Source organism: Nuphar pumila, chromosome 11 (genome assembly GCF_984573655.1).
Source record: "Nuphar pumila chromosome 11, dmNupPumi1.hap1.1, whole genome shotgun sequence".
NCBI lineage: Eukaryota > Viridiplantae > Streptophyta > Magnoliopsida > Nymphaeales > Nymphaeaceae > Nuphar > Nuphar pumila.
Window position 1 is genome coordinate 81,959,343 of NC_143259.1, and position 72,089 is coordinate 82,031,431.

A 72,089-nucleotide genomic window follows, 5' to 3' on the forward strand; every position below is an offset into this window, starting at 1 on the left:
ACTTAGGATTTTTATCTTTTATGGAATAACATTGGATCCACACTGAATCCTCTTCAAAAATCATCATATTTTCAAATATTTTCTTCTTTTTTTAGTGTTTAATTTAAAATTGGCTCAAAATATATATCAATGGCCATAGTCAGGATATATTGAGAGTTAATTTATGTTAAAATCTATAAAAGCACTAAAACATATTTCATTCTTCACCTGAATTCAAATAGGTTTATTATATAATATATTCAATGAGCATAGTCAGGGATATATTATATCTTCATATCCTATTTACATTCATTTAAAGAATGAAGTACGATTTTAAAATCAAATTTCAAAATTCTTTTCATTCATCATTTAGGATAGAACTACATCATATTTTCAAAATTCCTTTTTCAAAAATCCAAGTGATCTTGAATATATCTTCAATTTTCATTTCCACTCATCAACTCTATCTCATTTTTTTAAGATTCAAAATTCGATTTCAAAGTCCAATTTGACTTTGAAATTTCAAAATTCCTTTTGTATTTGAACTTCAATTTCCAATTCAAAACAAATCCACTTTGAAAATTCCAAATTCATTTTCAAGATTCAAAATCAAATCAATATCTCAAAGCCAATTTCAAAGTTCAATTTAACTTTGAAATCTCTGATTCATCTTCTAATTTCAAATTCAAAATCAAGTTTATTTTCTTATCTTCAAAATTCAAAATCAAAGTTTGAGATTGATTCTTAATCTCAAAATTTTACTCTTCCTAAATTTTAAATTCAATCTGGGTTTTCAAAACCCAGACCCATCTCCAAAAGTCTCATTTGGATTTTCAAAATCCAAATCCAAAGTTAGAACCCAATTCCAGCTTGGATCCAGATTTCCCAAAAGCAATCTTCACTCTTGGAACTAGGACTTCAGATCCAAAATCCATTTTAGGATCCAGAATCCAATTCCATCTTGGATCTCAGACTTCAGATCCAATTCCACCTTGGATCTCAGACTTCAGATCCAAAATCCATTTTAGGATCCAGAATCCAATTCCATCTTGAATCTCAGACTTCGAATCCAATTCCACCTTGGATCTCAGAATTCAGATCCAAATTCCATCAATGGATCTCAGATTTCAGATCCAATTCCCATTTAGGATTCTAAATCCAGAATTCAATTTCATCTTGGATCTCAATTCTATTTAGGATCCGGACTTTGGATTCAAATTCCATCTTGAATTTCAGATTTCAAATCAAATTCTATTCCCAATTCCAACTTTCAAATCCAATTCCATTTTAGATTTCAAAATCCAGATTCATCTTCTCAAACTCTGATTATTTCAAAGACTTAGAAAGAATATCTTTCCTAATCCATTTCAAGTTCTAAGTTAGATTCAAACTACTCAGAAATCATCTCTTCCTTTCATCATCACATTTTTCACTTGGAAAGTCTCAGATTTCCAAAATCATTCTTTTCAAAAGAGCATACATCCTTGCATTGCACAAGCATGATTCTTTGTGCATTTAGATTTAGGATAAAATCTTAGATAATCTTTTAGCAAAGTAAAGAGGCATGAATTCGACCCTTGGTTCGATTACCCTTGATAAAGGCGCCAGGAATGGTCGAACCTCGTACCGACGAACGAATTCCGTCTCCCAATTTTCCCGTAAATATTTCAAAAACGGAGGCGAGTTATTTTCTTAAATATTTTCAAAAAATTAAGGTCAAGTGAGACCCCGCAAAAGAGTTCCTCTCTCTCTCTTCTTTTTCTTTCTTTTCTCTTCTCTCTTCTTTTCTGTCTTTTATTTCTCCCTTTAAAAAGGAAGAAATGGGAATTAGAAAGGAAAAGAGAAGGAAGAGAGAGAAATACAAGAGATCATAAATTTTGCGATGATCACATCATTTTAGTGATTTTTCTGTTCATCGTCTTATGAGTAAAATACGCCATATTTCTTTTTTATTGTCTCTGTTTGATGAAATCATTTTCTGTTTGATTATTGGAAATCTGGTGAATGTTGATTTGATTAAGCTACATTTTATGTCTGAATGAATCTGAATATTAAATGAATTTCATTATGATTTACTGAATTTCAATATTTGAATGAAATTGAATTTCATTGCAATGCTTTTACTGTTTGTTACTGATTTTATTTATGTTTTTTATTATTTTTTGCCGAATAGTAACTGAAGTTTCATTACAATTTTTTTACTGTGTTAACTAAGTTTCATTGCATATTTTTATAATTTGTTTTACTGATTTTTACTTGTGTTTTACTAAGTGTTTTACTGATTTTTTATGTTTGGATTGAATACTAGTGTTAGTGTTAGTTTATCATTTCATTAGTTGTTTAGTTAAATAGATTAGTTAGTTTTGTAATATAGCAATTAGTTAATTGTTAAGTGAAATAATTAGCATTGTTGTAGAAAAAAAAACATGATTTGTATATATATTCGCCTCCTTGTTAATTTTTTCGCCACATCCTCCCTATATTATTTTGTATATATATTCTTTGCAGGTACGTTGCTAAGTAAATTGCACGATTCTTATTGCTAAGCATCGCATGCTGTAAAATCTTCAATCCAAAAAGAAATAAGAAAAAAATTGAAAGGCAAAAGCAATTCAAATCCGGTAAATACCCGTGGTGAGTATGTGATGCAAGCGCATCACATGTTATTTAATTTTTTGGATGCAACACTTTTCTGTTCACACACTCACTTAGTTGTTGATATCTAGGATTGTTTTGATGGAGTTTGGAGATCATGCTGAGCATGATTTTAATGTATGTGAATAGAAGTGTTCTTATTTTTGGAGTACGGATTCCATGCTAGGCATGGTAGTAGTTAGCGAGATATTGGAGTGTGTTTGTTGCAGGTACATGTTTGACTTTTTTTTATATGAATGATTTAGATGTATTGCAATGTTTGATGTGATTGTATCCATGCTTACATGCAATTACTTTAAATTTGATTATGACCTCTATATGAAATTGTATAATGAAAGCATGCTTAATTGGTTAGCATTCTGATGATTCTCTTATAATTGGTTAAGATACTATTCGTAATATCATATGACAAAATGACTGCAAACCATGAATGGATGTACCGTAGGATAGTTGACAATGAGGTATCACATGAATATATGGATGGTGTTGAAATTTTTATTGAATTTGCAACGGCAAGTGTCAGTACTGTGGATCCTATAGGTCAGATTAGGTGTCCCTGCAAGATTTGTAAGAACAATGGATTTGTAGAACCTCGTAGCGTTAGACATCACCTATACAAGAAGGGTTTTATGAGTGATTATCGAAAGTGGACCTTTCATGGTGAAGAATTTAGGAACAATTTTGACGCACGGGTGGATATGGTACACGATAATCCATATATGGATTTGGTATTTGATGTCGCAGAAATAAAACCGGGTTTTGCTATGGGTTCTAGTGATGTAACAATTGGGGTAGAGGAAGAAGCACCAAACGATGCAGCTAGTAGATTTTATGATTTACTTAGAGATGCTGATGAGCCACTTTGAAATGGTTGCAAGAGTCACACTATCTTGTCTGCAGTTTTTCAACTACTGAATTTGAAGTCTGAGTATAATTTGAGTCAATCATGTTTTGACCGTTTGTGCATGATAGTGAAGAGTATGTTGCCCAAAGCTGAGAAATTGCCACAAAATTTCTATCGTGCAAAGGTTATGGTCAACGCTCTAGGTATGGGGTATCAAAAGATAGATGCTTGTTCAAATCACTGCATGTTGTATTTCAAGGATCTGGAAAACATCATATCATGCCCGTCATGTGGGCATCCTCGGTTCAATCCAAAGACAAGAGACAATGGTAGCACGAGATCAAAAGAAGTTTCATACAAGTCGCTCTGCTACTTTCCTATCACCCCTAGATTGCAATGATTGTATATGTCTTCAAGGACAGCTAAGCACATGAGATGGCATGCAAATAAAGTTCGACATGATGAAGACAAGATCACACATCATGTTAACGCGGAAGCTTGAAAGCACTTTGATTGTACTCATCAGAACTTTGCAATGGAAGTGAGAAATGTTAGACTCGGTCTATGTACAGATGGATTTAATCCATTTGGGGGTAGATCAACTCTATACTCATGTTGGCCAGTATTTGTAACTCCATATAACCTTCCACCAAGCTTGTGTATGAAGCGTCAGAATCTTTTTTTGTCTTTATTGATCCCTGATCCGACCTCACCTCGCCAAAATCTTGATGTATATTTAAGGCCATTGATTGATGAACTAAAAGTAATGTGGGATGACGGTGTTATCACATACGATGCCAACAAAAAACAAAATTTTAATATGAAGGCCATTATTCTATGGACAATCAGTTACTTCCCTGCATATGATATGTTATCTGGTTAGAGCACACATGAAAGGTTGGCATGTTTGTACTGCATGGAAGGAAGTCGTGCTGGTTTGAGTGTCATCGTCGATTTCTATCCAGTGACCATCCATTTCGAAGATAAAAGAATATGTTTTGAGCAGGCACAACTGAAATGAAAGGTCCACTGACAAGATTGTCTGGCATAGAGATTTTAAGAATATTGCAATACTTTTTAGATGTATTAACAGATGCCCGTAGTCCGATGCCCTTTCTTGGATTTGGGAAGGATCACAATTGGACAAAGAAATCTATATTTTGGGAACTACCATATTGGTCGACCTTATTGATATAACATAATTTGGATGTGATGCATATGGAGAAAAATGTGTTTGATAATGTGTTCAATACAATAATGAATGTTAAAGGAAAAATGAAGGATAATCCGAAGGCCCGTATGGATTTAAAAGTAATATGTAAAAGACCAGAATTGAAACTCAAAGAGTATAATGGCAAAGTACTAAAACCAAAGGCAAGATATGTGCTTCGACTTGATCAAATAAAGCAGGTATGTCAATGGTAGAGACAGTTGAGATTTTCAGATGGATATGTCTCTAACATTGCTCAGGCTGTGAAGATCGACGATGGACAGTTATATGGGTTGAAGAGCCATGATTGTCATATCTTTATGCAATGATTGATACCCCTAGCATTCCATGATATGTTAGACAAACCTATATGGGGGGTATTATCTGAGTTGAGTAGATTCTTTAGAACATTTTGCGCATCGAAAGTCATAGTATCTAAGGTAAAGAATCTCGATGATTCTGTCGTCACTACTATTTGTCAGCTAGAGAAGATATTTCCGCCGACATTTTTCAATGTTATAGAACATTTGATCATACATTTGCCATATGAACTAAGGGTTGGTGGTCATGTGCAATATCGATGGATGTACCTATTTGAAAGGTATATTTTTTCTTATATTTTTCTCTTCAATGACAGATATTTTAAATTTGAGATGTATATTTTTTACAGATGCATGTTTGACCTCAAAAAAAAGGTTCAGAATAAAGCAAGAGTAGAAGGCTCTATTTGTGAGGCGTACACTTTAGAAGAGATTTCAAATTTCTCATCTATGTACTTTGAATCTCACATTCCAACACGTTACACATGCCCACCTCGTAACGATGATAGAGAATAATTTACTGTAGCTGACAAACTGTTGATATTTCAACCACTTGGGTATGCATTTGGTAGTTGCCGATCAAGACTCTTGGCAGATCGAGAGCAAGACGCAACACAAATCTATATTCTTTTTAATTGCTCAACGATCGACCCATACATTGAGTAAGTACATGTAGACGCAACACAAATCTAAATCTTTTTATGTTCTAGACGTGCATACATGGTTCGGTAATATAAGTATTTGTTAAGTGCAGACGATTTGATCTAGAGTTGCGAAGAGAAGTTTCGCATCTCACTGATGTAGAAGTGAAAAAAGAACGTGAAACTAAGTTTGTGGAGTGGTAGAAAGAGTTGGTAAGGACGATGACATAAATTGTCTACGTGTAAACAACACTAAGTTACTTAATTGGTCGTAATCACAATCATTGTTTATGTATGTAGGTTCACCGTGGTGATGTTAAAGATCAAGGAATATGTGATTTACAAAACGGCCCGACCAAAGTTGTGCAATGTTACAACGGGTACATCATAAATGGTTACTGATTCCATACAAAAGACTACGGTATAAAAAAATCAATGATAAATAATGGCGTGTGTGTCAAGGGTAGCAGCTACGGTGAAAATGAACATGATTATTACGGTATTATAGAGGAAATAATGGAGTTGACTTACTTAGGCATAAATAATAGGGTAACTTTATTCAAGTGTCATTGGTTTGATCCAACTGAAAAAAGAGTTGACAAAGCCTCAGGCATTGTGGAGGTGAATCATAAATCAAGGTTTGAAACATATGAACTATTCATATTAGCCTCGCAAGCTCAACAAGTTTGCCATACTTCATATCCGAGTACAAAGAAGTCAGATAAAAATGAATGGTGGGCAGTTTGCAAGGTGAAGTCCAAACTATACCCTGAGTATGATCAGTTACAGGAAGACAAGTTAACTGAAGAGAGTGATTATTATCAATCAGATGATATCTATGACTTCTCTTATGGTCACGATGTCGTGCATGATATACATGTCATATCTCCATTGGTCGATACTTCATTCATGGAAGAATGTGATCCAAATGATATACCAAGTGGTTGGGCAAACAATGAAGAAGAAGAAGAAGATGACGAAGAGGAGGAAGAAGAAGAATATGAAAGTCAAACAAGTGATGAGGAAGAATTCTCGAGCTAGTGAGCAAAATCTTGTAATACAAACCTCTATTGAATGTATTCTAATGTTTGAATGTTATATAAAATCATTTTTTATTCTTTGATTATGTATCCTTGATACGTATCGAGTTATGATTTGAATGTATTGTAATGTGTTTGAATGATTTGAATATATTGCAATACTTGATGTGAATGATTTAAAATTATTTGAATATATTGAAATGTATTGCAATGATGTGAATGATTAGAAGGTGTTCTAATATTTGAATGTATTGCATTACATTTTTTATTCTTTGATTATGTATCTTCGATACATATCGAGTTATGATTTGAATGTATTGTAACGTATTTGAATGATTTGAATATATTGCAATACTTGATGTGAATGATTTCAAATTATTTGAATGTATTGCATGACATTTTTTATTTGTTAGAATATGGTTCGTGGAGGTTACAGTGGTCGTTCATCCAGTGGTAGCCAGTCTCAGCCTTCATCTTCATGGGCTGCTTTGATAGGTATATCTTTTAACTAATTATATACTTGATTAGTTTAAATGCGTATTCTGAGAATTTCTAACACATTTTTCTACAGATAATGTTTCGCCTATACATGACCCACCTACATCAGTTGTTAATACAAGTCACGAGCCAACACAGGATGCAGGGTCTTCTCAGTCTGACACAAGAAGACTCATACAAGTAGTGTATATCGATAATCGACCGTAAGTATTTCATTTTCACTTATTACTTATCTTATAAATATTGTATATTGATAGTTAATGTGTACCAATTCATGTACAGCGCGCGCTTCGAGCCACAACAAGTAATACGAGATATTAGAAATTCACTACTTCAACATCTACCAGGAGCAGTCGCTCAATGAAAAGAGTACCCGAAGAAAGTGTTGGACAGATTGTGGTCCTCATTCATGGTATACAATCGTTTCTTGTAGTTAATGTTTTTCATATTTAATTTTTTGTCATAGTCATGTCTACTAACTTTCTGAAAATATTTGTAGGCTTCGAATCGCTTCACGACTACAATGGAGGAACATGATGCAAAAAAGGTGTGGCAGAAGGTGGCTGCAAATCGATTTCCAGACATGCTCTACAGCAAGAAAAACATCTGGCGAGATAAATGATTCACTGTAATGGAAGGGCCATGGACCTCCTACTATCAGGTCAGATGTTTGGGATGCAATGTGCGACAAGTGGGCAGGGCATGAATTTTGAAACCTCTCAGCGAAGGCTGCACAAAACCAAGAGAAAATGCCTGATGCCCATCTACACACAAGTGAATCTAAGACTTTTGGGAGCCACCTGAAGAAAATGGTAACTCATCAATATATATATATATATATATATATATATATATATATATATATATATATATATATATATTGTCAATTTTAGAAGTATTGTTGCAAACCTGTTAAATAATTCTTGAAATTCCACTAGAGGGGGGGTGAATAGTGAAATACGATAAAGATCGATAAAATAAAATAATCAGGCAATAAGGCACAACACATAAAACACAGAATTTATACTGGTTCGGTCAGTACCCAGACCTACATCCAGTCCCCAAGCAAACCACTTGAGCTTTCCACTATAACATCCAAGTCACCGGATAAATAGTACAACACCCTCTTCCTCAGAGGTCTTCTTCTCTCAACAGAGAAGGACAACACCCTCTTTCACAGAGGTCTTCTTCTCTCAACAGAGAAGGGCAACACCCTCTTTCACAGAGGTCTACTTCTTTCAACAAAGAAGGAAAACAGTGAATAACAGAGTTACAATACTTTCTATAGAACCTTCAGAATGATATGAATGCACGAATGAAGGATTCTAAGAATGTTCTGTTTGTCACTCAGAGGATACTCTTTGTCAAAGAGCTGGACTTGACTTTTTCTCTTTTCTTTCTTTTTCTTTTTCTCTTTCTTTTTCAAGGCTCTCTTTTTAAATCACGAATAGCTGTAGTCTTCTTCTCCCAATCAGTTGTGAGAGATCTCAAGATTTTCTTCACCTTTTCTGTCTGGGAATATGTTACACCCAGAGATTTCAGATCGTTGGTGATGTTGGTGAATCTGGTAAATATCTCTGTGATGGGTTCATCTTTGTTCATTTTGAACAACTCATATTTTCTAACAAGAGATGAGATTTTGGCTTCTTTTACTTTGTTGGTTCCTTCATGAATAACCTCCAAAGAATGCCAAATGTCATATGCAGATTCACATATAGATATTCTGTTGAATTCATTCGGATCAATAGCACAATATAAGGCATTCATAGCCTTTGCATTTAGGTTTGCCATTTTCTTTTCTTCATCAGACCATAAGTTATAGTCTACGGATGGAGATGTGTATGGATGCTCAACAATTTTCCATACAGCAAAGTCTATGGATTTGAGAAAGATAACCATTCTGCACTTTCAGTATCCATAGTTGGAGCCATTGAAGAAAGGAGGACGAGATGCGTGTTGACCTTCAATATCACGAGCATAAGAGGTAGATACCATTTATGCTGGAAGACTTGTTATGTCGAAACCAGCAAACCCGCTCTGATACCAAATGAAATTCCACTAGAGGGGGGTGAATAGTGAAATACGATAAAGATCGATAAAATAAAATAATCAGGCAATAAGGCACAACACATAAAACACAGAATTTATACTGGTTCGGTCAGTACCCAGACCTACATCCAGTCCCCAAGCAAACCACTTGAGCTTTCCACTATAACATCCGAGTCACCAGATAAATAGTACAACACCCTCTTCCTCAGAGGTCTTCTTCTCTCAACAGAGAAGGACAACACCCTCTTTCACAGAGGTCTTCTTCTCTCAACAGAGAAGGGCAACACCCTCTTTCACAGAGGTCTTCTTCTCTCAACAGAGAAGGGCAACACCCTCTTTCACAGAGGTCTACTTCTTTCAACAAAGAAGGAAAACTGTGAATAACAGAGTTACAATACTTCCTATAGAACCTTCAGAATGATATGAATGCACGAATGAAGGATTCTCAGAATGTTCTGTTTGTCACTCAGAGGATGCTCTTTGTCAAAGAGCTGGACTTGACTTTTTCTCTTTTCTTTCTTTTCTTTTTCTCTTTCTTTTTCAAGGCTCTCTTTTTCAAATATCGAATAGGGATTTTTCTCGTTGTAAGCTCACACGTCTATTCCATTCCATGTTGAATAGTTTATTTGAGTGTGTTTATATAGCTTTTGAAAAAGTAGTCGTTGCTTTTTGAAATCGTAGCCTTTTTGAGATGTGAAATGTCATGTCATTTTCAAAAACATCTTTAGAGAAATTCGAGAATGCCTTTTTCCATAAATAGTGAAGTATGGGGTACACTAGTCGTTGTAATATTTTAGGTAATACATATTTTATGTAAAAAGTCTATTTCTTACAATAGTACATTGAACGTTGGATTGTAGTTTTGTTTTTATTCTAATTAATGATTTGAGGTACATAAGTACTTCTTTACTTTAAATGCGTGTAAGTACACTGAGTGCTTTGATATATATTTGTACATAGTCATGTCAAGTGTTTTCTTTATGTTGTGTTTTTCAAAGTCTTCAGAGAGAATGAGGACTAAAAGAAAGTCGACATTCCTTGAGAAGGATATTAACAAGGATTTGTTACAAGAGGTATTTAATGCCTTGTTCAAAGAGAATGATGACTTCAAGTAAGTTGACATTCTATGGTTTTGTAAAAAGGTAACTAGTCTTTTCAAAAAATATATTATATTTGTATTTCTTTGTGTAGCCGATTTTATGTTTTTGTCTTCTTCTTATATTAAAAACATTTCTTTAAAGAAGGTAACTAGAGTCTTTTCAAAACTATATTATATTTGTTTTTCTCTATGTAGCCGATTTTATGTTTTTGTCTTTTTCTTATATTAAAAACATTTCTTTAAAGAAGGTAACTAGAGTCTTTTCAAAACTATATTATATTTGTTTTTCTCTATGTAGCCGATTTTATGTTTTTGTCTTTTTCCTACATTTCTTTTTCATGTTGTCTTGTATATAGTGTAAGGTACAATTATTACATGACAAAATATCTTTTTCATAAAGGGTTGTAAGAAGATACAATTATTACATGACAAAATATCTTTTTCATAAAGGGTTGTAAGAAGGTACAATTATTAGTTTTCAAAAAGGAGCTTTTTGAAACTATCGTATACTTTTATGATATAGTTTTTATGAATGGTTATGTACTATGCAATATGCATGCTTCTGAAGGTTCTGTTACATATGACTCTAAAGAAGAACAATACAATCTTCAATCTTGAGGTAGCCGAACTTTTTGGATGCTCTTTAGTAATGCATGGCTCATCAAGCTTTTCTTCAAGGAGTATGATTGCACCATAGTTGTACTTGAACAAGAGGACTCCATCCTTTTTGGGTGAGATATCCTTGCATCAAATACTCGTTAGATTTATGGCAAAACATATCCAGTCATAATATAACATTTTTTCAAGAAGGCATATTATCATATTATATAGAATCAAATGAGACAGTGTATCATATTATGTGACATCAAAACAGAGTTTCTCAATAATTCTTTTATCATTTAACTGCACACGAAGCAGAAAAAGGAGACATTGTGCCATACAAGGATGAGTTTGTTGAAACACATAAACGTAAGACCACGAGAGAGTTTGTATCAAAGAAGGTGAGAACGACAATGATATGTATTTATTGTATTAATAATCATTGTAATATACAAGTTATCATAAACATTATAATTCTTAATTATTATGTCATACTGTAATCATTACTTTGTAGGAGTCATATGAGCAACAGATGGTAGAGCGATATGACAATGACTCCACTCAGCATCCACCTTTTGATCCTGCAACATAGGTGACTGCAACAGGTGAACCCAAAAAGGGTCATGTGTTCGGGTTTGGGAGTAATATGAACACCTCACCAGTCGTTCCTTCCTCCAGTCATCGCTCAAAGAGTTCTCCCATTAGCATCAGTTTCAAGCATCTGACTGACCCGCCTAATTCTTGGGATGGTGTACGTCAGCTCGTTAAGGACACAATGCGTGACTACTTACATGAAGCAATTTCTGACATTGTCCGTAATGAGTTGAGCAGCTTTTTTCAGAATAGGGTAACTTCATCTACAGGTGAATCTCAGGTATGAAAGTTTCATGTTATGTATTGTATGTCATTAGATTTCATGTCACTTTGATTGCCTTAACTTAGGTGCATTGCATATAATTTATTTCAGTATATTTTGTTTAGCAATACTAACCTTTCCTTTCTTTTGTAGGTTGTTGGCACTAATCAGCGTAGTGGAGCTGAAGGCGCAGATCGAGACAATGAAGAAGAGGATGCACAGAATCTTGGCGATGATTAGATTCATGTGTTGCATTTAGTGTACATTCTTTTTGTTTAAAATTTTTAAATGTTCAATTGTAAATAATTATAACTTGCGAATTTTATAGTGGATCGATTAATTGTTTTAGTTTCCTTTTATATGTGTTTTGACATGAAATATAAATTGTACATGAAATACAAATTGTATTACGAGAAATTTTTTCTCGATATTTATGTTTTAAACATTTTTTTTATTTTTTGTGATGGATTAAGGACGAAAATATCTGTCGCTATTTGATACCAGCATGCAATTTAGCGACGAATTAGGGATGGATTTTAATTCGTCACTATTTACTAGTTGGTCATTGTTTTTGCGATGGATCTTAATTCGTCGCTGAGTTCATCGCTATATTAGCGACGACATTAGCGACGAATATTAATCCATCGCAAAACCAAAATCTTCATATAGTAACGACGACTTTGCGACAGAACTTGTCATTCGCTAATTCATCGCAAAATAGCGATGAAACTGGTGACAGATAGCTTCTGTCGTTAATTGCATCCCGACGAATATTAACTTAGCTTTGTTTTGGAAATCCGGGGCGTTACACCAAGGCATCGAAGAAGGCTCATAAGAGCCTGAAGCGTGTATGAGGGAAAACTATCACGACTTTTGTGTTTGTGATTTCATGGACGAAATCCTTTTTAAGGAGGGTAGGATGTAAGACTCATGATATTTTTGAGAAAATTTGATATGAAATATGTTTTCAGTGTTGGTCATTTCTTGTTTTCTCACGAGAATTTCTCATAATTATGCATATATAGCTATACAAGGTCTTAAATCGCATCCATCGTTACTCCGACGATAATCCATTTCTAAACATGTTAGCGATGGATTAGCGACGGAGTAGGGTCGTCGCTAATTCACTAATTTCACTACAACAAACCAGTAGATTAGCGACGACCTAAATTCGTTGCTAATCCACCGCTAATCCGTCGCTAACCAGATTAGCGATGGATTAACATCGGATTAGCGATGGATATCTTCCATCGCGAGTTTTTTTATGCTAATAAGCAACAACATATATTCGTCTCTCATTCCGTCTCTAAGTAGGTACATATTGTATCTGTCGCCAGTTTCGTCGCTAAGTTGCGACAGAATAACGAATGACAACTTCCATCGCAAGGTCGTCGTTACTAAACGACGACTTCGGTTTGGCGATGGATTTATAGTTGTCGCTAATCCGTCGCTACCTTCAACGGTAATAATAAATAGCGACGGATATATCCGTCGCAAACAAGGAAAAAAAATTAAAAATAAATATTTGAAAATTAAATATCGAGAAAAAATTTCTCGTGCTACAATTTATATTTCCTGTACAATTTATATTTCCTATGAATAAAAAACAAAGTACACATAAAAATACATATAAAAGGAAACTAAAACAATTAATCGTTCCACTTTAAAATTCGCAAGTTTTAATTATTTACAATTCAACATTTATATTTTCGAAATAAAAAGAAAGCAGAACAAATTCAACACATTAATCTAATCATCGCCAAGATTTTGTGTGTCTTCTTGTTTATTGCCTTGATCTGTCCCTTGAGCTCCACTACGCTGATTATCACCAGCAACCTACACAAGAAAAGAAAGGTCAATATTGATAAACAAAATATATTGAAATAAACTATACACTATATGTGATTCTATCATGAATGATATATGTTCTAAGGCAGTAAAAAAACTCTATATGTGATTATATCATGCTCAAATCTGTTCTAAGGCAGTCAGAAAAACTCTATATGTGATTCTACCACGCTCATATGTGCTCTAAGGTAGTAAAAAAACTGAATATGTGATTATATCATGCTCATATGTGTTCTAAGACAGTCAAAAAAACTTTATATGTGATTCTATCATGCTCATATGTGCTCTAAGGCAGGAAAAAAACTTTATACGTGATTCTATCATGCTCATATGTGTTCTAAGGCAGGCAAAAAACTGTATATGTGATTATATCATGCTCATATGTGTTCTAAAGCAGTCAAAAAAACTGTATATGTGATTCTACCATGCTCATATATGCTCTAAGGCAGTCAAGAATTGTATATGTGATTCTGTCATGCTCATATGTGTTCTATGGCAGGCAAAAAACTGAACATGTGATTATATCATGCTTATATGTGTTTTAAGGCAGTCAAAAAAACTTTATATGTGATTCTATCATGCTCTTATGTGCTCTAAGGCAGTAAAAAAACTTTATATGTGATTCTATCATGCTCACATGTGTTCTAAAGCAGGAAAAAACTTTATATGTGATTATAACATGCTCATATGTGTTCTAAAGCAGTCAAAAAAACTATATATGTGATTCTACCATGCTCATATATGTTCTAAGGCAGTCAAAAATTATATATGTGATTCTGTCATGCTCATATGTGTTCTATGGTAGGCAAAAAACTGAATATGTGATTATATCATGCTCATATGTGTTCTAAGGCAGTCAAAAAAACTTTATATGTGATTCTATCATGCTCTTATGTGCTCTAAGGCAGTCAAAAAACTGTATACATGATTCTATCATGCTCACATGTGTTCTAAAGCAGGCAAAAAACTGTATATGTGATTATATCATGCTCATATGTATTTTAAGGCAGTCAAAAAATCTGTATATGTGATGCTACCATGCTCATATATGCTCTAAGGCAGTCAAAAAACTGTATATGTGATTCTATCATGCTCACCTGTGTTCTAAAGCAGGCAAAAAACTGTATACTTGATTATATCATGCTCATATGTGTTCTAAGGCAGTCAAAAAATTGTATATGTGATTCTACCATGCTCATATATGCTCTAAGGTAGTAAAAAAAACTGTATATATGATTCTTTCATGCTCATATGTGCTTTAAGGCAGTAAAAAAAGTTTTATATGTGATTTAATCATGCTCATATGTATTCTAAAGGCAGTAAAAAAACTTATATGTGATTCTATCATGCTCATATATGATCTAAGGCAGGCAGAAAAATGTATATGTGATTCTATCATGTTCATATGTGTTCTAAGGCAGGCAAAAAAATGTATATGTGATTCTACCATGCTCATATGTGTTCTAAGGCAGTAAAAAAATTGTATATGTGATTCAATCATGCTCATATGTATTCTAAAGGCAGTAAAAAACTTATATGTGATTCTATCATGTTCATATGCGTTCAAAGGCAGTAAAAAACTGTATATGTGATTCTATCATGCTCATATGTGTTCTAAGGCAGTAAAAACACTGTATATGTGATTTTGTCATGCTCAAATGTGTTCAAAGACAGTAAAAATATTATACTAAAATATTATATAAAAGATCAATATTGATAAACAAAGTATACTGAAATAAATTATATCCAATGCACCTAAGTTAAGGCAATCAAAGTTATATGAAATCTAGCGACATGCAATATATCACATGAAACTTTCATACCTGAGAGGCACCTGCAATCGAAGTTCCCCTATTCAGCAAAAAACTGTTGAACTCAGCTCAGAGAACATCGGCAATGGTTTTATGGAAGTAGTCATGCATTGTGTCCTTAACGATCTGGCGTACATCATCACCAGAAAAAATAAGATGCTTGGAGCTTATGTCGACGGAAGAAGTCTGTGAGCCGTGACTGGAGGAAGCAACGACAGGTGCGGTGTTCATATTACTCTCAAACCCGAACACATGACCCTTTTTGGGTTCACCTGCTGCAGTCACCCATGCTGCAAGATCAAATGATGGATGCTGAGTAGAGTCATCGCCATATCGCTCTACCATCTGTTGCTTATATGCCTCCTACAAAATAATGTTTACAATATGCATTAATAATTAAGAATTATAATGTTTATGATAACTTGTATATTACAATGATTATTAATAGAATAAATACATACCGTTGTTGTTTTCGCCTTCTCTGATACGAAGTCTCCCGTGGTCTTCCGTTTATGTGTTTCAACAAACGCATCCTTATATGGTACAATGTCTCCTTTTTCTGCTTCTTGCGAAGTTAAATGATAAAAGATTTAGTTAACAGGTTTGCAACAATACTTATAAAATTGACAATATATATATTGATGAGTTACCATTTTCTTCATGTGGCTCCCAAAAGTCTTAGATCCACTTGTGTGTAGATGGGCTTCAGGCATTTTTTCTTGATTTTGTGCAGCCTTCGCAGAGCGATTTCGAAATGCATCCCCTGCCCACTTGTCGCACATTCCCTCCCAATAATCTCTCCTGATAGTAATAGGACCATGACTCTTCCACTGTAGTGGATCATCTATTCCGCCAGAGGCTTTTTTTGTTGCAGTCTTCATATTGTGCAGCATGTCTGCAAATCGATTGGCAGCCACCCTCTACCACACCTTCCTTGCATCATGTTCCTCCATCGTAGTTGTGAAGCGATTTAAAGCCTATATATATTTTCAAAAAGTTAGTAGACATGACTATAACAAAAAATTAAATATGAAACACATTAACTATAACAAACAATTGTATACCGTGAATAAGGATCACAATCTGTCTATCACCTCTTTTGGATACTCTTTCCATTGAGCGACTGGTCCTGGTAGATGTTGAAGAAGTGAATTCTTAATCTCGCATACTACTTCTTGTGGCTCAAACCTCGTGTTGCACATGAATTGGTACATAGTAAATATCAATATAAAATATTTATAAGATATGCAATAAGTGAAAACAAAATACTTATGGTTGATTAACGATATACACTATTCGAATGAGTCTTCTTGTGCCAGACTTAGAAGACTCTACATCATGTGTTGGCTCCTGACTTGTATGATCAACTGGTGTAGGTGGGTCATGTATAGGCGAAACATCATCTGTAAAAAAATACATTAGAAATTCTCAGAATGCGCATTTCAACTAATCAAGCATCCAATTAGTTAAATGATATACCTATCACAGAAGCCCATGAAGATGAAGGTTGGGCCTGACTACTACTGGATAAACGACCACTGTAAGCTCCATGAACCATATTCTAACAAATAAAAAATGTCATACAATACATTCAAATTGTTTCAAATCATTCACATCAATGCAATACATTTCAATATATTCAAATAATTCAAATCAAGTATTGCAATACATTGAAATCATTGAAATACCTGAAAATCATTCACATCATTGCAATACATTTAAATCATTCACATCAAGTATTGTAATATATTCAAATCATTCGCATCAAGTATTACAATACATTCAAATAATTCAAATCATTAGAATACCTGCAAATCATTCACATCATTGCAATACATTCAAATCATTCACATCAAGTATTGCAATATATTCAAATCATTCACATCAAGTATTACAATATATTCAAATAATTCAAATCATTCACATCAAGTATTGCAATACATTCAAATAGAGGCTTGTATTACAAGATTTTGCTCACTAGCTTGAGAATTCTTCCTCATCACTTGTTTGACTTTCATATTCTTCTTCTTCATCATCATCTTCTTCTTTTTCATCTTCTTCTTTATTGTTTTCCCATCCACTTGGTATATCTTTTGGATCACATTCTTCTATAAATGTTTCATCGACCAATAGAGATATGACATGCATATCATGCGCAACATCGTGACCATAAGAGAAGTCATAGATATCATCTGATTGATAGTAATCACTGTCTTCAGCTAACTTGTCTTCCTGTAACTGATCATACTCAGGGTATAGTTTGGACTTCACCTTGCAAACTGCCCACCATTCATTTATATCTGACTTTTTTGTACTCGAATATGAAGTATAATATGCTTGTTGAGCTTGCGAGGCTAATATGAATGGTTCATATGTTCCAAACCTTGATTTATGATTCACCTCCACAATGCCTGAGGCTTTGTCGAGTCTTGTTGCAGTTAGATCAAACCAATGACATTTGAATAAAGTTACCCTATTATTTATGCCTAAGTAAGTCAATTCCATTATTTCCTCTATAACACCGTAGTAATCATGTTCATTTTCACCGTAGCTACTACCCTTGACACACACGCCACTATTCATCATTGATTTCTTTATACCATAATCTTTTGTATGGAATCGATAACCATTTACGATGTACCTGTTGTAACATTGCATAACTTTGGTCAGACCATTTTCTAATTCACATATTCATTGATCTTTAACATCACCATGGCAGACCTACACACAAACATAAACAATGATTATGATCACGACCAATTAAGTAACTTAGTGTTGTTTACAAGTACACAATTTATGTGATCGTCCTTACCAACTGTTTCAACCACTCCACAAACTTAGTTTCACATTCTTTTTGTACTTCTGCATTAGTGAGATATGAAACTTTTCTTCGCAACTCCAGATCAAATCGTCTGCAAACCACAAATACTTATATTACTAAACCATGTATGCACGTATAGAACATAAAACGATTTATAATTGTGTTGTGTCTACATATACTTACTCGATGTATGGGTCGATCACTGAGAAATTAAAAAGAATATAGATATATGTTGTGTCTTGCTCTTGATCTATCAAGAGTCTTGATCGACAACTACCAAATGTATGCCCAAGTGGTTGAAATATCAACAACTTGTCAACTACAGTAAATTGTTCTTCATCATCGTTACGAGGCGGGCATGTGTAACGTGTTGGAATGTGAGGTTCAAAGTACATAGATAAGAAATTTAAAATCTCTTCTAAAGTGTACGCCTCACAAATAGAGCCTTCTACTCTTGCTTTATTACAAACCTTTTTTTTTTAGGTCAAACATGCATCTGTCAAAAATATACATTTCAAATTTGAAATATTTGTCATTGAAGAGACAAATATAAGAAAACATATACCTTTCAAATGGGTACATCCATCGATATTGCATAGGGCCACCAACCCTTAGTTCATATGGCAAATGTATGATCAAATGTTTCATAACATCGAAAAATGCTGGCGGAAAAATCTTTTCTAGCGGACAAACAGTGGTGATGACAGAGTCTTTGAGATTCTTTACATTAGATACTACGACTTTCGATGCGCACAATGTTCTAAAAAATCCACTCAACTCAGACAATACCCCCACATAGGTTTGTCTAACATATCATGGAATGCTAGGGGTATCAATCGTTGCATAAAAATATGACAATCATGACTCTTCAACCCATATAACTGTCCATCGTCAATCTTCACAGCCCGAGCAATGTTAGAGACATATCCATCTGGAAATCTCAACTGTCTCAACCATTGACATACATGCTTTATTTGATCAGGTCCAAGCACGTACTTTGCCTTTGGTTTCGGTACTTTGCCATTATACTCTTTGAGTTCCAATTCTGGTCTTTTACATATTACTTTTAAATCCATACGGGCCTTCAGATTATCCTTCATTTTTCCTTTAACATTCATTATTGTATTAAACACATTATCAAACACATTTTTCTCCACATGCATCACATCCAAATTATGTCGTATCAATAGGGTCGGCCAATATGGTAGTTCCCAAAAAATAGATTTCTTTGTCTAATTGTGATCCTTCCCAAATCCAAGGAAGGATGTCGGACTGCAGGCATCTGTTAATACATCTGGAAAGTACCACAATCTTTTTAAAATCTCTATGCCAGACAATCTTGTGGATGGACCTTCCATTTCAGTTGTGCCTGCTCTAAACACATTCCTTTGTCGTCGAAATGGATGGTCGTTGGGTAGAAATCGACGATGGCACTGAAACCAGCAAGACTTCCTTCAATGCGTCAATCTAAAAGCTTTGGTATCCTCCATGCAGTACGGATATGCCAACCTCCCATGTGTGCTCCAACCAGATAACATACCATATGCAGGGAAGTCACTGATTGTCCATAGAACAACAACCTTCATATTGAAATTTTGTTTTTTGTGGGCATCATACGTGGTAACACCGTCATACCACAGTATTTTAAGTTCATCAATCAATGGCCTTAAATATACATCAAGATTTTGGCCATGTGAGGTCGGACCAAGGATCAATAGAGACAAGAAAAGATTTGGATGCTTTATACAAAGCTTGGTGGAAGGTTGTATGGAGTTACAAATACTGGACAACATGAGTATGGAGTTGATCTACCCCCAAATGGATTAAATCCATCTGTACATAGACCGAGTCTAACATTTCTCACTTCTATTGCAAAGTTTTGATGCGTACAATCAAAGTGCTTCCAAGCTTCCGCGTCAACAGGATGCGTGATCTTGTCTTTATCATGTCAAACTTTATTTGCATGCCATCTTATGTGTTTAGCTGTCCTTGAAGACATATACAATCGTTGCAATCTAGGAGTGATAGGAAAGTAGCGGAGCGACTTGTACAAAACTTCTTTTGATCTCGTGCTACCATTGCCTCTTGTTTTTGGCTTGAACCGAGGATGCCCACATGACGAGCATGATATGTTGTTTTCCTGATCCTTGAAATACAACATGAAGTGATTTGGACAAGCATCTATCCTTTTATACCCCATACCTAGAGCGTTGACCATAACCTTTGCACGATAGAAATTTTGTGGCAATTTCTCATCTTTGGGTATCATACTCTTTACAATCATGCACAAATGGTCAAAACATGATTGACTCAAATTATCCTCAGACTTTAAATTCATTAGTTGAAGAACTGCAGACAAGATAGTGTGACTCTCGCAACCGTTCCAAAGTGGCTTATCAGCATCTCTAAGTAAATCATAAAATCTACTAGTTGTATCGTTTGGTGATTCTTCATCTAGTGCAGTTGTTACATCCCTAGGACCCATGGCATAACCCAGTTTTGTTCCTGTGACATCAAATATCAAATTCATATATGAATTATCGTGCACAACATTCACCCGTGCATCAAAATTGTTTTTAATTTTTTACGATGAAACACTCAATTCTCATAATCGCTCATAAAACCCTTCATGTATAGGTGATGTCTAACGCCATGAGGTTCTACAAATCGATTGTTCTTACAAATCTTGCAGGGACACCTAATCCGACCTGTAGGATCCATTGTACTGACATTTGTCGTTGCAAATTCAATAAAACTTTCAACATCATCCATATGTTCATGCGATAACTCATTGTCAACTATCCTATGATACATCCAGTCACGATTTACAGTCATTTTGTCGTATGATGTTACGAATAGTATCCTAACCAGTTAAAAAAGAATCATCAGAATGTTATGATGAAGAAAATATCAAATTTATCATACAATATATGATGTCATACAATTATAAGAATTATGATGCGTGCATTGATAACTTAATATTTTCATGTGCAAACTATTCATTAAACGATACATTCACTTGAAACATGCTTTCATTATACAATTTCACATGTAAGTAAAAAATAAATTGAAAGTAACTACATGCAAGAATGGATATAATCACATTCAACATTGCAATACATCGAAAACATTCATATCAAAAAAATGTCAAACATGTACCTGCAGCAAACACACTCCAATATCCTGCTAACTACTACCATGCCTAGCTTGAAATCCGTACTCAAAAAATAAGAACACTTCTATTCTCATACATTTAAATCATGCTCAACATGATCTCCAAATTCCAACAAAACAGTCTTAGATATCAACAACTAAGTGTATGAACAGTAAAGTGTTGCATCCAATAAATTAAATAACATGTGATGCGCTTGCATCACATAATCACCACGGGTATTCACCCAATTTGCATTGATTTTGTAAGTTACTTACCACGAGTGGTGGGGCACAAGCGGGATCCATTGAGAAATCTGCAAGAGACAATGTGTTAAAATGAAGTCACCCTCTGCTGAAATGAAAAAATCTTGCATTAGTCTTTTATCTAGAAAATGCAACCCTTCTAGAAGTCGAGCTTTGGTACACGTATTAGCTCTAGCTTTAGTAGAGTTATCCGAGTAGCAGGAACCATCAAACAAACTATAACTGATCTAATGAGTCATTCGCTGTTTCACAGAACGATGCAGTGTGGCCTGCCAAACCGCATGTCAAGCTCTGGCAAGATGCACAAGGAACCTTGCAGCTGAGCTGTCGGCATCGAGTAGGGGACACAATTCCGCTACGACAAAGCACCTAGTGGCAAATTAGGGGGGGCGACCCCCCTGCCGAAAGCGTAGGGGCGTTGAGAAGCTGAGCACCAAAGCACCTAGTGGCAAATTAGGGGGGCGACCCCCTACCATAAAACCAGGGGGGGCGACCCCCTGCCGGAAATGCAGGGGGGCGACCCCCTTGCCGAAAAAACCAAAGAGGCAGGGGGCGTCCCCCATTCAGAAAAGCATTGGGGCGCCCCCATGCTGGAAAACCAAAGGACGACCCCCTGACGGAAAAGAAGGGGGGCGACCCCCCTGCCGAAAGCGTAGGGGGGCGACCCCCTGTCGGAAAACCAGGGGGGCGACCCCCCTGCCAAAAAACCAGGGGGGCGACCCCCTGCCAGAAAAAGCGAATTTAATATCGATTACGTGAGCGTCACCGGGTGGCGGGTGTCTGACGGGGAGCATCAACCGACGGGCGGTGGGGGGCAGGGATAGGGCGGTGGGAGGGAGAGGGCGGTGGGTGGGAGCAGCGAAACAGGAAAGAGAAAGAGGGCTCTGATTAGGGATTTACATGACATTTAGCGACAAATTTAGCGATGGACTAATTATGTCGCTATGCCATCGTAAATCTACATAACTAGTTAGCGACAGAAATCTTTTGTCTCTAACTGCATCGCTAGATAGCGACGACAGACTGTCCGTCGCCAAATACGTCGCTAAATATCGCAGTTATTACGACAAAACCTTCTGTCGCTAATTTGAGACAAATTGTGCGACGGAAGCTATTTCCTCGCTATTTTCGTAAATATTACTTATTTTAGCGATGGATTTGTTTCTCTCGTTAATCTGTCACTAGTTAGCGACAAAACAATTCTGTCGCAAACGTCTGTCACTAATTCGCTATTTTCTTATAGTGTTTCTTGTTCCAGGACCCAATGTATCTTTTGAATATCAAGAGTGGTGGCAAACTATTTGCCCACCCTCTCTTTGTCTTTGATCTATCATCAATAAAATTTACTTTTCTGTTCTCCCAAAAGTTTCGAGCCAAATTTTATTTTTTTCAGTTGTTTTACTCCTGAATAAACAATGCTATAGTCACAATTCTTGTGACGACCTTATCCCTGATAATGGGATATTTTCTTCAAATATCAAATATTTTTTATTTTTCCTCAAAATCATGGTTGATGACCTCGCTTATGTAAAAAGATACATTTTCAGTTATTATGAAAATAATAATGCAATTGCCATAATTCTTGTGACAACCCAATCCCTGGTAATGGGATAATCTCTCTGAATGGTCTACTAAATCTCCAATTCTTCCTTCACTTAAAAAATTCATCCTAACTCTTCCTCAGTGGTCTAACCATTCCTTTATTCTGCAGAAAACATTGGCATTTCATCATGGTTCAGACAAGGACGGGAAAGAAAATAGTTCAGCAGCACAGTGACAGTGAGGCAGAAGAAATGAAATCTCCCAGATCGTCCAAGAGACATGGCCCAGAAAGGGAAGATGATGTTGATACCGTCATATACAGTCTATTCCAGAAAATGATGGCAAAAATGGTGTCAGATCAAGCCGAAGCCAGTTCAAAGAAGACATCTTCCAAAAACAAAATCAGGAAAAAGTCTGTGAGAAGACATGTCAAGATCGGTAGAAAGAAATTCCAGCCTGACAACGCTTCTGAAGACACAATTTCAGTAGAAGAAGATTCAAAAGAAGAGCAAACTGTGTTCATTCAAAACCCTCTACGTCAGTCTTAGAAAAGGGCAGAAGAGTCTGAGTCAGTGAACAAACCCAAGTTTGGGACAACAGTGGAGCATCCAATCCAACTGCAATTAAAGGAAGTGACCCGCATGGTCAAAGATTTACAGACGAGGGACAAGGGTAAAAGAACCTACACGAACGAAGATTTCTATGACGGTCTCGAAGGAGATGACAATCTAGAAAACCTTCCTCGCAAGTTCATCGAGTTTGATGGGACTGGCAACCACAAAGCCCACTTGGCTATGTTCTTCGTAGAATGCAGTCATTTCAAGAGGGACAATAAGGCTCTATTCATCTGTTTTCCATGCAGCGTAGAGGGTACTATGGAAAAGGGGTATGCTGAGCACATCAACCCCATCGAATTATGAGAATTTGATAAAGTAGTCAATTTGTTTATCGAGTGCTTCTTGATCAATACTAAGGCACTGCCAACTCTCAATCATCTCTGCGATCTGAAGCAGAAAGAAAATGAAAAGGCTTGAGAATTCATTCGCAGGTTAAGAAGCACCTGTAACAAGATGAGGACTCCTATTTCAGAGGAACATGCACTCCAGATCATTCTCAATAACTTCTCTCAGCCTTTGAGGAGCCTTATCTCCACTTTTCCTTCAAAATCCTTCATCGAATTAACTAAGCAAGCCGAATGGCTTGAAATGGGAATGGAGAATGGCATCTACGAGGGTATCACCCTTGTTAAAAACAACCTTGATTCAAAGAAAAAAGCTCATTTCACCTTCTCCGTTGAAGTTCCCGGCAGCAGCAGTGGCAACAATAACAAGGGTGGAAAGAAAAATCACAACAAGAACTCAGAGAGGTCCAAGTCTGAAAGAAATCACCATGCAGTTCAAAAAGCGAAAATCTTCAAGCAGCAGCCTTCCCAGCCAGAAGCAAAACCATAAGGAAAACCGAAGCATGATGGCTGGAGTTATGAAAGGGAATTCACTCTTTTGGATCAGTCTTGTGAAAACATTCTAGATTACATGCTTGCAAAGGGAATGATCAGACTCTCGAAGGTTGCCGATATCCCTGTCATTATGGGGAAAATGAAAGAGCGATTTTGCAAGTTTCATTGAGCGGTGAGGCACAATACAAAAAACTGCTTTGTCCTCAAAAATATTATTCAGGACTGTATCGATAAAAACTTGCTTATGGAAGATGAGGAAGAAGGTCAGCCGGATATCTTATCTAAGCCCTTTCCCAACCACTCAATAGCAGTCATTTCAGAGCAACTATTCTCCCGCCAGGATCACATTCGACTATGTTCTTGTGAGGACATCTATATTCAACACCAAGTCCTAGTGTTACATCAGGTTCAGCCCATCACCAAGAAAATAAATATCATGTCAGCCCTTAGCAAGTTAAATTCATCCAGTGAACCTGTGAAAGCATCTGCCAAAGTTGCCAGAAAAATTCTTGGGTTTCCTAAGCAGTTCATCAAGACTAGTTAGGGAAAGAACAAAATGTCTGATAAAAACACCAATCTGGTTCAGAGGCCGATCACCGCCCTCTCGAACATTTCCATCCTGGAATTGGCGCATATATATGTCCCCCAGGCACTAGCAAGTTTTGGATGATTTGCTCAAGAAAATCAAGGTCAAACCATGCACAACTCCTCAAGACATGGCCCAATTTGTCAATCAGGCCATGACCAATGCGCCAATCACTTATTCTGACAAGGATTTGCCAAAACCTCACTGCTTTCATAATAATGCAGTACATTATAGTGAGGACCAGGGGAATGACCATCTCCCATGTGATGGTTGATGGAGGCAGCAACCTCAATATTTGCCCCGAAATAACCGCCAAGGCTCTGGGTCTGAAAGAAGAAGAATATCTACCAGATCCGATCACAATTTATGGTTTTGACAACCATGGACAAACGGCAAAGGGGAAGATTTTCCTCAAAAATTTCATTAATTATTCAGTGCACAATGTGTTATTTCATGTCGTCAATGTGCCACCAACATACAATCTTCTGCTGGGACGTACATGGATCCATAATGAAAATGATGTTCCTTTGACCCTCCACCAATGCATCAAATGGTCAAAAGGTGGCATGATCACCACAGTTTGGGGGGAAGATTCAGAAGAGAGGTTGCCACAACTAATGATTCCCATCCAACCTTTACAGCTGACATTCTCAACATCAGGGAAAATGATGAAATCAATCTCAGTGATAGTTTGGGAATGTTGAAATTAAAAGAAGTTCAGACAGAAGAGAATGTTGCAGTAGTGGTTTAATGGCAAGGACCGCATTTCTTCAAATTGGGAGGGCATCTCAATTATAGTTCCTTCAAAGATCATCCCTTATTCTCTCAGTTTTCCAAAGCGAAGAAAGGATTTGATCTTCTGATAAAACATGACTATCAACCGTTCAGAGGCCTAGAAAAGAATGAAGATGGCAGGTTGGAACCCATCATTCCTATTCACCACTCAGAAAAAGCAGAATTGGGATTCACAGGCAAAGAATCGCAGAAAGGAACAATTTTTGTCAAGAAAGCAGATTAGGAGCAAAAATGTCAATATTTTCTTGCTTTCTTTCTTTTGTCTTCTGTCTTTATAAAGGACGTTGCAGTCCTAGTTTCTTCTTCTTCTTAGAGCGGTCATCATCTTGTAAATATTCAAATCATCAATAGAACATCAAATTTTCTCTTCATCTTTGTGCCATCCTCATTACAATTTATGATTACTTCTTTGAAAATGTCTTTTATGATGGGCAATTTTCCTAAAAACTTTTTCTTTCAAGTCTTTCAGAATGCCTCCCAAAATTTTAAAGAAGCTCATTGTCAATCCAAATCTTCCCTCAAATGTTGCAAAATTGGCAAGGATCCACCAGATAAAAGCCAAAGCAGACATCAGCAGGTCAGCAGATCCCGCAGAGTTTGACTCAACTATTCAAGAATTGCCAGAATTTGCCGGTATTTAGAAGCAAGACAAACCATCACCTTTGGTTAAGGATCCAACGGAGGATATTGATGATGCATGAAATGCACATCATGTTAACAAGTTTTTCATGCATTTTGTAATGAGTTTAAGGTTTTAAACCCATGTTTAGATGCATTTTGTTAGTAAGGGGTTATGGTTCGAATTTTAGAGAAATCAGAGTTAAAATGAGAGAGTTATGGCGATTTCAGTGTTTGGGCATGAATTTCGAGGTGGATCGGATCCATTTTCGACCCAATTAGGCTGTTTGGACCTTGGATCATTCTTTAGAAAGCCCAAAATCCAACTCACACGCCTATCCATATCCATTTCAAAAAGTTTTGCAGAAAACCCCCCAGAAAGTGGCGCCTAGTAAAATAATTTTTTATAACATTGTTTCTGAAATTCCAAAAAGTATAAATATACTTTTTAATTGAACCCTAGGCGTCTTTGGCTTGGATTTGACGCCCCCTACAGTGCCTTTAGCTCCAGCACCTTCTCCCCTTCCATTCCATCACGTTTTGGCCATTGAAGACCGGTTTATGCTTGGAAATCAAGCATATTTTGATCTCCCTTGTTATTTCTTTACATTTCTTCTTCTTCCTTGCTGCGTTTTTCACCATTTTCTGTGTTTTTGCAGGTGTAGCAGAGGTGAAGACTACTAACCTTGATTGATAGTGCGAAACACATCATCAAGGTGAGCCGGCCCTACCTCCATTCGGTTTTTTGAGCCCTCCGATCTCGAATCGGTACACATCCCATCCTCGGTGGATCTCCAACGTGTTGCAGCTGCAAAAGTGTTGTTCTTGGTGAAGTTCCAGCATCCTCGAACCATTCGGGACACCAAGACCAAGCCACTGTCCGCTCTTCTTCTTCCCCACGATCGTCGGATCATCCGAGAGGTAGGTCTTCTTCTCCCTTCTCTTTTAGCTAAAACCGAATTATGTGTGTTGATTTTCTTTTCTTATTTTCTGTGTGTTTCTTATTTTTTCTTTTTGTTTCAACCTTAGAGTAGATCTCGTGCATAGACCAGCACGTTAGATTAGATTTATTTTATTGTTTGATTCGTTTGAATCTTGCTTTTTAAGATTTTTCACCCACATCGTGAAAATCGGCTAGATCTTCATCTAGCCAATTCTTCAAATCTGTCCAGCGTGCTCTCCGTTATCTTTCTTACAGAAAATTTGTTTTAAAAAGATCAGTTTGATTTATTTGGGGCGTTGGGTCTAGATCCAAAGGCGTTTTTTCATTGAAAACCCATAAATTAGCTAGATCCATTCTAGCCAATTTTGGTTCAATTTTTTTATGTTAGCCTTTGTTTGGTTTTTGTAGCAAAACTGGGTTAGTAGACCTTATTCAGATCATATTCACATTGAGTTTGCTGAAATTTCATGTCGGTTTGAATCTATTTTGTTATGTAATTTATTTTCAAAACTTCTTTGAATTAGAAGCTCCTTTTTGTTAATTGCGTGTGTTAGATCGAGTAATCCGTGTAGTTGCTGTTTGTGTGATAGATAACAGTATTGTAGGATTGTTTAATTCAAAGCTCATAGTAGTAGTCTCTTTCTAAATATCGTTTTTGAGGTTTTAGTGTTTTGAGTGTTTCGTGTTTCTATTGAAAAATACAAAAAGAATAGAGTTTTCTTGTGTTCGTAATTGTAGTGATTATTCAACCGGTGTGAACACCCCAAATTTTTCAAAATCTTTTTTCCCTTTTGCCCCTAAATTCATTTTTTGAGCAAATGGGTCATTTTAAATCTAAATTCCAGTTCATTTCTCAAGTCTTATTGAAATCAAATTCATTTCATATGTTTAAATTGATTTCGGATCTGGTTCCATTGTCCAGATCCAAATCTAAGTCTCCTTGTTCAAATTTTAAATTAAAATTAAAGAAAATACCAAAAATAGTCTTTAAATAGCTCGGACAGTCCCTCCGACATCCGTTTGGATCAATCATGTTGTATTTCTCGATTCGAGTTTTAAAACTCGAACACTTTCTCAAAACATGGGTCCAAACCCATTTTCTAAAGAATTTTTCTCAAAATAACCTGGATTTTTTAGAAAAACCCTTTTTTTTATAAATATTTTGAAATTTTGTAAAATTAGTTTAAAATTCTTAGTTTTAGAGTTTTGTTTTCAAAAATATCATAAAATGTATATAAAGTGAAGAAAAGAACAAAAAAATAAATAAATAAAAAATATAGAAAATAAACAAAATTCAGATTTTTGAAAAACTCTTTTGAAAAATAATCTTTTAAACTAAAAACAGTTTTTTTTGCAAAAGCTTTTGAAAAAGAGTCGGCCATTTGAAAATCTTTAAAACAGAAGGGTTTTTATGAAAAAAAAAAGAAAAATTGCGTTTCTTTAAGGTTACAAAGCTTTTTTTTCTCTCTCTCACAAAAACCCTCTCTCCTTCTCTCGCAGGCTACCTTCCAGAAGGGTCCTCCCCATCGGACGGCTTCACTCCTTCCCCCTTTCTCAAACATGGATCTGCAACGAACCTCCATCTCCTCCTCCGCAAGCCACCCATCGCCAATAGCTCGATCTCCAACCATTGATTCCCCAACTGAATCCTTCTCTTCTCCCTTTAAGAGAAACCCCCAAGGCACTTCTTCACCACTTTCATTTCTTGTTTTAGTATACACAACATTGCCCACCACTTTCATTTCTTTTTTGTGCACAAATATGTAGCAACCCCAGCACCAACTGGCTATGCACAGTCTGATTCTAATGGTCATCGAGTTGCACCCACAAGCTTTGGGGTTATCACAGGGCACGCATGGGTAACAGCTGTATAGGGCATCTGTGCCCTCACAAATAGGCTATGGGCAACTACCATTTGGTGACTCGTACAATGCTTACTCCCAGCTACCTGTTTATGCTGTAGAAGAACAATGCAAGTGGAAATGCACATAGTGGTTGTGATGAGTCTTCAAACAAAAAATGATTTTGTGATTCTTGATGTACAGCCAAAGGCAGAGTTTAAAGAGGCCCACCCTCCAGGGGACCATCAATGCCCAAATTTACAGGCTTATAAAAGAGTGGATTGCATAGGGATATTGTCAGATGTGTCGTGTTTGCTTTTTTTTGGGATATTTGCTGGCATTAAAAAAAAAATCCAAGATTATGAGGTACGTTGGTTTCTTACTAAATATTTGAATGGTCAATGGTTAAAATGTTTCTTTTATCAAATCTGATTTCGGAATACCTGCAAATTTATTTTCTTAATTTCTCAATACTTGGGAATTTTAGTGAGCAGAGTTTAATTCTGATTCATTTGATCATTGAAATCGTTGAATGTTACTGCAAATTTCAGCAACTACTGCGTGTTGTTGATATCAAAATCATCTGGATCGACAAGTTAATTGTCCAGCATTATTTCCAAGCTTCGATGTGCAAATCATATTCTAGCATTTGTCAGAGGACAGAGCCATTTCAGTTGCAGGAATTTGTAGAAATTATTTTGCTTAGTGGGAATCCAATTATCATCGAATACCATCAACGTTCATAGCCCTCCAGAAATAAATCTGATAATTAATTCTCCAACAGGGCACGTTTTGCATTCATAGCCAGCTATCATCAGGTATCATTATATTTAAGCTTTTACTGCATTATCTCTGGGTTTAGAATTGGAATTTGATTGCCATAACTGAATGTTAAGAGGATTAGTGCTGGGTATTAAATGTTAGCGCAGAATGTATTAGTCTTTGACAAGTAGCGTATGCATTAGCAGTTAGTGTGTGTTAGTACTAATGAAATCTGCACTAGCAGAATGTGTTAGTGTTGTGCAAGGTAGTCAATCTGTGTAATATAGGTATGGTTAGTGTTAGGTGTCAGTCTTTATAAATGTGTATATTGATGATAATCGCGTCTTCAGTATGATAGGCTGTAGTGTGTATAGTGCAAGTAAAATCCGAATTCTGAGTATTGATAGTTAATGGCAATGTGTGTGATTGGCAGGCCTGAGTTAACAGTGTATGATTTAATTATGTAGTATGTCAAATAATAAAATAGTATGTGTTAGGTTGTATTATTATGTCAGTAGTATGAGTTAGTATTGAATGATTTAGTAATATGCATCTGTGGTCAGCTGGGTCAAGTATGTTAGATAATGTATGTTAGCAGCAAAGGTCAGGTAAGTAGTACAGTGGGGGATAATGGTAACACTAGATGTACATTAGCATTACTCATTTGATTCATACAGTCAACATTGTGTTAGTATAGTGTGTCATGTAGTGTGTTTCACCTTTTGAATTTTATATCCGAGTTTTGCAACTGAGTTGCCAGCTTGGTACATTTGAATATTGTTGTAGAATAGTGATTTTCAATATTTTTTGGATTGCTGGCTCTCACAGTAAATGTCTTACTAATCTTTAATGTTTTTCATATCAAGCATATATTAGCATCAGTTTTAGCATATATTTAGTCCTTTACATGTTTTAGCATTGTCATATATATCATAATATACACCGGTCCAATATACCACATACCTATCTTAAAATTCATTTCCTTGCTGACATTCTGATATCATCATGTATATTCCAATTTCAATGTAACTTCTGAATTTTTCTTTATGCCTTGCATTTCGCTAACTCTATTCTTACAGAAAATATGTGAGAAAGGTTGATCTCCTTTCTAGCTTAGGTCTTCATAATTTCAATTTCAATTTCAATTTCAATTTCAATTTCAATGTAGCAATATCTAGATATCAATGAGAATTTTTCCTTTCCGGTTTTAGATTAGAAATGAATGAGCATATAAATATCATTTGTTGCGTCATTTCAAAAATTCACGAATGGGAATACGAATGGCACGTGCACCATTTAGTAAGAGGTAAATTAATCCTAAGTTGATGATCCATATCAATGGCCATAGTCAGGGTGTGGACAAAACTTAGTATTTTATCTTTTACGAAATAACACTGGATCCACATTGAATCCGTTTTCAAAATTCATCATATTTTCCTTAAAAAAATTTCTTCTTTTATCAGAATTTAACTTAAAATTAACTCAAAATATATACCAATGGCCATAGTTAGGGTATATTGAGAGTTAATTTCATTTTTAAATTCTATAAAAGCACCAAATGTGTTTCATTCTTCACCTGAATTTAAATATAGATTATTATATAATACATTCAATGACCATAGTCAAGGATGTATTATATCTTCAATCTTATTTTAATTCATTTAAAGAATTGAATAGCTTTTCAAAATCCAATTTCAAATTATTTAAATTCATTCATCATTTAGGATGGAACTGCATCATGTCTTCAAAAATTTCTTTTCCAAAATCCAAGTGATGTAAATATCTTCCTCAATCTATCTTCAATCCTTATCAAATCTGATTCATCCTTTCATTTTTTTTTTTTAAATTCTATTTTATTTTTCAATCTTAAAGTTCAATTTAACTTTGAGATTTCAAAGTCATTTTTTATATTCAAATTCAAATCAGATTTCAAAGTTCAATTTAACTTTGAAATTCCAATTCATTTTATATTCAAAACTCCAATCAAACTCAAAGTTCAAATTTAACTTTGAGATTCTTGATTCATCTTCTAAATTCCAAATTCAAAAATTCAAGGTCTAGTTTGACTTTGAAATTCGTTTGTATATTCAAATTCTAAATTTCATTTTCCAAGTTCAATTTAAAACTTGGAAATTCTTGATTCATCTTCTAAAATTCCAAATTCAAAAATTCAAGGTCTAGTTTGACTTTGAAATTCGTTTGTATATTCAAAATTCTAAATTTCATTTTCCGAGTTTAATTTAAAACTTGGAAATTCTTGATTTATCTTCTGAATTTAACTCCAAATCCATTTTAGGATCCAGGATTCAACACTCATATTGTATCTCGGACTTAAGATCCAATTCTCCTTTAGGATCCAGAGTCCAACTCTACATTGGATCTCAGACTTCAGATCCAAATCCATCTTAGGATCCAGAGTCCAACTCTATATTGGATCTCAGATTTTAGATCCAAATCCATTCTAGGATCCAGAACCTAGTTCTACTTTGGATCTCAGACTTCAGATCCAATTCCATTCTAGAATCCAGAACCCAATTCTACATTTGGATCTCAGACTTCAGATCCACTCTATTTTAGGATCCAGAACCCAAGTCCATCTTAGATTCCAAATCTCGGATCCCCATTCTGTTTAGGAGTCGGAATCCAAATTCCATTTCACTTTCAGATTTCAAATCCAAAAACAAACTTTCAGACCTCATCTGAACTTCCTAAATCCATTTCTATTTGGATTTCTCGAATCCATCCTAATTTCAAATCTTAAATTCAATTATCAAATTTTATCTCTTCTCCTAAATCTAAGTTCAAAGTCCATTTCTGACTTTAAAACTTCATCTCCTTTCATTTTTAAAGCTTCAAGTCATTCTTTCTCATTTATTTTTCCAACTCTGATTTACTTCAAAGACTTAGAACTTCTCTGATCTATCTCAAGTTCTAAAGTTAGATTCAATCATTTCTTCACTCCCTTATCAAGTTCATCTCAGAATACTTGGAAATTTCTAAAACATTCTTTTCAAAAAAGCATACATCCTTACATTGCACAAGTATGATTCTTTGTGCATTTAGAGTTAGAATAAATTCTTAGATTATATTTAGGCAAAGCAAAAGGCATAGATTCGATCCTTGGTTCGATTACCCCTGGTAAAGGTGCCAGGAATGGTCGAACCTCGTACCGACGAGCGAATCTCGTCTCTCCATTTTTTCCCGCAATATTTCAAAACGGAGACGAGTTATTTGCTAAATATTTTCAAATCAAGGTCAAGTAAGACCGCGCAAAATAGTTCCTCTTCTCTCTTTCTTTCTTTCTTTTCTCTTCTCTCTTTCTCTTCTTTCTTTTGTTCTTCTCCCTTCAAAAAGGAGGAGAATGGAGGTTAGAAAAGGAAAAGAGAAGGAAGAGAGAGAAACCACAAGAGAGAAAAAATTTTGCGATGATCACAGTTTTGGTGACCGTGATGGGACCCGTCTCCGTCTGGTCGAATTATGCCTTTGCTTTGCTTTAATATCATCTAAGTCTTTATTCTTTCTATGTCAGCTATATTTTCCATGCAAACCTTAGGAGCCTAGACTCTGTCCTAAGCTGACATCATTACATATAGGATATAAGTATGGTTTGGTAGGACCATATTGAGGAGATTATTCCATGTTCACATTAGATTTAGGTCTTAAATATAACTCTCCTCAATTTTAGGGATTGAATGCAGACAATGTATGCAAGTGTATGCTTCTTTTTATTTAAATCTATCTCTTTAGGACTTGCATTAGAGCCTTCTGATTTCTTGCATGTTGAGCATATTTTGAAAAACATCCCTACCTATATTGTCCCGGTCTTCACGTTGCTGGGCTTGAAATTCCACTAGAGGGGGGGTGAATAGTGAAATATGATTATGATCGATAAAATAAAATAATTAAGCAATAAGGCACAACACATAAAACACAGAAGTTATACTGGTTCGGTCAACATCCAGACCTACATCCAGTCCCCAAGCAAACCACTTGAGATTTCCACTATAACATCCGAGTCACCGGATAAATAGTACAACACCCTCTTCCCAAGAGGTCTTCTTCTCTCAACAGAGAAGGGGCACACCCTCTTCCCAAGAGGTCTTCTTCTCTCAACAGAGAAGGGCAACACCCTCTTTCACAAAGGTCTACTTCTTTAAACAAAGAAGGAATACAGTGAATAACAGAGTTACAATACTTCCTATAGAACCTTCAGAATGATATGAATGCACGAATGAAGGATTCTAAGAATGTTCTGTTTGTCACTCAGAGGATACTCTTTGTCAAAGAGCTGGACTTGACTTTTTCTCTTTTCTTTCTTTTTCTTTTTCTCTTTCTTTTTCAAGGCTCTCTTTTCAAATCACGAATAGAAATTTTTCTCTTTGTAAGCTCACACGTCCATTTCATTCTCTTTGTCTGAATAGTTTCTTTGTGTGTGTTTATATAGCTTATAAAAAGTAGTCGTTACATTTTGAAATTGTAACTTTTTGAAATGTGAAATGTTAGGTCATTTCAAAAACATTTTTTAGAGAAGCTCGAGAATGCCTTTTTCCATAAAGGTGAAATAGAGGGTACACTAGTCGTTGTATTATTTTTAGGTAATACATATTTTATGTAAAAAGTCTATTTCTTACAATAGTACATTGAACGTTGGGTTGTAGTTTTGTCTTTATTCTAATTAATGATTTGAGGTACATTAGTACTTCTTTACTTTAAATGAGTGTAAGTACTATGAGTGCTTTGAGATATTTATTTGTACATAGTCATGTCAAGGGTTTTCTTTATGTTGTGTATTTCAAAGTCTCCAGAGAGAATGAGGACCAAAAAAGAAGGTCGACATTCTTTGGGAAGGATATTTAGAAAGGATTTGTTACAGAAGGCATTTAATGCTTTGTAGAGAGAATGATGACTTCAAGTAAGTCGACATTCTATGGTTATGAAAAAAGGTAACTAGAGTCCTTAAAAACATATATTATTTGTTTTTCTTATGTGTAGCCGATTTATGTTTTTGTCTTCTTCTTATAAAAAAAATATTTCTTTAAAGAGGGAAACTAGAGTCTTTTCAAAAACATATTTTATTTGTTTTCTCCATATAGTAGATGTTATGTTTTTTGTCTTTTTCCTACATTCCTTTTTTTTTCATGTTGTCTTGTATATAGTGTAAGGTACAATGACAAAATGTCTTTTTCATAAAAGGTTGTAAGAAGGTACAATTATTATATGACAAAATATCTTTTTCATAAAAGGTTGTAAGAAGGTACACTTATTGGTTTTCAAAAAAGAAGCTTTTTGAAACTATCGTATACTTTTATGATATAGTTTTTATGAATGTAATATGCAATATGCAAGTTCCTGAAGGTTCTGTTACATATGACTCTAAAGAAGAAAAAAAATCTTCATCTTGAGGTAGCCGATTTCTTCATTTGAACTTTAGGAAAGCATGGCTCATCAAGCTTTTTCTTCAAGGAGTATGATTGCACCATAGTTGTACTTGAACAGGAAGTCTCCATCCTTATTGGGTGAGATATCCTTGCATCAAATACTCGTTAGATTTAAGGCAAAACATATTCAGTCATAATATAACATTATTTCAAGAGAACATATTATCATATCATATAAAATCAAATGAGACAGTGTATCATATTATGTGACATCAAAACCGAGTTTCTCAACATTCTCCCCCTTTTTGATGATGACAAAATATGCTCTCCCTGTCAAAAAGACATTATGCATAGAAATAATAATATGATAAAAAAGTGAAATAATCTTTAAAGAGAGAATATTTCTCCAATAATGGAGACAGGTTTTCTCCCCCTTTGTCATGGACAAAAAGGAGGGATTAGAGTAAAAAAAATTATTACAGACCAAAAGTATTTAAAAGTTATTACAGACCAAATATATATATATATAATAAAAAATGAGTCTATCTCGAAGGTGGAGAAGGTGAAGGTGTCTGGTTGGCACGATTCCGCTTGCGAGTCTGCTGCAACAGGGCTTGATTACGAAGGATTCGATCCTGAGTTTGCTCGATATCCATCATAGCAGAAAAGTAATTGAAGGAGGACATTGGATCTGCTTCATCAGAGCCGGTCATGTGCAGGGACCTTAGATTGATCTGTAAACACCCCAAATTTTCACTCACCTCCCCGACATTTTCACCAAACACCATCATCCAGCCTTTGAAATCGTCGGAGGGCAAAATGGTCATTTTCTGAGCCCGGACCTTGCAAAAGTCCAAATTTCATCTGGAACTCTCAAAATCTCTCTATTTTTATCTCAGATGTTCAAAATTTTATTCCTGACAGGAGACAGACATCTCCAAGTCTTGGTTCAAGATTCTATTGCATAAGACATGACATTGCATATCATTGCATGAGCATTTCAAATCACTGCACTGCATAGCATGTCATTTCGAGGTCCAGAACTCTTGATTTCAAAATTTTCAATCCAGATTAGAATTTCAACTATTTTTAAAATCGATTTCAAAACCCTGGGTCTTCAAAATTATCAATTCTTCCCATTTTACCCCCAGGGCTCTGAATTTCAAAATATTTCCTCAGGAATACAATCTGGATAATTTTCAATAAATTTCTACTCAGATTTTGCCTTTTGTCAGCTATTTCAAATATCTCCCTTTTACAAAATCGCCCTACAGGGGCCAACTCTCTCAAAAAAATTCTGTTTTACCAATTAGGCCAAATTTTATGAAAATTCCAAAAAGAGGTTGTTGTTTTGTCCTTATTTCAATAAAGAAGCAATGTGGGACCCACATTGAGGTGGTGTCACACAAGCTTTTCTTTTGAAAATTTGAATTTTGAAAAACCCAAAAATATAGGAGCCTTGTCCCCTGGATTGGTGCCACTTGTCCTTTCTCTGTCCTCCCATTTACCTGCCATGTGTCAGCATAGGGTTCACCTAGAATTGACGCCACATGTGTCATTTCAAAGAACAACAGGAGATGCCAAGTGTCATAGGTTGTCCTGTCTAGAAAAGTGGAGTTTGTCTCCTCTGAGGTGGCGCCACTTGAAGTGTGTTTCCTACAGGTGACACGTGTCAACCCCTCCTTCCTTCTAGAAAAGTAGCCTGACACATGTCCTCTCCCTATTTTTTCAGAAAAGTAGGAGACATGTGTCACTCCTAAATCCCTACAAAAAAAGGTAGGCTTGTCTCCTCTGAGGTGGCGCCATCTGGAGTGTCTCCTGCAGAGGACACATGGCAAGCTCTCATTTCCTCAGAAAAAGCAAATGCCATGTGTCATTTTCTGCTTTCTTCAGAAAAGCTAGAATTCAAATATTCAAAAATCCCCATAGGTGGCGAAAATCAAGAACTCCTACCTTTTTCATCCTGTCTGAGATGGCGCCACATGGCTTGGCCCACCTTCTCTCCCCTCTGCCACATGTCTCCTTCTCACTCCTTCAGAAAAAGTAGAGGACACATGTCCTCTCCCTACTTTTTTCAGAAAAGTAGGAGACACATGTCATTGCTCTCTTTTTCCTCCCTCTTGCCACATGGCATTGTAGGAGCCACCCTGAGGTGGCGCCACATGTCCATCCTCCATTCCTCCAGGACCAACCTCCATTTGAATTTCAAACTTCCCCCTGAGGTGGCGCCATTTGAGAAAGCCTCTCCAGACAGCTGACACTTGTCCGCCACATGTCCAGATCTCCTTTCTCCAGAAAAGGTAGAATTCAAATTCCTCTGAGGTGGCGCCTTCTGAGCCCACTGCTCTGACCTTCTGACATGTGTCAAACACCTTTTGAGGTGGCACCATTCCAGGACTCCACTTGGCTCCATTTTATTTTTTATTTTATTTTTAATAAAGGTAGCCCACCATGAGGTGGCGCCACCTGAGGGCTCTCTGCAAAAGCCAAATTCGAATTTCAAACCCTCAGATGACACCCCCTGAGATGGCGCCACATGGAGGGCTCAGATCCAACCTGTTTGAATTTCAAAAATTTTCAGAAAAGTTATAAAAACAAGGGTTCACGCCCAGCCTAAGGGGATCATTTTTTTTAGCTCTTGTGAACTTGGAAAATCCGACCTAGCTTTCCTAAAATCCGATTTTGAACTTTGGAAATCATGCCCCCTTTGGCTCATTGAAGAAGGTGGAGTAGAGCTCGTGCTGTGGCGAATTCGATTCCAACAGAGGTCAATTTTTGTGAACCATCTGAAGCTTGAAGCGAAGGACGAAGGAAGCTCATGATAGCTGCCCCTTTCAAGAGCTCCTACACTGCGTAACGAAGCAAGGTGCACTTCTTTTCCTCTTGATGTGATTCTATAATCCGAATCGGGAGTCGTTTGAAGAAAGAGCTCATCCGAGGGATGGATTGAGCTATTCTCATAAAACGACATACATAAAAATGTTTCATTATGCTTTCTTGATGATTTTTAACATGCATGTAGTTAGCTAGATTTAATTTGCATTTTATTTCATTCATTTAGCGTATTTCATGAATTAATTAGGATTAATTTAGCCTTTATTTCAATTCTGCTTATTTTCAGTAGGTCTCTGTTTTTGTCAGTCAGTTCACACGTCATTTCATGCATTTGTTTTTTATTAAAAATCCCAAAAAAATCACGGAATGCGCCCTTAGGTGTCCCTAAAATTTTGCCAAAAATTTGAAGCCATTTGAATTTGTTTACTGCGGTAAACATTCAAAATGGCAAGTCTGGTTTTGTTACCCGGGATACGTTTTGAAAATCATTTGCCGACTTGTAAAATCGAGATATCCCTCATGGGAGATCCGATTTTAGATCCGAAAGCTGTTCTGAACTTGAGAGAATGTCTAGTTTTTAATATGATTTTCTCAGATTTTTCTGATTTTTTTTTTATGTCTGAAAAAAAATCCGAGATGTCGGTACACGTGTTAGAGCCTAATTTGGGCCTCTGAGATCTTGGATCGATTTAGGGCTATGATTTCTCTTTGTGTGTTGCTCCAAATCCGAAACTGTAAAAAGTGAAAGTGGTGTCCGAGATGTCCTCTATTTGAATCTAAAAGCCTGTAATTTTTAGAACAATGTTGACCCCTGCTTCGGATTTTTCTTGTTAGACCCCTGTTTTGCTACATTTGTCTGTCCTGTTAGTTTAGGAAGAAATAGTTATATTTTTATCTGTGTTTCCGTTGATCAAATGCCGAAGTCATAAACATGAAAGTTGTTAATGTAGGTGTCTTGCATAACTCTGATTAAGTTCATAAATTTCCATGGCCGTTTTGTATTTTTTTAGCATTTTACATCAGATTAGTGTGATTTTTACCTCTGTCAGAGTTAAATCCCTGTTATTGAACTCACCATGGCTCAAATCCCGAGGCTATAAAAACAAAAAATGTTCCATTTTGGGTCTTTTAGCAGTCTGAAAAATATCAGAAATTTCCATGGTGTAAATCTTGCATTATCATATTAGGCATTGCATTTGGTTCGGATCCATAGGCAAAATCCATCATTTTTAGGACTTTCCTTGAATTTTAGCATTTAAAGCATATCATTTCGTGATTTTTAGCATTCTAGGTTGTTTATAAAAGTGTTTAGATGCTTCATACCGAATTTGGTGCAATTTAGAATCCATTTGAGGTTCGGATCATCCATAATACCAAAACAGGGTCCCGCAGGACCCGGATCCAAGCGAAAAACAAGCGAAAATCGTTATTTTTGATAAATTGCAAAATACCAAATTCTAATTTTACAGTCTTAATGTGTCTAGCAGCATGTCATCATATCTCTTACTGCATTTTATCATCATTTGATTCAATTTGAACTTCAAAATCTCAATTTTACTAAGTTTTCCTTCAAAAAACCCTGATTTTAAAGGTATAACTTTATAATTAGGGGTATTTTGGTCATTTTGACCACCAATTCCGAATTTCAAACTGTTTTTCACTGAATTCCCTGCATTTACATCATTTCAAAACATCAAGGAAGCATGAGAATAGGGTTTATATCCAATTAAATCCAATAATTTCATAATATTATTGGAAAATCTTGGAAAAACCCACATATTTGAGCTAACTTTATTTCAAGCTTGGCAGGGACATTCCAAAGAAGGAGCTGAAGTCTGCAAATTTCTTTTATTTCCTTTATTTAGTGATGTAATAATGTAAATTTTGGAATAAGAGATTTAATTTCCTGCTTAGACTAGGATGCATATCATATAGTTTGAATTTATGCAATATCCTGTTTCTATGATTCATGCATTTTATTTCAAAAGCACTATGGATGTTCACGAATGGCACGTGCACCAACTCTTAGGGAGTTGATAGACTCGGTGGGATCCATATTTACGGCCCTAGTCGGAATATGGACGAGACCCAGATCCATCATCTTTCTACTAGTCACATTGAGCCTACACTCTTAGGCTATCTTAAAATGCACATCATATTTACAAAGTTTTCAAAATCATGTGCATCAAATCAACTAAATTCTGAACATATTCATGGCCACAGTCAGGATATGTGAAGGATTTATCTTGACTTAATGCATATTTTTCCAATAAATCTCTTAGAAAATCTTTTCAAAGTGCATTCATTCACTCATGTCATTTGCATCATGAAATCATTGATTTTCTCAAGATTTTCTCAAGAAAACTTCATTCTCAAGAAATCGATTTCTCAAGAAATTCTAAGGATTTTTCAAAATCGGTTTTCCAAAGACAAGTTTCTCCACAGTTTTCCCTGGAAAAAGTCATTTTTCCAAGATTTTCAAGAGAATTGTCTTACCTTTTTCAAAGTCAAAATCGATTTTCCAAATATTCCAAGATTAAGATTCTCAGGATTTCAATTTCCCAAGCTTCAATTTTCCTTTTCCACAAGGGATTTCCAATGAATTTCCATCATTTTCCTAAGAAAATTCTCAAAGTCCAAGTTTTCCTAAGAAGTGTTTCCCTTTTCAAATGTTCACCCTTTTCTCAAGAATCACTTCTATTTTCCCAGGACTTCCAATCATTCATGATTTTCCCTTTATAAACTTTCTCGAGATTTCAAGTCTTTCCATCAGAGTTTCCTGAGAAATTGATTTTCAGCTTTTTCCTGAGAGAATCTTTTCAACTCCAAATATTTTCCAAGCATACATCATGTTTTCCCAAGCTGCATTTTCCAAAATCTCATAGCACATGCCTGAATTCTCTGTGCATCTAGGATAGAACATAACTTTGATAATTTAACTAAGTCAAGCATAGTTTTGGTCCTTGGTTCGATTACCCCTGTTAAAGGCGGCAGGAACGGTCGAACCTCGTACCGACAGGTCGAGCCCCATCCCATGGATTTTCCCGCAATTTTCAAAACGGAGGCGAGTATTTCAAAACATTTTCCAAAATCCGGTCAAGTTTGAAGCGCGAAAGCGTTTCTTCCTTTTTCTCTTCTGCAAGGAAGGGAAGACGGGGGAAAAATTTCGCGACGACGCCAGGTTTGGCGACCGTGATGGGACTAGTCCTTGTCTGACCTAAATTATGCTTGACTTAGTTTAATTATCAAAATTATGTTCACAAAATGTCAGCTCTTTTACTTTCAATATCATGTGAGCCTAGGAGCCTAGATTCTGACCCAGCTGACATTGACTGCATATAGCTTAGGCATGGTTTGGTAGGACCAGATTGAGGAGAAATTTTCATGCTCACATAGACTTAGGTCTAAATACAACTCTCCTCAGTTTAGGATCTGAATGCAAACACTGTATGCTTCTTCAAAGATTTTCAAAAGTCTATCTCTCTAGGACTTAGAGCCCTCTATTTCTTGCATGTGATCATTTTTTTTAAAACCTCAATTACCTATCATTACCCGGTCTTCACGTTGCTGGGCTCTCTTCCAGAACCATAGTTCGGGACAAAGCCTCACAACTGGGCCAACTATTTGGGTTAACACCCTCCTACCACGTACCACGGGCCACAGTCCGAAGTATATCGGTAGGCGCTCAAGGATGTTGGAAAACCTTACCTTAGAACTGGAGTTGAAATTCTATGCCACGTACCTTGGATTTCGATTCGAGTATATCGGCATAACTGGATTGGACAAAGATGATCTGAACTTAGAGTTAGGATTAAGGTCCTACAGCTGTTTTCAAAATGATGCATCTAGAGTCAGCCTTTTAGGGAGTGCTGAATGTGCATAAATGTTTGTGCAGGATGTGATTGTATGATTTTCTCAATTCTTTATATTTCCCAATGTTTTTCAACTCATTAGGTCTTTTTCCAAATATCCTTATTTTCCACGAGATCTTTTCTCAAACCCTGGATGATTTTTTCAAATATCCCATTTCTTTCAAAACTCCAGGCGATTTTACATTCTACCATTCTACTGGATCTCGAATTTCTAGCTGCATTTTTATCCTGCCTGCAAAATTTTTCAAAATTTCTCACATTTTCCTAAGTCTCATTCTGAGTCTTTCTCTGTTTTCAGTTCAATGGCATCCAGTCAAGTCGATCCTATCTTTCCTAAAGGTCACATCTCCTTCGAGGTGCGACATGGTCGTCCGGAACATCGAGCCCTTAGCACCGGAACTTTCATTCCCCGGTGGTATTATTCCTGGCTAAAGAGCTTTTCCCGAATGTTCCCGGACCATTTGAGCGAGTGCGGATTGGAGCTGGCATCAGCAGTCGGAAAACAGACCATCAATGGCAACCTGATCCATGCAATGGCGGAGCGATGAAATCCTCGAACGTGTACCTTCTGGTTCCCGTGGGGAGAAATGACTGTTTTAATAGATGAATTTTCAGAAATCATGGGGTTGCCAGAACCAGCTGGTCGACCAAGCGATCCATTAGAGCATCAATTCCTCATCAATGTCAAGGGTTTGGACCCCCGAGACTCCTTAGCTCGTATGACAGGCCGCCGATCTTGGCCCCTGATCCAGTTAGAAGGAGATGAATATGTTGACCTACTTGAGTTGTACCGCCAGTACGGGACCTTCGTCGAAGTCAGCTCGCTTTCAAGAACAGCCAAAGAAAAGATTCAGAATGCAATGGTTCTATGCACCGTAGGACTGTCCCTTTTCCCAGATGGACAGAACTACATGGACATCAGGATAATCCAACTTATGAGAAGATGGGGAAGTCGGCAAACCAATCGCCTCTCCATAGCCATGGCAGCGCTCGCCTTCTTATATCGTGGTTTGACCCGATTCTCACTTGGAGAGTCCATTTTAGTTGAAGGATGCATCTACGCACTTCAGTCCTGTTTTTTCCAACACGTTCCAGCCCGAGCAAGCTCTTTCAGATACAATGGTCAAGAACTCCTTCCAGTGGCGCAGTACCGGGCTATGATCAACAACATTCAAGAGGATGACGTAGTTTGGGACTATTTTGATCGGCAACTATCTCCTCCCAGATATACCTACGCTTATGGCAAGCGATTCAAGTTGCTGGGACCTTTCTTCTGCACTTACTACCAACCAGAGAGATGTGTTCGGCAGTTCTCTCAAAGGCAGCAGTACGTTGAAGCCCGACTGTTATCAGGAGCTATGGCAGAGTTTGATCTCACTTCCACACAATGGTCCGGGGCATATCACTCTGCCCGCTACGGCTGGGATTCCTTTGTCTCTCTTAAAATCTTTCCAGGTCCTAGAGTGTCTGCCGACTATCGTGAATGGTGGCAAATTGTTTGTCCTCCACCTCTTTGTCAAGATCAATAAAATCTTATTCTTCTCATTTTAATAAAATTCTCTTTCCTTCTATTGTGGTTTGACGACCTCGCCTAGGTAACAAGACATATTTTCGTTGTTTATTTCTTTTGCAGAAGGAATGACAACACAATTGTCATGATTCCCATGATGACTCAGTCCCTAGTAATGGGACATCTTTTCCAAATTGTCTACCATATTTTCAGCAAATATTTCTTCCAAAAACTCAATTCCTTCATAATCTAATCAGGACTTTGCCCTGCAGAAAGCATCCATACCATTTGATGGTCGAGACAAGGTCAGGCAAAAGAACCACGGCATCCCAGTACTCGTCAGCCTCGGAAGAAGAGATGGGTTCCTCTCGATCTGAGAAGAGTCGAGAGCAGCAGCAAGAAGACGATGGCATAGACCCTCAAATGTATGCCATGTTCAAAAAAATGATGAACAAAATGATGAATGAGTAGCCCGGGACCAGCTCAGAAAGAAATCCATTCAGAGAAAGGTTCCATGGTCGCAGGGATAAGAAGGCTCCCAAGAAACAGATCCAGCCAGAAGAGATTTCAGATGAATCAGATTCAACTGAAAACACAGATGAAGAATATAAGGTGCCTCCGGCATTTCAGAAGCGTGGCCAAAGTAAGAGACGCAGGTCAAAAAGCAGAGATAAAGAAGAGCCTTTGCAAGCGCAGTTTAAAGAAATGGCCCGAGTTGTCAAAGATCTGCAAGCCCGCGACAAGGGCAAGAAAGTCTTCACCAGTGAGGACTTCTATGACGGCTTAGAAGGGGATGATGATCTGGAAAATCTCCCCCAAAAATTCAATAAATTCGATGGTTCTGGCGACCCAAAAGCTCATCTCGCCACCTTCTTCGCAGAATGCTCGAGGTTCAGAAAGGATAACTGAGCATTGTTTCTATGCTTCCCCCGCAGCTTGGAAGGAGTTGCAGCCAAGTGGTATGCTGAGCATATCAACCCCATCGAGCTCAAGGAGTTCGACAAAGTTGTAAATTTATTCATTAAACGCTTCTTGTTCAACACAGAAGCGCTGCCTACATTATATCATCTCTGCAATTTGAGACAGAACGAGAATGAAAAAGCACGGGACTTCATTCACAGGTGGAGATCAGCCTGTAATAAGATGAGAGATCCTATCTCGGAAAGGCATGCATTGTCCTTAATCCTCAACAATTTCTCGCAGCCGTTAAGAGGATTAATCTCCACAGCGCCGTCCAGGACCTTCATTGAGCTGACTGAACGAGCCGAATGGCTCGAGCTGAGTGTGGAAAATGGAGTCTATGAAGGCTTCACCTTTTCCAAGAACAACTCCCATGGTGAGCAGAAGAAGAAAGCTCACTTCACTTATTCTGCCAACAACAACAGCAAAGGCCGTAATCAGCACAAAGGGCAGAAGAAAGATTACTGCTACAGCTCAGGCAGTTCGAACAACAAGGATCAGAAAGCAAAGCCTGCTCCTCAGTACGGCAAGCCTCCTCAGCAGGATCAAGGGCCGAAGCTGCGCGAGAAAACCAAACATGAAGGATGGAGCTATGACAGAAAGTTTACTCCTCTTGACCAATCACTCGAGGATGTGCTCGAGTATATGCTATCAAAAGAGATGGTCAAATTGCCCAGATTGGCCGATCCCCCTGTGCCCATGGGGAAATGGAAAGATCAGTTCTGCAAGTTCCACAGGACAGTGGGACACAACACCGAGAACTGCTTTGTTCTCAAAAATATCGTGCAAGATCTCATTGAAAAGAATCTATTGGTAGAAGGAGAAGAAGAAGAGAAAATGGACATTCTCAACCACCCCTTCCCCTCACACACCACAGCAGTAGTGTCTGCACAACCCTTTCTACCGCATGAACATATCAAGCCATGTTCTGCACAAGATCTCCAAGTTCAACATCAGGTGACGGTGCTACGACAAGCAGCTCCAGATTCTAAGAAGATGGACTTAATTTCAGCATTCGATAAAATGAAAGTTACGAAAGCACCTGTGAAGACAGTTCCCAAGTCAAAGGGAACTCCTACCTTCTTCAAGCAAAGTGTCAAACCTAGGCTGGAGAATTCAAGTCAGAAGCCTCTGACCGCTCTATCCAATGTCTCCATCCTTGACTTGGCCAAGAATTCTAGCAAGCACCAGCAAGTACTGGAGGATTTACTCAGAAAAATCAAAGTTAAGCCCAACACTACTCCTGAAGACATGGCACAGATTGTGAACTCCGCCATGACCAATGCACCAATCACTTTTTCGGATGAGGACCTTCCAAAGCCTCATTCCTTTCATAATAATGCCTTGTACATTGTCGTTCGAGTCAGAGGAATGACGGTTCCCCATGTGTTGGTCGATGGAGGCAGTAGCCTCAACATATGTCCCAAAATGACCGCAAAGGCATTAGGGATCAAGGACGAGGAATACATTCCAGATCCCATCACTATCTATGGGTTTGACAATCATGGTCAAACGGCCAAGGGCAAGATATTTCTGGAAGTGTTTATCAACTATTCGGTGCACTCCGTCTTTTTCCATGTGGTTAATGTACCACCAACCTACAACTTGCTGCTCGGTAGGACGTGGATTCACAATGCTAATGCAGTGCCTTCTACCCTCCATCAATGTGTAAAGTGGTCAAAAGGTGGAATGATTACCACAATACTGGGAGAAGACCCAGAAGAAAGGCTCCCGCAGCCCATGATTCCCCGGCCATCATTCAATGCAGATATTTCCAGCATCAGGGAAAGTGAAGAGATCAATCTCGGGGAGAATCGAGAAATACTTCAGGCACCATCAAAGCCATCTCTGCACACAGTAGCCACGACACGATGGAAAGGTCCTCAATTCTTCAAGGTTGGAGGTCGAATCGACTACAGCACCATTAAGGATCATCCCTTGTTTCCTCAATTCATGAAGTCAAGAAAGGGATTTGATTTACTCCTGAAGCATGGCTATCAACCCTTCAAGGGACTCGGCAAGAATGAAGATGGCCGCATCGAGCCAATGATCCAGAAACATCATCCCCACAGGGCAGGATTGGGGTTCTCCGGAGGAAGCTCATAAAGAAAGACTGTTTTTGTCAAAGGGGCACAATGAAGACCATTTGTTATTTCCTTTCTATTCTTTTCCAAATAAATGTCTCATTTTACCAATGTCATTGATCAATTCAATCAATAAAATTCCAAGTTTCTTTGTCTATCCGGATGCCATCTACTCCCTTTTTGTCTGTCTCATCACTTTATAATTCAATGCCATTTTATGTATGGTTCTCTTCAAATGATTGCTTGTCTTACTATAGGCCAATTTGTCTGAACCAAAATTTCTTCTCCAAAATTTCAGAATGACCTCTCGGACAATCAAGAAGCTCGTTCTCAATCCCAAGGCCTCTCAAAAGTCGACAGCAATTCACAGAATCAAAGCAAGCACCGGAAATGACAAGAGTGCAAAGCAGTCTGATGATTGTGCAGAACACGATCAGTCTCTTCAGGAATTACCGGAGTTCGCCGCAGTTCAGAAGCAGGACGAACCATCTCCTCTAGTACAAGACCCAACTGAAGGTGTCAATATCGGTTCAGAAGAAGATCCAAAAATTCTCCAGATCGGAACCAGTCTGAATCCGGAAGAAAAGAAAAGACTTACAGATTTTCTCAAGCGGCATGAAAAAGTGTTTGCATGGACATATGAAGACATGCCGGGCTTAGACCCCAAATTAGTCGAACACCGTCTTGTCCTAAAGCCGGATGCTAAGCCAGTCAAGCAGAAGCTGAGAAAAATGGATCCCAGAATAGAACAGCAAGTCAAGGAAGGACTTGAAGATCTACTCAAAGCAGGATTTATTCGAGCTATTGACTACCCAGATTGGTTAGCCAATATCGTCGTCGTCCCAAAGAAAAGTGGCAAAGTAAGGATCTGCATAGACTTCAGAGACCTCAATAAGGCAACTCCAAAGGATGACTATCCACTTCCAAGCATCGATCTTCTAGTCGATAGCATGGCAGGACATGCCATGTTCTCTTTCATGGACGGATATTCCGGCTACAATCAGATTAAGTTGGCCGCCCGCGACCAATCAAAAACTTCCTTCACTACGCCTTGAGGCACTTTCTGCTATACAGTTATGCCTTTTGGGCTCAAGAATGCTGGAGCAACGTATCAACGGGCAATGGCTGTCATCTTTCACGATCAGATGCGCAAAATCATGGATGCGTATGTTGATGATATTCTCGTGAAATCTAAAGAGGAAGAAGATCACCTCGAAGCACTTGATCAAGTCTTTAAAAGACTTATTCTTTACAAGTTAAGGCTTAACCCGCAAAAGTGCGTCTTTGGAGTCGAATCAGGCAAACTGTTGGGTTTTCTGGTCAGCAAAAAGGGAATTGAAGTTGACCCAGCCAAAGCAAAGGCTATTATTGATATGCCACCCCCGAAGAATCTCAAAGAACTGCGTAGCCTTCAAGGACATATGCAGTCAATCCGGCGATTCATTTCCAATTTGGCGATGAGATGTGAGCCCTTCAACCACTTACTCAGAAAAGGAGTTAAGTTCGAATGGGGACCAGAGTGCCAGCAATCGTTCGATCGAATCAAGAAGTATCTTCTTAATCCTCCCATCCTAAAGCCGCCAGAATTGGGAAAACCTCTTCTGTTATACATCTCAGTCAATCAAGTCGCATGCGGCGGATTCTTGGCGCAATACAAAGAAGGCAGCCTGATAGAGCACGCCATTTATTACGTGAGTAAGACTTTCATAGATTATGAAAAGAGATACTCTCAAATAGAGAAGACCTGCCTAGCTCTGGTATGGATGTGTCAGAAGCTAAGACACTACCTGTTGGCATCAGAGGTCAAAATCCTGTCTAAACTCAATCCTCTCAAGTATATCTTAGAGCAACCTTTTCTCAGCGGACGAGTCGCAAAATGGCAAGTCTTACTGATGCAATATGACTTAGAATACGTCTCGCAACAATCAATCAAAGGCCAAGCAATTGCAGATCAATTGGCGGATTTTCCTCTGACCGAAGAAGTGAAAGCCGAAGATGACTTCCCTGATGAGCAAATTTGCAATACCCAGCAATTTCCAATCTGGAATTTATTTTTCGATGGTTCAAAGAATATGGCTGGAATAGGCATTGGAATTTTATTAATCACTCCAGAAAAGGAAATGATTCCATTTTCTCTCAAGCTAGACTTTCAATGCACTCACAACATGGCTGAATATGAAGCCCTGATTCAAGGTCTAAGGATTCTATTAGACTTCAATGTCAAGAGAGTACATGCCTACGGTGACTCATTACTTGTTGTCAATCAAGTTCGAGCCGAATGGCAAGTCAAAGATCAGAAGCTATTTCCCTATCAGAAAATTGTTTCAGCTCTTATCAGCAAGTTTGAAGAATTCCAGCTCTTCCATATCAAGAGAGATTTCAATCAAGTAGCTGATAGCCTAGCCAGTTTAGGCTCCATCATGGCATTCAAGAATGGAGAATCTTGTCGCTCTTTTGAAATTGGCAGACTTAACCAACCTGCCTTCATTCCAGCGGAACAGGTAAACCAGGCTGAGCAAAGGAAGAAGCCTTGGTATTACAACATCAAAACTTTCATAGAAACTGGCGAATTTCCTCCAGAACTCTCAAAGAAAGAGCAACGAGCAATCCAACGTATGTCTACTCGATACTTTATTTTGGCCAATGTCCTCTATCGTCGTGGATTCAGTTCAGAGTATTCCAGATGTTTAGATGAAGACGAAGCCAAAGAAGTCGTGCGAGAAGCACATGAAGGCATTTGTGGCGGCCACGTCGGCTACCAAACCCTTGTCAAGCAAATCATAAGAGCAGGGTACTATTGGAAGACTATGCAACAAGACTGTTATCATTATGTGAAGAAATGTGTACAATGTCAGATACATGCACCTTCCATCCATGCTCCAGCAACTTATTTACAGTCGGTTGTTTCTCCATGGCCATTCTCCATGTGGGCCTTCGATGTCGTAGGTCCCATCACTCCTTCAGCTTCAAATGGCCACAAATACTTCCTTGCCGCAACAGAATATTTCACTAAGTGGGTAGAAGCCATCAGTCTCCGCACAGTAGAAGGCCGACACGTGGTCTCTTTTATTCACAAGAACATCCTTTGCCGTTTCGGCATCCCACATGACATTGTGTCAGACAATGGCAGTCATTTCAAGAATGAAAAGATGAAGACATTCTGCTCAAAATTCAAGATCTATCACCATTTTTCCGCTCCATATTATCCTCAAGGGAATGGTCAGGCAGAGGCCACCAACAAGATTTTAATTCGTATCTTGGAGCGAACTGTGGAAACAGGCCGTGACTGGCATGAGAAAATCCACGATGCACTATGGGCCTATCGGACCACCATTCGAACTCCAACGAATGCTACTCCATCAGAATTGGTCTACGAAACAGAAGTAGTATTGCCGCTACATGTTCAGAAGCCCGCTTTGAAATTTGCTTCACTTCTGCAATTACCTCTTGATCAATACCAGCAGCAGCGACTAGTGCAGCTAGACTTACTCGACGAGAGAAGGCTAAAAGTAGCAGAGCATGCTCAATCCTATCGCCAGAGAGTAGCCAGGCAATATGCGAAATCTATCATCGAAAGAAGATTCAAAGTCAATGATTTAGTACTTCGATCCACAGCTTACCTCAAGCATCGTCCTGGCGGCAAGTGGTCGCCAAATTGGGAAGGTCCCTATGTTGTCAAAGAAGCATTACCCCGCAACTCATATCGGCTCATCAATGCCGATGGAGTAGAATTGCCAGATCCTATTAATGCTCGACACTTGAAAAAGTTTTATACTTGAAACATTTATCCTTCTCTTGTAATCCTTCCTGTTTTCTTCAAATAATGATCCAACTTTCTTTCCCAGTTACACTGGGGCATTTTAAAATTTTGTTCTATATACAGGCAGGATAAACAAATTCCTCATTTCATGCACTTGTGCATTCATACGCATCAACTCATATTCATTTGCATTCAATTGCATTAATAACAATCCGGTCGGTATTGGGATTTCAACAAACAGTCCCATCACAATTCCTAATGATCCAAAGATCATCGCCAATACTGAACCAAAACCCAGCACTCGAACTGGTATTATTTCAAAATCCAGTATTCAAGCTGGCACATTTTCAACTTTTTGGAAAACCGAGTTCCGACTCGGGTTTTTATTCAAATCATTTTCCTTTGTTGATCCGGGTTCCGACTCGTGATCTCTCTACTTTATTCGAGCCTTGACTCGAACAAATCATTTTCCTTTGTTGATCCGGGTTCCGACTCGTGATCTCTCTACTTTATTCGAGCCTTGACTCGAACCGATCATTTTCCTTTGTTGATCCGGGTTCCGACTCGTGATCTCTCTACTTTACTCGAGCCTTGACTCGAACTCTTCATTTTCCTTTGTTGATCCGGGTTCCGACTCGTGATCTCTCTACTTTACTCGAGCCTTGACTCGAACAAATCATTTTCCTTTGTTGATCCGGGTTCCGACTCGAGATCTTTTCGAGCTTGTCATTCTCTTTTGTTGATCCGGGTTCCGACTCGTGATCTTATTACCTTACTCGAACCCTGAATCGAGTTCTTCATTTTCTTTTGTTGATCCGGGTTCCGACTCGAGATCTCTTTATCTTATCCAAGCTTTAATTCGAGTCCTTCATTTTTCTTTGTTGATCCGGGTTCCGACTCGTGATCTCATTATCTTATTTGAGCTCTGATTCGAGCCTTCCATTTTCCTCTGTTGATTCGGGTTCCGACTCGTGATCTCTATATTTTATTCGAGCTCTGACTCGAACTCATCATTCTCTTTTATTGATCCAAGTCATTTCAATCATCAGGGTCTGTCAATTGCTCAAATTTGATATTTTGCTCTCCAAATTCCAATTTAAATCTTCAAATCAGGCAATTCTCCAATTTCGACCTCTGGGTCCCCCAATTTTTAATTCTCAATTTCAATTACCAATCTCAATTTCGACCTTCGGGTCAATCAATTTCCAATTCTCGACCTTCGGGTCAATCAATTTCCAATTCTCGACCTTCGGGTCTATCAATTTCCAATTCTCGACCTTCAATTTCCAATTTTCGACCTTCGGGTCAATCAATTTCCAATTCTCGACCTTCGTGTCTATCAATTTCCAATTCTCGACCTTCAATTTCCAATTTTCGACCTTCGGGTCAATCAATTTCCAAATTTCGACCTTCGGGTAAATCAATTTCCAATCTTTGACCTTCATTTCTCAATTTCGACCTTCAGGTCACTCAATTCTCAATTTCGACCTTCAGGTCACACAATTTCGACCTTTCGGTCAACCAATTCTCAATTTCGACCTTTGTGGTCAAATCAATTCTCAATTCCGACCATCAGGTCATCCAATTTCGACCTTCGGGTCATTCAATTTCCAGCAACCAATTTTCCAATTTTCCATTTCGACCTTTGGGTCAATCAATCTCAATATCCAATTTTAATCATTTTCTCTTGCGAGAGACCCTTTTAGGGAGAGTTCGAGGGAGCTCGTTCTTTTCGCATGCTATCCAATTCGTTCACTTAGCCCCTTTTCAGGGAGAGTTTGAAGGGACTCGCGTCTTTGTGAACCGTTTGCAAAACAATTTCCAATTTCACACAAGAAACCCTTTTTAAGGGAGAGGCTCGACGGAGACTCGCTTTTCTTGTGACCCCCCAATTTCATACTAGGCCATTTTTCGTCATGAAAGACCCTCTTTGCAGGGAGAGTGTGATGGACTCGTTCCTTTCATGACCCAATTTTCAGACCTCACTATTATCGGCCCCCTTTCCATAAGAGAAGCCTAATATTAGGGAGCTTTGACGAAAGCTCAATTTCTCTTCGAAAGTTCATTTTGCAAACACCTCCTCTTTAGGGAAGAGAGGAGTATTTCCCAATTCCCATTCAGGTAAGGGCCAAGCCTGAGTCTCTCTTTTTGGGGAAAAAGAGAGGAGAATTTTCGTCGCGAATGTGTTGAGCCAGATTTCAAATACTCACTTTCACCCAGGATTTCAAGAAAATTTTGTCAAATTTGTCAATCAATTGTTGATTTCAGAATATTTATTGCACTAATCTCTATCTCAATTTACCTTCAGCATCACTTCCAAAAGAGTGAAGCTTTTGCGAAAAGGGATTCAAACCTCAAATTCTTTTTATTGGCCGACCAAAAGGATGAAGGATAAGTCCTCGATATGGCCAGAAAAGAAGATTCAATGTTATTGAAAACCATAGATGATCGATATTGATCGCAGTCGATGGCACATCTTTAAAGGCTATTCTTGCAAGGATGAGGCAGTGGAAATATCCTGAGCGCTAGAAAAGAGAGCATTTACCCAAGCCCCGTTTCCTCAAAATCACCTAAGCCGCAATTAAATATCCGCAAAAGGGATCTCTCACCTGTCGTCAAGATGAAGGCGAATTAGGCGAGTAGACCCCCGGGGCCAAAGAAGATTCGAAACATCTCCAAGATGATGGAGTTTGTGACGGATCCTTCCAGGGAAAGTCCAAAGCACTGTCGAGATGAAGGCAGATGCGATGAACCTCTCGACAATCCCTAAAAGATATTTAATTTCAGCTATCGCCCAAAGATCTCCGAACCCATCATCCAAGAAGGATCGAAACATCTCCAAGTTGAAGGAGTTTGTGACGTACCCTTCCCAAAAGAGAGAAAGAGAGGAGAAAGAAAGAGAGAAAAAGTAAGAGCATCTCCAAAATGAAGGAGAATATAGCCAAAAAAACTCACAGAGAGCCAAAAGAGTGCAGCAAGATTGTCATGAGAGAAGCCCCCGTGATATCAAACTGCCAGATTTATCAAGAATCCTCTTTAACCTTGTGAAATTCTATTATCAATACTCTTTCATCAATTGCTTTCATAACATCAAATTCTCTTTCCTGCTCATATCAAGGAAATTGATAGCTTCCTTGAAGAAGGTCAATTGCGAGCAATTTGGATTTCAAATCTCGATTCTACGAAGTGAACCTTGCTTGGAGGTAATGCTTTGGGTAGAAGAGAAAGAATATCTTTGCAAAAATGTGCAACATTTTCAAAAATTTTGAATCAACAACATAATTCCCAACATTTTGACAATATTTTCTAGCTATCCTAACGTAAAGTGAGAGCTTGATGTCCGTTTTCAATGCATCCTGACACCAATTTTTTAAATCCCTCCTAAGGACTTGATTCCTTCCCTTCTTTGAGAGCATGAACTCTCAGATTACACACTTCCCTGTGTCCCCACTGTCCCACCATAGATAGTCCCATTTTGGTTCGAGGTCAAACCACCGATCATTTTCCGCAAAAGGCAATTTCAAAAGCTGATTTTAGTCTCAGCAATGAGACGCCCAAAACCAATCCCTTTTCAAAGCTTTAGGGACCCCATTTTCCTTCCTTTTGCAAAACCCCTGTCGGATTTACTGTGCAAAATCCGAAGGTTCCATCATGGTCTCTTTTTTCGAGGATTCCATTTCATTTTTCCGCCCAATCAGGATAAGGGTACAAACCTGAGCCTCCATCGAAGAGGTATTTCATTTTCTGCCCGATCAGAATAAGGGTACAAACCTGAGCCTCATTCAAAGAGGTATTTCATTTTCCGCCCGATCAGGATAAGGGTACAAACCTGAGCCTCATTCAAAGAGGTATTTCATTTTCCGCCCGATCAGGATAAGGGTATAAACCTGAGCCTCATTCAAAGAGGTATTTCATCTTCCACCCGATCAGGTTAAGGGTACAAACCTGAGTCTCATTTCAATGAGATATTTCATTCCCCCAATCAGGTTAAGGGTCAAACCTGAGCTTCGTTCCATGCGAGGTATTTCTGTCCCATCCAGGTTAAGGGCAAAAACCTGAACTTCGCTCTTATGGAGCAAATCTTTCCTCTTCATTCTTCGCTTCATATCTACCCTCATCCTCGAGCTAATTTCATCACACCCAGTCAGATCCTTCTAACTGGGGCATTTTTATATATATAGCCCAAATTTGGTATGTTTTCTTTGCCACTAAGCTCGGCCACGAGCCGGCTTAGTAGCAAAGAGGGGCATCTGTAAACACCCCAAATTTTCACTCACCTCCCCGACATTTTCACCAAACACCATCATCCAGCCTTTGAAATCGTCGAAGGGCAAAATGGTCATTTTCTGAGCCCGGACCTTGCAAAAGTCCAAATTTCATCTGGAACTCTCAAAATCTCTCTATTTTTATCTCAGATGTTCAAAATTTTATTCCTGACAGGAGACAGGCATCTCCAAGTCTTGGTTCAAGATTCTATTGCATAAGACATGACATTGCATATCATTGCATGAGCATTTCAAATCACTGCACTGCATAGCATGTCATTTCGAGGTCCAGAACTCTTGATTTCAAAATTTTCAATCCAGATTAGAATTTCAACTATTTTTAAAATCGATTTCAAAACCCTGGGTCTTCAAAATTATCAATTCTTCCCATTTTACCCCCAGGGCTCTGAATTTCAAAATATTTCCTCAGGAATACAATCTGGATAATTTTCAATAAATTTCTACTCAGATTTTGCCTTTTGTCAGCTATTTCAAATATCTCCCTTTTACAAAATCGCCCTACAGGGGCCAACTCTCTCAAAAAAATTCTGTTTTACCAATTAGGCCAAATTTTATGAAAATTCCAAAAAGAGGTTGTTGTTTTGTCCTTATTTCAATAAAGAAGCAATGTGGGACCCACATTGAGGTGGTGTCACACAAGCTTTTCTTTTGAAAATTTGAATTTTGAAAAACCCAAAAATATAGGAGCCTTGTCCCCTGGATTGGTGCCACTTGTCCTTTCTCTGTCCTCCCATTTACCTGCCATGTGTCAGCATAGGGTTCACCTAGAATTGACGCCACATGTGTCATTTCAAAGAACACCAGGAGATGCCAAGTGTCATAGGTTGTCCTGTCTAGAAAAGTGGAGTTTGTCTCCTCTGAGGTGGCGCCACTTGAAGTGTGTTTCCTACAGGTGACACGTGTCAACCCCTCCTTCCTTCTAGAAAAGTAGCTTGACACATGTCCTCTCCCTATTTTTTCAGAAAAGTAGGAGACATGTGTCACTCCTAAATCCCTACAAAAAAATAGGCTTGTCTCCTCTGAGGTGGCGCCATCTGGAGTGTCTCATGCATAGGACACATGGCAAGCTCTCATTTCCTCAGAAAAAGCAAGTGCCATGTGTCATTTTCTGCTTTCTTCAGAAAAGCTAGAATTCAAATATTCAAAAATCCAGATAGGTGGCGAAAATCAAGAACTCCTACCTTTTTCATCCTGTCTGAGATGGCGCCACATGGCTTGGCCCACCTTCTCTCCTCTCTGCCACATGTCTCCTTCTCACTCCTTCAGAAAAAGTAGAGGACACATGTCCTCTCCCTACTTTTTTTAGAAAAGTAGGAGACACATGTCATTGCCCTCTTTTTCCTCCCTCTTGCCACATGGCATTGTAGGAGCCACCCTGAGGTGGCACCACATGTCCATCCTCCATTCCTCCAGGACCAACCTCCATTTGAATTTCAAACTTCCCCCTGAGGTGGCGCCATTTGAGAAAGCCTCTCCAGACAGCTGACACTTGTCCGCCACATGTCCAGATCTCCTTTCTCCAGAAAAGGTAGAATTCAAATTCCTCTGAGGTGGCGCCTTCTGAGCCCACTGCTCTGACCTTCTGACATGTGTCAAACACCTTTTGAGGTGGCACCATTCCAGGACTCCACTTGGCTCCATTTTATTTTTTATTTTATTTTTAATAAAGGTAGCCCACCATGAGGTGGCGCCACCTGAGGGCTCCCTGCAAAAGCCAAATTCGAATTTCAAACCCTCAGATGACACCCCCTGAGATGGCGCCACATGGAGGGCTCAGATCCAGCCTGTTTGAATTTCAAAAATTTTCAGAAAAGTTATAAAAACAAGGGTTCACGCCCAGCCTAAGGGGATCATTTTTTTTAGCTCTTGTGAACTTGGAAAATCCGACCTAGCCTTCCTAAAATCCGATTTTGAACTTTGGAAATTGTGCCCCCTTTGGCTCATTGAAGAAGGTGGAGTAGAGCTCGTGCTGTGGCGAATTCGATTCCAACAGAGGTCGATTTTTGTGAACCATCCGAAGCTTGAAGCGAAGGACGAAGGAAGCTCGTGATAGCTGCCCCTTTCAAGAGCTCTTACGCTGCGTAACGAAGCAAGGTGCACTTCTTTTCCTCTTGATGTGATTCTATAATCCGAATCGGGAGTCGTTTGAAGAAAGAGCTCATCCGAGGGATGGATTGAGCTATTCTCATAAAATGACATACATAAAAATGTTTCATTATGCTTCCTTGATGATTTTTAACATGCATGTAGTTAGCTAGATTTAATTTGCATTTTATTTCATTCATTTAGCATATTTCATGAATTAATTAGGATTAATTTAGCCTTTATTTCAATTCTGCTTATTTTCAGTAGGTCTCTGTTTTTGTCAGTCAGTCCACACGTCATTTCATGCATTTGTTTTTTATTACAAATCCCCAAAAAATCACGGAATGCGCCCTTAGGTGTCTCTAAAATTTTTCCAAAAATTCGGAGCCATTTGAATTTGTTTACTGCGGCAAACATTCAAAATGGCAAGTCGGATTTTGTTACCCGGGATACGTTTTGAAAATCATTTGCCGACTTGTAAAATCGAGATATCCCTCATGGGAGATCTGATTTTAGATCCGAAAGCTGTTCTGAACTCGGAAGAATGTCTAGTTTTTAATATGATTTTCTCATATTTTTCTGATTTTTTTTATGTCTGACAAAAAAACCGAGATGTCGGTACACGTGTCAGAGCCTAATTTGGGCCTCTGAGATCTTGGATCGATTTAGGGCTATGGTTTCTCTTTTTTTGTTGCTCCAAATCCGAAACTGTAAAAAGTGAAAGTGGTGTCCGAGATGTCCTATGTTTGAATCTAAAAGCCTGTAATTTTTAGAATAGTGTTGACCCCTGCTTCGGATTTTTCTTGTCAGACCCCTGTTTTGCTACATTTGTCTGTCCTGTTAGTTTAGGCAGAAATAGTTATATTTTTATCTGTGTTTCCGTTGATCAAATGCCAAAGTCATAAACATGAAAGTTGTTCATGTAGGTGTCTTGAATAACTCTGATTAAGTTCATAAATTTCCATGGCCGTTTTGTATTTTTTTAGCATTTTACATCAGATTAGTGTGATTTTTACCTCTGTCAGAGTTAAATCCCTGTTATTGAACTCACCATGGCTCAAATCCCGAGGCTATAAAAACAAAAAATGTTCCATTTCGGGTATTTTAGCAGTCTGCAAAATATCAGAAATTTCCATGGTGTAAATCTTGCATTATCATATTAGGCATTGCATTTGGTTCGGATCCATAGGCAAAATCCATCATTTTTAGGACTTTCCTTGAATTTTAGCATTTAAAGCATATCATTTCGTGATTTTTAGCATTCTAGGTTGTTTATCAAAGTGTTTAGATGCTTCATACCGAATTTGGTGCAATTTGGAATCCATTTGAGGTTCGGATCATCCATAATACCAAAACAGGGTCCCGCAGGACCCGGATCCAAGCGAAAAACAAGCGAAAATCGTTATTTTTGATAAATTGCAAAATACCAAATTCTAATTTTATAGTCTTAATGTGTCTAGAAGCATGTCATCATATCTCTTACTGCATTTTATCATCATTTGATTCAATTTGAACTTCAAAATCTCAATTTTACCAAGTTTTCCTTCAAAAAACCCTGATTTTAAAGGTATAACTTTATAATTAGGGGTATTTTGGTCATTTTGACCACCAATTCCGAATTTCAAACTGTTTTTCACTGAATTCCCTGCATTTACATCATTTCAAAACATCAAGAAAGCATGAGAATAGGGTTTATATCCAATTAAATCCAATAATTTCATAATATTATTGGAAAATCTTGGAAAAACCCACATATTTGAGCTAACTTTATTTCAAGCTTGGCAGAGACATTCCAAAGAAGGAGCTGAAGTCTGCAAATTTCTTTTATTTCCTTTATTTAGTGATGTAATAATGTAAATTTTGGAATAAGAGATTTAATTTCCTGCTTAGACTAGGATGCATATCATATAGTTTGAATTTATGCAATATCCTGTTTCTATGATTCATGCATTTTATTTCAAAAGCACTATGGATGTTCACGAATGGCACGCGCACCAACTCTTAGGGAGTTGATAGACTCGGTGGGATCCATATTTACGGCCCTAGTCGGAATATGGACGAGACCCAGATCCATCATCTTTCTACTAGTCACATTGAGCCTACACTCTTAGGCTATCTTAAAATGCACATCATATTTCCAAAGTTTTCAAAATCATGTGCATCAAATCAACTAAATTCTGAACATATTCATGGCCACAGTCAGGATATGTGAAGGATTTATCTTGACTTAATGCATATTTTTCCAATAAATCTCTTAGAAAATCTTTTCAAAGTGCATTCATTCACTCATGTCATTTGCATCATGAAATCATTGATTTTCTCAAGATTTTCTCAAGAAAACTTCATTCTCAAGAAATCGATTTCTCAAGAAAATCTAAGGATTTTTCAAAATCGGTTTTCCAAAGACAAGTTTCTCCACAGTTTTCCCTGGAAAAAGTCATTTTTCCAAGATTTTCAAGAGAATTGTCTTACCTTTTTCAAAGTCAAAATCGATTTTCCAAATATTCCAAGATTAAGATTCTCAGGATTTCAATTTCTCAAGCTTCAATTTTCCTTTTCCATAAGGGATTTCCAATGAATTTCCATCATTTTCCTAAGAAAATTCTCAAAGTCCAAGTTTTCCTAAGAAGTGTTTCCCTTTTCAAATGTTCACCCTTTTCTCAAGAATCACTTCTATTTTCCCAGGACTTCCAATCATTCATGATTTTCCCTTTATAAACTTTCTCGAGATTTCAAGTCTTTCCATCAGAGTTTCCTGAGAAATTGATTTTCAGCTTTTTCCTGAGAGAATCTTTTCAACTCCAAATATTTTCCAAGCATACATCATGTTTTCCCAAGCTGCATTTTCCAAAATCTCATAGCACATGCCTGAATTCTCTGTGCATCTAGGATAGAACATAACTTTGATAATTTAACTAAGTCAAGCATAGTTTTGGTCCTTGGTTCGATTACCCCTGTTAAAGGCGGCAGGAACGGTCGAACCTCGTACCGACAGGTCGAGCCCCATCCCATGGATTTTCCCGTAATTTTCAAAACGGAGGCGAGTATTTCAAAACATTTTCCAAAATCCGGTCAAGTTTGAAGCGCGAAAGCGTTTCTTCCTTTTTCTCTTCTGCAAGGAAGGGAAGACGGGGGAAAAATTTCGCGACGACAACAAGGTGGTACCATCGAGAACGTGAGAGGGACGGAGGATGACTTCGTTGTGAAGTGGTACTTGGAAGTATTTGAGAATGGGAGTTATAAAACACCCAAAAAGAAGAGGCTCAAATTTCTGATAATGAATAAAGAGGTCGAAAATAATGAATGACCAATTTATCGGAAGAGAAGAAAGGATTGCGTAGATAAGAAGAGAGATTTTTCGAGGAACTAATCCCTGGCGGGGATGCTTGGGATAGATGTTGTGGAGAAGAATCTGGGCAAGTAGCTGAGCATGAGGTTGGAGATTCCTCATGTGCCACGGAAGTTGGTAGCAGTTGGTGCAGAGAAGTATTTTTCGAAGTACCGATCGGTCGATTGGTACTATGGTGTTAAGGTCGGTACCGGTGGAAGGTAAGTTTAGAATTCTACCTAGGTCGGAAGCATCGAAAATCATCAGCTGTCCTCGAACTTTGCTGGTGATTGAGGTTTGTTCATGATCAGAAGAGAAGTTGGTATAAAACAGTCGGACTAGTTTGGGGTAATAGGCAGCTGGAGATGAAGATCCTATGAGAGGTTTGAGTTCAGGGAGATAGGTGTCTAAGTCGAAGAACATGAAGTCGTCAAAGTTGATCAATTTTCCTTCATGAATGGGGCGAGAGCAGAGTGAGTTGTAGGTGTGAAACAAATCAGGATACCTTAGATCGGCGGAGGTGATCAGATTGGTGGAGGAGGAAGCCATTATCGAATGCCTTGAAAATAAATCACTAGGAGAGAAAGGAGCTAGAACCGAGAGAAAGTTTGTATAAGGATAGAAAAGTTCGAATGGAATGGTAAGTGATGAACCAATTGATTAAATAGAAGGAAGAAAATAATTGTTGATATGAAATGAATGACATTGGAAGTGAGTAATTTTTAGATTTTAGTCAAATAAGGAAATCCGTGAGTAGTAAGTTAGGCGACTTGTGAATGACAAATCAAATCAATGTTTGAGGATAGTGTATTATATTAGATTGAGGAGGACATAGTTATTGAAATATATAGATTTTACTATGGATGAGTTTATCGACTAGTGAGGGAAGCCATTTATAGAGTATGGGGTGTCATGTTGAATAAAAAAAATGATTGATCTTGAAAATAATGGCCTAATAAGACAAACAACTTGTTACTCTATGTGAAGGGATTCTAAATTCGTGAATGGAGAGTTAGAGACATAAAAAGATGATGTGGATATCTAGAGAGGAGAGAAAGAAGATAAAGGACAACATTTACTTGATTTAGATATGACATAAAGTAGAGTTAGAATAAATAAAGGTTTGCTTGGAGGCAAGACTTTAAAGGTTCTCGATTTTAGAGAGATATACAATAAGAGAGAGAGATAAGGTCACGGATGGAAAGAAAGGTCATAGGGTGACCATGTGATGTGTACTTTGAAAGATATGACATTTTAAAGAAAAGAGTGCCAAAAAAAATGTTTCATGATTAATATTTGTAATTTTTATGAGTATACGTAGATATGAGAAGGACACATTTTGATTTTGACTAGTGGTAAGAGAGATGATGAGACAAAAAGGAGAAAGAGTTAAAAATATATAAGAATTGAAATAAGAATAGACATGGAGGGGTTGGATTCAAAAATGTATAATAGAATGTATTCGAGAGATGAAATGAGGAGACAAAGAATTATTTATGAATGAAGAGTAATAAATGTGAGTTGTCATAGAGAGAAGTGAGATGACATATATGGATTTTTGTGAAGGATAAAGAAGTAATAAAAAAAGGTTGATGAAAGACATAAAGTTATGATTGATATGATTTATTTAAAGAAACTCGACAAGGTTAAGTTTTAAACAAGAGTTGACAAGAATGGAGGCTTAATTTGTATACGAAAGAGATGATAATAGATAGTTTGTTGGGCTATGATATAATAGATGATATAGTACAAAAAACAATTTACGTGTGAATATAGCAACTAGATCTTTTAAAGAAACCAACTAGTCATACGATTTTAACTAATGAAGAGTATGAGTTCTCATAAACTAAGTAGGGTGAAACAATTTATCGTAAGACAAGTTTTCATAAAGGACAAAAAATAATAAAGGAGTTGAGTGATGTGAACATTGTTATGATAGCTTTTAATACAATTAGTTTTTATGGATATGAGAGAAAGGAGATAGGACAAGGAGTTATAAAGGATGTGTACTTGAAAGATGACAAGTTGAAAGACATAAAGAATGTGTCTTATAAGAATACGTGAATATGGAAAACTTAGTTTGACTAACTAAAATTGATAAGGAGGAAAGCAATTTAAAATAAGATTTAAACAAGACTTATAAGAAGTATTATAATAAGTGTGATTAATTTATAAGTCACTTAGTTTGCATATTCCTAGTTCTATTCTAATTCGTGTGAAGTCTTCATGTTTTAATGGTTTAGTGAATATGTCTGCTAACTGTTGATTAGTGGGTATGAATTCTAATTTAATTATGTTGTTTAAGACTTGTTCTCTTAAGAAGTGGTGTCTTATTTGAATGTGCTTAGTTCGTGAGTGTAAAATAGGATTCTTAGATAGGTTTATAGCACTCGTATTATCACAGAAAATAGTTGTATTTTCAAAATTTAAACCAAAATCTTTTAAAGTTTGTTTCATCCAGATGACTTGAGTACAAGCTAGGCTAGCAGAAATGTATTCTGCTTCAGTAGTTGATAATGATACACAGTTTTGTTTCTTACTGAACCATGATACTAGTGAGTGCCCTAGCATGTGACATGTTCCACTTGTGCTTTTTCTGTCAGATTTACTTCCAGCAAAGTCAGCATCGCTGTATGAGATTAGATCAAATGTAGAGGATTTTGAATAGAATAATCCAAAATTAACTGTGTCTTTTAAATATCTCATTATTCTTTTTACAGCTTTAAGATGTGATTCTTTGGGATTTGACTGAAATCTAGCACACAAGCAAACACTAAACATTATATCTGGACGGCTAGCAGTTAAATAAAGAAGTGATCCTATCATACCTCGGTATACCTTTGTATCAACAGACTTACTATCTTCATCTTTGTCAAACACAGTAGTAGTGCTCATAGGAGTGGATTTTGAAGCAGTTGAGTTCATGTTGAACCTCTTTAGAAGTTCACGAGCATACTTAGATTGATTGATGAAAACTCCATCCTTGGTTTGCTTAATATGCAGTCCAAGAAAGTAGGTGAGTTCTCCCATCATACTCATTTCGAATTCCTTCTGCATGGACTTAGAAAAATCTTTACAGAGAGTGTTGTTAGAAGATCCAAAGATGATGTCGTCGACATAAATTTGAACAATTAGGGTATGATTATTCACTACTTTGACAAATAGTGTAGAATCTGCTTTGCCAACAGAAAAACCAGTTTTTAATAAAAAGGTTTTAAGTCTTTCGTACCAAGCACGAGGTGCTTGTTTTAAACCATATAAAGCACGTTTGAGTTTAAAAACATGATCTGGGTATTGTTCATTTTCAAATCCTGGAGGTTGTTTTACATAGACTTCTTCATTTATAAAACCATTTAAGAAAACACTTTTAACATCCATTTGAAATAATTTGAAATCCATATAGCTTGCATATGCTAAGAGCATTCTAATAGATTCAAGTCTAGCAACAGGAGCAAATGTTTCATCAAAGTCAATACCTTCCTCCTGGTTGTATCCTTGAGCTACTAGTCTGGCCTTGTTTCTTATAACATTACCTGTTTCGTCTAGCTTGTTTCTGAAGATCCATCTTGTCCTAATGATTGGATGATCCTTTGGTCTAGGTACAAGATCCCAAACGTCATTTCTTTGGAATTGATTCAGTTCTTCAGTCATGACTAGCATCCAGAACTCATCAATGATGGCTTCATCAATCTTCTTTGGTTCAAGTTGAGAAATGAATGCCATGTTTGCAATCCGTTCTAGCTGAGCTCTAGTTTGAACCCCCTTTGTTAGTTCTCCCAAAATCTGCTTTTGAGGATGATCTTTGATATCGACAAAGGTTCTTTGGTGATCATCTTCATTAGACTTAGCTGTGTTATCTAAAAATAAATCTGTACTTTCAACATCATCATCATTAGTTTGTATATGAACAGATTGATCAATAGATTCACAAAAACTAACATGCATAGATTCTTCAATAGTATTATGACTCTTATTGAAAACTCTGTATGCTTTACTATGACTTGAATATCCTAAGAATATGCCTTCAACAGATTTAGCATCAAACTTATCCAGGCTATCTTTTGTGTTTAGGATAAAGCATTTACATCCAAAGACTTTGAAATAGTCTATTCTTGGAGTTCTGTCATAGAATAGTTCATAGGGAATTTTATTTAATAAGGGTCTAATGAGAACTCTATTTGTTATGTAGCATGCAGTATTAACAGCTTCTGCCCAAAAAGATTTTGCAAGATTATTGTGTTGGAGCATAGTCCTGGCAGATTCTTGAAGGGTTCTATTCTTTCTTTCTACTACACCATTTTGAGGTGCAGCTCTAGGAAAGGCAAAGTTATGAGAAATACCATGCAAGTTACAAAAATTTTCAAAGAGTTCATTTTCAAATTCTCCTCCATGGTCACTACGGATTTTAATAATAGAACAAGATTTTTCGTTTTGTAATTTGTTACAAAAGATTTCAAACTGACAAAACGTGTCACTTTTGTTTTTCAAAAATATTACCCAAGTAAATCTTGAGTAATCATCTACAATGACAAAAGCATATCTATTATGATTAAGGCTAGCTACCCTAGAAGCACCAAAAAGGTCCAGGTGGAGAAGCTCTAAAGGTCTTTTACTTGAAATGACATTTTTTGATTTGAAAGAAGATTTTGACAATTTTCCTAATTGACATGCATCACAAAAATAATCCTTTTTAAAAGATATGTTGGGTAACCCACGTACTAACTTATCTTTAGCTAGTTTAGACATGTATTTAGAATTGACATGGCCCATTCTCATGTGCCATAGATGTTGAGTGTCATTATTAGATATGAGGCAATGTTCTGTGATGTTTTCTAGGTATAGTTTATATATATTATTCTTTCTTATACCTTTTAAGATGATGTTTTCATTGGTGTCAGCTATGAGGCATGCATCATGATTAAAGCTAACATTATAACCTGTGTCACACATTTGACTGATACTTAGTAGGTTATGTTTTAAGCCTTTAACAAGGAGAACGTCTTTGATAAGAGGTTTGTCTATGTTACCAATATTTCCAATACCAATTATCAAACCTTTGTTGTTATCTCCAAAGGTGACGGTTCCTCCTTCTTTATGATGAAGAACAGCAAAAAGGTCTGGATGTCCTGTCATGTGCTTTGAACATCCACTATCTAGTATCCATCTGTTCTTCTTCTTTGGAGCCTGCAAAACATTAAGTAAATCTCCTTTTTGGTACCCAATCGGGTCCTTTTTTGTTAGACTTTGGAACCCATATCCATTTGGATTTGGGTTTGTCTATCTCTTTAGAGGAGTTAAAAAGATTATCATTATAATACTCCTTATTTGGTTCAGATGAACTTTTCACAAACGTGGTCTTTTGATTTATACAAGAAGGTTTTTTGAAATGAGAATAGCCAATACCAATCTTGTAAAAAGAGACCTTCTAAGAGGATAAGAGTTTATCCAGGTTCTCTTTACCTTTAGTAAACTTGAAAACCGTTTTCATGAGGTTCTCAGTTTTACTTTTTAGCTCTGAAATTTCTACTTGCATATTTTTAGATTTGGAGCTAGTAGAAGAAATTTCAGATATAAGCATAAGATTTTTCTTTTTCAACTCGGAATTTTCACTGCTGAGTTTTTCATTTTCTTGAGAAAGCTTTAAATTTTCAGATTTTAAAACTTTATTTTTGAAACTCAATTTTCTAGATTCTTCAAATAGTTCTTGAAAAGCATCTAGAAGTTCTTCAAAGGAAAAGTCAGAGATTTCACTTACCGAACTTTCGTTTGCCATGAAGCACATATTTGCAGTTTCGGCTTCATCATCACTTGACTCTTCACTAGTGGATGGTTCTGAATCATCCCATTGAGCATGCAGAGCCTTTTTCTTGAAGAACCTCTTCTTTGGTTCCTCAGTTTTGGACTTTCTTTTGAGAAGGGGACAGTCACGTTTTAAGTGGCCTGGCTTATTACACTGAAAGCACATGGGATCTTCTTTAAGATCTTTTCTTTCCTTGTGCCTGTTTGGAAGTCGGTTCCTTCTCATGAAGCGCTGGAATTTTCTGGTAAGTAGCACAATTTCTGATTCTTTATCTGAGTCTTCATTCTCAGATAGGGCTGGGAAAGCTAGAGTTTTCTTTACTGGTTGCTCTTCTTCCCTTCTTTCTTTCATGTGGACTTCATAGGCCATAAGATTGCCTATTAAGTCGTCCAATGTAAGTTTAGATAAATCTTGAGCTTCTTCAATAGCAGTAGTCTTTTTCTCTCAATCAGTTGTGAGAGATCTCAAGATTTTCTTCACCTTTTCAGTCTGGGAATATGTTACACCCAGAGATTTCAGATCATTGGTGATGTTGGTGAATCTGGTAAACATCTCTGTGATGGGTTCATCTTTGTTCATTTTGAACAACTCATATTTTCTAACAAGAGATGATATTTTGGGTTCTTTTACTTTGTTGGTTCCTTCATGAATAACCTCCAAAGAATGCCAAATGTCATATGCAGATTCACATATAGATATTCTGTTGAATTCATTCTGATCAATGGCACAATATAAGGCATTCATAGCCTTTGCATTTAGGTTTGCCATTTTCTTTTCTTCATCAGACCATAAGTTATAGTCTGCGGATGGAGATGTGTATGGATGCTCAACAATTTTCCATACAGCAAAGTCTATGGATTTGAGAAAGATAGTCATTCTGCACTTCCAATATCCATAGTTGGAGCCATTGAAGAAAGGAGGACGAGATGCATGTTGACCTTCAATATCACGAGCATAAGAGGTAGATGCCATTTGTGCTGGAAGACTTGTTACGTCGAAACCAGCAAACCTGCTCTGATACCAAATGAAATTCCACTAGAGGGGGGGTGAATAGTGAAATATGATTATGATCGATAAAATAAAATAATTAAGCAATAAGGCACAACACATAAAACACAGAAGTTATACTGGTTCGGTCAACATCCAGACCTACATCCAGTCCCCAAGCAAACCACTTGAGATTTCCACTATAACATCCGAGTCACCGGATAAATAGTACAACACCCTCTTCCCAAGAGGTCTTCTTCTCTCAACAGAGAAGGGGCACACCCTTTTCCCAAGAGGTCTTCTTCTCTTAACAGAGAAGGGCAACACCCTCTTTCACAGAGGTCTACTTCTTTAAACAAAGAAGGAATACAGTGAATAACAGAGTTACAATACTTCCTATAGAACCTTCAGAATGATATGAATGCACGAATGAAGGATTCTAAGAATGTTCTGTTTGTCACTCAGAGGATACTCTTTGTTAAAGAGCTGGACTTGACTTTTTCTCTTTTCTTTCTTTTTCTTTTTCTCTTTCTTTTTCAAGGCTCTCTTTTTAAATCACGAATAGAAATTTTTCTCTTTGTAAGCTCACACGTCCATTTCATTCCCTTTGTCTGAATAGTTTCTTTGTGTGTGTTTATATAGCTTATAAAAAGTAGTCGTTACATTTTGGAATTGTAACTTTTTGAAATGTGAAATGTTAGGTCATTTCAAAAACATTTTTTAGAGAAGTTCGAGAATGCCTTTTTCTATAAAGGTGAAATAGAGGGTACACTAGTCGTTGTATTATTTTTAGGTAATACATATTTTATGTAAAAAGTCTATTTCTTACAATAGTACATTGAACGTTGGGTTGTAGTTTTGTCTTTATTCTAATTAATGATTTGAGGTACATTAGTACTTCTTTACTTTAAATGAGTGTAAGTACTATGAGTGCTTTGAGATATTTATTTGTACATAGTCATGTCAAGGGTTTTCTTTATGTTGTGTATTTCAAAGTCTCCAGAGAGAATGAGGACCAAAAAAGAAGGTCGACATTCTTTGGGAAGGATATTTAGAAAGGATTTGTTACAGAAGGCATTTAATGCTTTGTAGAGAGAATGATGACTTCAAGTAAGTCGACATTCTATGGTTATGAAAAAAGGTAACTAGAGTCCTTAAAAACATATATTATTTGTTTTTCTTATGTGTAGCCGATTTATGTTTTTGTCTTTTTCTTATAAAAAAAATATTTCTTTAAAGAGGGAAACTAGAGTCTTTTCAAAAACATATTTTATTTGTTTTCTCCATATAGTCGATGTTATGTTTTTTGTCTTTTTCCTACATTCCTTTTTTTTTCATGTTGTCTTGTATATAGTGTAAGGTACAATGACAAAATGTATTTTTCATAAAAGGTTGTAAGAAGGTACAATTATTATATGACAAAATATTTTTTTCATAAAAGGTTGTAAGAAGGTACACTTATTGGTTTTCAAAAAAGGAGCTTTTTGAAACTATCGTATACTTTTATGATATAGTTTTTATGAATGTAATATGCAATATGCAAGTTCCTGAAGGTTCTGTTACATATGACTCTAAAGAAGAAAAAAAATCTTCATCTTGAGGTAGCCGATTTCTTCATTTGAACTTTAGGAAAGCATGGCTCATCAAGCTTTTTCTTCAAGGAGTATGATTGCACCATAGTTGTACTTGAACAGGAAGTCTCCATCCTTATTGGGTGAGATATCCTTGCATCAAATACTCGTTAGATTTAAGGCAAAACATATTCAGTCATAATATAACATTATTTCAAGAGAACATATTATCATATCATATAAAATCAAATGAGACAGTGTATCATATTATGTGACATCAAAACCGAGTTTCTCAACAGGGCTGTCTCACTGAACCATAGTTCGGGAGAGAGCCTCACAGTTGGGCCACTTATTTGGGTTCGCGCCCCCCTACCACGTACCTAAGGGCCATAGTCCGAGGTATATCGGTAGGTGCTCAAGGATGTTGGGAAGCCTTTACCTTAGAACCGAAGAGATATCTTATATGCCACGTACTTCGAGCTTCGGCTTGAGTATATCGGCATACCTTAATTGGAATCCGATGATCTAAATCTTAGAGTTAGGATTAAGGTCCTATCAGCTATTTCAAATATTGCATATAGAGTCAGCTTTAGGGAGTGTTGTTTGTATATCCTTGCTTGTATATCTGTAATTATATGATATTTTATATATATATCTTCCTTATATTTTCCAAAACCCTGGGTATATATTATTCAAAATTTCCTCTTTTAAAAACCCAGGTGTATTGCCTTTTCTTTCTGATTTCTTCAAAATCTTTTTGATCCTGCCTGCTATTTTTCAAAAATTTTAAATCTTTGTCATCTATTTTCAAAAATTTGTTTTCCTCCATCATGAGAGAAATGATATTGCCTATGAGGATTTTCAAAATCATAAAATCTCAAAAGTTTCTGCAAAAGTTTTTCAAAAAGTTCAAATATTTTAATCTAAATCCCTTTTAAATAAACCAACATGTTGATTTTTCCTTTTTTCAAATTAGGTTTCAAGAACCATTTGTCTTCAAAATCATCATCTCATGTTTTGTTTTCTCTTTCAAATTTGGTTTTTAAACCACTATCTTCGAAATCAAACCTCATGATGATCTCTCATGATGACTCTCCCTTTTTAAAGGATCAAATCTCGCACTGATCGTTCTTCTTACAAATGAATTTTCTTTCCAAAATGATTTCTCATTTATCTTTTAAATAAACATTTTTCTTTCAAAATCCCATATGCAGGCAGGATCAGAAAAACTCTTTTTTCTCAAATCTTGTAAATCTCTAGTTAATTTTGATATCTTTATCAGTTTCATTCATTTTATTCATATTTTTATCAAAGTTTACATCAATTTTATCAAGTTTATCAAATATTTCTTCAAAATTCTAGTAAATTTTATCAATTCTTATACCCTTTCAGGTTAAGGGAAAAACCTGACCCTCGTTGTCCGAGGTGTACCCTTTCAGGTTAAGGGAAAAACCTGACCCTCGTTGTCCGAGGTGTTCCCGCTCAGGTTAAGGGATAAACCTGACCCTCGTTGTCCGAGGCGCTCCCATTCAGGATAAGGGAAAATCCGGAGACCCCTTGTAGGAGCAACAACGCTACCTATGATGATTCCTTTGTAAATACAAGTTTTGTTAATCTTTATTGATTTTCTAGATTTACATCAATTTGCCTTCACTAAATTTTCTTAAATTCTATTCTTTTTCCCATTCAGGATAAGGCAAAATCCTAAGACCCTTCGTAGGAGCGATAATGCTACCTACGAGGATTCTTTTGTAAATACAAGTTTCGTAAACCTTCATTGATTTTCTAAATTTATATCAATTTCTCTTTATTTAAATTCCCTAAAATTCTTTTTCCCATTCAGGATAAGGGATAATCCTGAATACCTCTCGTGGGGGCAACAATGCTACTTATGAGAATTCTTTTTGCAAATACAAGTTTTTATCGATCTTTATTGATTTCTAAATTTATATCAATTTCTCTTTAAATTGTATTCTTCTTCCCATTTCAGGACAAGGGATAATCCTGAGATCACTCATAGGGGCAACCATGCTACCTGTGAGAGTTCTTTTTACAAAAATAAAATCAAATTTTCCTCAAATGTTCTACATTTTTTTCAAAGTTCTATATCCTTTTGTCTTCTCAAAGTTTATTCTTTTTATATTCCCCGTCACATACCTGGTCCATCTAAATCATAGATCATAAATTCTAAATCTTGTCATATCCCTTCTAAATTCAAGTCTCAGGTTATCTCTTCATAAAATCTTCTATTCCCCCTTCAGGTTAAGGGATAAACCTGAATCATTCTTTTCCTAAATTCTCATCAAATGTCTATTTCATTTCCCCTTCAGGTTAAGGGATAAACCTGAATCATTCTTTTTCTAAATTTTCGTCAAAAATGTTTATTCTATTTTCCCCTTCAGAATAAGGGATAATCCTGAAACCCCGGCCATTCTTCTTGCTTCAATCTCTAAATATCTTAAATAGGCCGATCTCCTTCCCGACTCTCAGTTGAAAAACCTAGTGTTCGCATTGGTTATTTTGCTAAGTTTTCAAATCAAGTTCATCAGTCCTCGTGCTGTTTGTCTCTCAGAAAATTTCAATCTTAAATCAAGTCATTAAATGAAATGTCCCAGCTACTTTGTTGGTCGTTAAATGATTAAATAAAAGGTCCCAGCTACTTCGCTGGTCGTTAAATGATTAAATGAAATGTCCCAACTACTTCGCTGGTCGTTAAATGATTAAATGAAATGTCCCAGCTACTTCGCTGGTCGTTAAATGATTAAATAAAATGTCCCAGCTACTTTGCTGGTCATTAAATGATTAAATGAAATGTCCCAGCTACTTCGCTGGTCGTTAAATGATTAAATGAAATGTCCCAGCTACTTCGCTGGTCGTTAAATGATTAAATGAAATGTCCCAGCTACTTCGCTGGTCGTTAAATGATTAAATAAAATATCCCAGCTACTTCGCTGGTCATTAAATGATTAAATGAAATGTCCCAGCTACTTGACTGGTCGTTAAATGATTAAATGAAATGTCCCAGCTACTTCGCTGGTCGTTAAATGAAATGTCCCAGCTACTTCGCTGGTTGTTAAATGAAATGTCCCAGCTACTTCGCTGGTCGTTAAATGAAATGTCCCAGCTACTTCGCTGGTCGTTAAATGAAATGTCCCAGCTACTTCGCTGGTCGTTAAATGAAATGTCACAGCTACTTCGTTGGTCGTTAAATGAAATGTCCCAGCTACTTCACTGGTCGTTAAATGAAATGTCCCAGCTACTTCGCTGGTCATTAAATGAAATGTCCCAGCTACTTTGCTGGTCGTTAAATGAAAGGTCCCAATTGTTACTGGTCGTTAAATAAAAGGTTCCAGCTCTTTCGTTGGTCATTAAATGAGAGGTCCCAGTTCACTGGTCAGAATA